The 72,089-nt window shown below is 41.0% G+C and overlaps 1 protein-coding gene across 1 annotated transcript; it reads right to left on the bottom strand.

Annotated features, from left to right (window-relative positions):
- Positions 1–21,235: 21,235 nt before the first annotated feature.
- On the bottom strand, positions 21,236–55,485 carry LOC309544324 (cryptic protein-like; the record flags this gene model as incomplete). The annotated part of the gene is made up of 6 exons (XM_082243231.1): positions 55,274–55,485; positions 48,336–48,382; positions 41,706–41,876; positions 37,476–37,590; positions 25,192–25,304; positions 21,236–21,357 (listed from the first exon to the last, which is right to left on the bottom strand). Exons 1-6 carry the CDS (start codon positions 55,294–55,296, stop codon positions 21,236–21,238), a joined length of 591 nt encoding a protein of 196 aa, XP_082099357.1. The 5' UTR covers positions 55,297–55,485.
- Between the last annotated feature and the right edge of the window lie 16,604 nt (positions 55,486–72,089).

Raw genomic sequence — 72,089 nt, 5'->3', positions numbered from 1 at the left:
ATCTATATTATATATTAATACATACAATACATATCTTTTAAAGGAAAGGTACGGTGAGAGAAAAATGTAGGCTGCCATTGTTGACAACCTTCTGAGAATGCAAGATGCCTGAATGTCCTTTGCACCAGACAATTAGTACTTTCAGGAGGAGTGTAAAAATATTTTTTTTAAATGTTTTTAGCCCTATTATTACCCTGTAAAAAGAAAGAATTTCTGGCAAAGAATTAAATAAATAATCAGAATGAAAAAATATATATATATATCCATATATTATATGTAAGTTCTTTCAATATATTAAAGCAAATTGTTTATTAAAATAAGTGATATATTCAAACAAAATGGAAAATCAGTTTACTCTTTGTGATGTATTTATGGTGAAACATTCTAGCTTTCTAAAGAAATGTGCTTGTGGTGTAATGTGAATAAATGAACTATATTCTTCACATTTATAATATACTTTTTGTATTGAACATTTGAAAATGGTAAGTAGCAAATTGGTATTCACTTCAAATCTCAAATGCAATATAGTTAAAACACTCAAACTATAATCACCATCTTAAAAACATATAAAAGAATAAATAACTGTGAATAATATGATATTAAAAAAAAATAAGTAAAGATATTTGCTGAAAGCTTGGATCTGAAATCTAACATTTGATGTATTATGCTAATTTTATGAAAAAGATACAGTTTAGTAAAACAAAAAGTTTTGCTATGATCTTGATACTTCATGCAGCAAAAAAACAACTGAAGGTAGAACTCTAACAAAAAAATTTATTGGAGTCCCCATCTCTTATAACACCTGATTTCCTGCCCCAGGAAGAGGAAATATTTGCCAAGTGAGGGTACGTCAGATATGTTGTTGTCAGCACAGGTTTCCCATCCTATTCTGTTGACAACTCTAACATTTTGTGTCTCCTTAACCAGTTCAGGTCCTCCCCATAGCAGTTTTACTGCTACAAGGTGGCACCTGTGTGCCGGATCACGTATATGTTGTATACGTGATCCAACTCTTCCGGGTAGGGGTGGCGCTTGCGCGCCACCAGTGGCTCGCTCCTGCTGTTATCAAACACAGTGGGAGCCCACCAGCGGGTACTGCAGGCTTGATGTCTGCAGGCACCCGTCAATCGTTCAGTACACAGGCAGAACTGCAGTCTGCCTATGTAAACAAGGCAGATCGCTGTTCTTTCAGTAGGGAAGACGTGAATCCTGTGTTCCTGCAAAGCAGGGACATGGATCCATGCCTTCCCCTAGTAAAAAGCACCTCCCACACAGTGCACAAACACTGGCTAGGCACACATTTAACCCTTTAATCGCCCCTGATGTTAACCCCTTCCCAGCCAGTGTAATTTATACATTGACATTGCATATTTTTTTAGCACTGATCAAAATGTTACTGGTCTCCAAAAAGTGTCAATAGTGTCAGTTAGTGTCCAAATTGTCTGCCACAATATTGCAGTTCTGCTATAAGTCGATGATCATCACCATTACTAGCAAAAAAAAAAAAAATATCCCATAGTTTGTAGACGCTATAACTTTGCACAAACCAATCAATATACGCCTGTTGGGATTTTTTTTTTACCAAAAATATGTAAATACATAGTGGCCTAAATTTATGAAGGAATTTAGATTTTTTACATTTTTTTTATTGAATATGTTTTATAGCTGAAAGTAAAAAAATGTTTTTTTTTTTTCAAAATTGTCTGTCTTACTTTGTTTATAGCGCAAACAAATAAAAAAAACGTAGAGGTGATCAAATAACACCAAAAGAAAGCTCTATTTGTGACGCAATTTTCTGTTAAAGTAATGCAGTGCTGAAATCGCAAAAAAATGACCTAGTTACCAAGGGGGGGGGGGGGGGATCTTCCGGAGATCAAGTGGTTAATAGGTACATGCACAGCAATAAAAATGTGATGAAAGTTCCAACCAGATCAAAGACTGGTGTTCTACCTTAAGTGCATTGCAGGCATTGATGACAAAAATATATATATATATTCCATTACATCTTGCTCAATCCCTAGAGCTTTAGTCTAAGGGAATACTAAAGAATCAGTGTAGAACTGATCTTCCTGCTGTTACATGCAGAGAGAAAGAGTATTGTTCCTCTATGTGCTGTCTTTTATATTGTGTATTCTATTATGTATAAATAGAACTTGGGGTCCCGGGAAAGACATTTCACAATGTCTTTTTTGGTTGTTAGACTTATAATGCCTGCCTTGTATTTCATGAGTTGAAGTGCCATGCAGGTTTGTGGCATGTATCTTTAGGATATACCCTGATCAGGACTGTGCAGATGTCTGTAGACACAGCTAGTGCTCTAGTCATACGTATTTTTTATTTGTATTTAAAAAGATCCTGTTGGCAACCTAAATTGCATATAAAAGCACCAAAAAAAAACTAGTATTGTAAAACCTTACTTGCCACATTTTTCCTTTACATTAACATTTTTTTTTAAATTCACTTGCAATATGCATGTGACCTTGCTAGGGAATTTGACCTCTCCAGGTAGAGTCAGTTCTGTAGTAAAGCCACAATTCCCTCTCCCTCCTTGCACATCGCAGCCCTGTCAGCTTCTGCATCAAACCCCTCTCTGTGCTGGTCTGGCTCCTTCATCCCTCCCCTTATTTCCCAATTGTGTATCTACCAGGGTAGGAGTAAAGAGAAATACTGTAAGTAGTAAATTGGGTGGTGGCCCTGAGTCTGCTGGGGTTGCGGACATCACATCCAAGATGGCGTCACCCAGCAGCAGTCTTGGGGCTTTTGGGTGTCCACATAAAGGAGGCTTTTTGAGGTAAATGATGTAGATAAATGCACATATATTCTTATGAGAAGATTGTTATGAAATTAATGATCTGGTGACAGGATCCCCAAGATAAGCATTTCCAGGAAACCCATTCACTGTTTTCTGTCAAATAGATCTTTTTTTGCCCACTATTTGTTCCTCTGGGTTGTGTGCCCAACTCACAACAACCCACCCGCCATTTGTTTTGCCGTTACAGTTTTTAATATTTGGCTGCCTCTGACTTCAACTTAGTTTGGATTCAGCACCTGAAATTTCCCTAAGTTATCCCAAATCGGAATCCTGGGTGTTCAGGTCATCACAAGTCCTTACTACATATATTACAAACAAAGGTATGGCTCAATAAGCCCAAATTTCTGCTTTATATTGTAGCCAGTCCAAATTTTAATGCCCCAAGAATTCCAGAATTGGCTTTGTAACTACAAAACCTGTGAAATTTCTCAGCACTAAAATGATGGTCTTATGATCTTAAATCTTGCTCATAAAGATTGATCAGTCCTTTTATAAACTATATCTATAAATTGCTCAATCCACAAGTGAAAATGTCATGGTATAGAGATAAACCCCACTAAGTAGTTTAATCTATATAACAGAATGTGTGTTGTAGCAAAGGGACTGTGAAAGGGCATACATGTAGTGAGCAAATCCAACAAAATCATATAAAATTCCAAATTTATTTTACAAAAGTTTAGCAAAAATACATACAGTGCATCCGAAAAGTATTCACAGCACTTCGCTTTTTCCAGATTTTGTTATCTTACAGCCTTTTTCCAAAATGGATTAAAATATTATTTTCTTCAAAATTCTACAAACAACACCCCTAAATGACAACCTGAAAGAAGTGTGTTTGAAATCTTTGCAAATTTATTAACAATAAAAAATGAAAAAAAAAATTCTATGTACATAAGTATTCAAAGCCTTTGCTCAATACTTTGTTGAAGCATCTTTGGCACCAATCACAGCCTGAAATCTTTTTTGAGTATGATGCTACAAGCTTGGCACACCTATTTGTGGGCAATTTCTCCTATTCTTTTTTGCAGGACCTCTCTAGATCCATCAGGTTGGATGGGGAGCGTCGGGGCACGGCCAATTTCACATCTCTCCACAGATGTTCAATCGGGTTCAAGTCTGGGCCCTGGCTGAGCCACTCAAGAACATTTAGAGAGTTGTCCCGTAGCCACTCCTTTGTTATCTTGGCTGTGTGCTTAGGGTCGTTATTCTGTTGGAAGATAAACCTTTGCCCCAGTCTGAGGTCCAGAGCGTTCTGGACCAGATTTTTATCAAGGATATCTCTATACATTGCTGCATTCATCTTTCCCTCAATCCTGACTAGTCTCCCAGTTCCTGCCCCTGAATAATATCCCCACAGCATGATGCTGCCACCACCATGCTTTACTGTAGGGATGGTATTGGCAAGGTGATGAGCAGTGCCTGGTTTCCTCCAGACATGACGCTTGCCATTAGGGCCAGAGAGTTCAATCTTTGTTTCATCAGACAGAATAATTATCTTTTTCATGGTCTGAGAGTCCTTCAGGTGCCTTATGGCAAACTCCAGATGGGCTGTTATGTGCCTTTTACTGAGGAGTGGCTTCCGTCTGGCCACTCTACCATACAGGCCTGATTGGTAGAGTGCTGCAGAGATATTTGTTGTTCTGGAAGGTTCTTCTCTCTCCACAGAGAAATTATGGAACTCTGTCAGAGTGACCATTTGGTTCTTGGTCACCTCCCTGACTAAGGTCCTTCTCCGCCGATCGCTCAGTTAGGTGGCCTGCTCTAGGAAAACATAGAAAACATAGAATGTGTCGGCAGATAAGAACCATTTGGCCCATCTAGTCTGCCCAATATATCTGAATCCTATGAATAGTCCCTGGCCCTATCTTGTATGAAGGATAGCCTTATGCCTATCCCATGCATGCTTAAACTCCTTCACTGTATTTGCAGCTACCACTTCTGCAGGAAGGTTATTCCATGCATCCACTACTCTCTCAGTAAAGTAATACTTCCTCATATTACTTTTAAACCTTTGCCCCTCTAATTTAAAACTGTGTCCTCTTGTGGTAGTTTTTCTTCTTTTAAATATGCTCTCCTCCTTTACCGAGTTGATTCCCTTTATGTATTTAAATGTTTCTATCATATCCCCTCTGTCTCTTCTTTCTTCCAAGCTATACATGTTAAGGTCCTTTATCCTTTCCTGGTAAGTTTTTTCCTGCAATCCATGTACTAGTTTAGTAGCTCTTCTCTGAACTCTCTCTAGAGTATCTATATCCTTCTGGAGATATGGCCTCCAGTACTGCGCACAATACTCCAAGTGAGGTCTCACCAGTGTTCTGTACAGCGGCATAAGCACTTCTCTCTTTCTACTGCTTATACCTCTCCCTATACATCCAAGCATTCTGCTGGCATTTCGTGCTGCTCTATTACATTGTCTTCCCACCTTTAAGTCTTCTGAAATAATTACTCCTAAATCCCTTTCCTCAGATACTGAGGTCAGGACTGTGTCAAATATTCTATATTCTGCCCTTGGGTTTTTACGCCCCAGGTGCATTATCTTGCACTTATCCACATTAAATTTCAGTTGCCAGAGTTCTGACCATTCTTCTAGTTTTCCTAAATCCTTTTCCATTTGGCGTTTCCCTCCAGGAACATCAACCCTGTTACATATCTTTGTGTCATCAGCAAAAAGACAAACCTTACCATCGAGGCCTTTTGCAATATCACTTATGAAGATATTAAACAAAATTGGTCCCAGTACAGATCCCTGAGGTACCCCACTGGTAACATGACCTTGTTCTGAATGTTCTCCATTGACTACAACCCTCTGTTGTCTGTCACTCAGCCACTGCCTAATCCACTCAACAATATGGGAGTCCATGCTCAATGACTGCAGTTTATTGATAAGTCTTCTATGTGGGACAGTGTCAAAAGCCTTACTAAAATCTAGATATGCAATGTCTACTGCACCTCCACCGTCTATTATTTTAGTCACCCAGTCAAAAAAATCTATAAGATTTGTTTGACATGATCTCCCTGAAGTAAACCCATGTTGTTTTTCATCTTGCAATCCATGGGATTTAAGATGTTCCACAATCCTATCCTTTAATAGGGTTTCCATTAATTTGCCTACTATTGATGTCAGACTCACTGGTCTATAGTTGCTCGATTCCTCCCTACTACCTTTCTTGTGAATGGGCACGACATTTGCCAATTTCCAATCTTCCGGGACGACTCCTGTTACTAATGATTGGTTAAATAGATCTGTTAATGGTTTTGCCAGCTCACCACTAAGCTCTTTTAATAATCTTGGGTGTATCCCATCAGGACCCTGTGACTTATTTGTCTTCACTTTAGACAGCAATCTTAGAATGTCTTCCTCTGTAAAGACACATGCATCAAATGATTCATTAGTCATCCTTTCAAGTGGAGGTCCTTCTCCTTCTTTTTCTTCTGTAAAAACTGAACAGAAGTATTCATTAAGGCAGTCAGCTAGCCCTTTATTTTCTTCTACATACCTTCCGTCCTTTGTTTTTAATTTAGTTATTCCTTGTTTTAATTTCCTTTTTTCATTTATATATCTGAAGAATGTCTTATCCCCCTTTTTCATAGACTGAGCTAGTTTTTCTTCTGCCTGCGCTTTAGAAGGAAGAGTCCTGGTGGTCCCAAATTACAGATGATGGAGGCCACTATGCTCATTGGGACCTTTAATGCTGCAGAAATGTTTCTTTACCCTTCCCTAGATCTGTGCCTCGATACAATCCTATCTCAGAAGTCTACAGACAATTCCTTGGGCTTCATGCCTTGATTTGTGTTCTGACATGCACTGTTAACTGTGGGACCTTATATAGACAGGTGTGTGCCTTTCCAAGTCATGTCATCAACTGAATTTACCACAGGTGGACTCCAATCAAGTTGTAGAAACATCTCAAGGATGATCAGGGCACCTGAGCTCAGTTTTGAGTGTCATGGCAAAGGCTGTGAATACTTATGTTCATGTGATTTTTTCATTTTTTATTTTTAATAAATTTGCAAAGATTTCAAACAAACCTTTTTACATTGTCATTATGGAGTATTGTTTGTAGAATTTTGAGAAAAATAATGAATTTTATCCATTTTGGATAATAACAAAATGTGGAAAAAGTGAAGCGCTGTGAATACTTTCCTGATGCATTGTAGTAGTAGAAACATCCATGTGTTGTTCCTAGGTAAAGTTCACATCTATAATACAGAGAATATTCCTGTTTTTACAAAACTGGTCCACATAAGAAATCTGGCGCATTTCAAAAGCACTCTTTCTTCAGGAGCGCATTTGAACACATATGATGTCCAGAACAGGGTAAATATATAAAAACAGTGTTAACCTGGGTCTTCAGGAAGGACCTTTTGCTCGTTACTTAAATCAGAATGATATCAAGCCTCTCACTTTCTGGTGGCAGATGCTTTGCCCATCTTACAGGCCCACCTCATAGACACTGCAGGCCCTTTTCATCATTTTTTTAACTCACTGTCACCTCCACGTAATTATAGCTGCTGAATGACTTCATTAGAGGAATACTGTTCTGATTAAGGGGCATTGCCCCATACCCTCTCAAAGATGTATTCTTTGCTGGTCACACCACCACTTGCCCTTTCTTGAGAAATGGCCATCAAACCTGGGTAGAACATTTACAGCAGATCAGCGGACTAACATCATTCGGTTCATTTTAAAATCCTCAGTTTGTACGAGGATCCAAGAAACTAATTTTAAGATCCTGACTCAGTGGTATCATTCCCTAATACAAATGACCGATGCTGGCAGTGTCATGGGAAATGAAGAACATTGCTGCACATCCTTTGGTCCTATCCCAAACGAATTACTGGAAAGAGATCCTGAGGATTACACAAAAATTTACCAACTATGAAGTGCCGGAGGACCCAGCTTTTTTCCTTCTCCATGTTTCCAAAATACCAGCCAAAATTTACCAGAAATCAATACTCTATCTCCTTCTTAATGCCGTTAAATCATGTATCCCTCTTACCTCTTGGGCTTTGGCTCAAAAAGGTTGAGGAATTAAACTTGCTTGAGAACCTTATGCTCTCTATACAACTTAAAAGTGTACTCTGTGGGACATGTTTACATATTCTTCAGAGGGCTAACCCTCTTTAATGTGAATGGAACTGGATCCTAACAACACCTTCCACCCTCCCCTGGGTCATAAAAACATTATTTCTCTTCCACCTTCTATACATACCTCCCACAACTCTCCATCACTTCCTCCCTCCCCATTTTTCCCCTCCTTCCTCCCTTTTCCCTTCTCATCTTTCTTTGCTTCTCTTTAGAATTCGATGCATGCTTGGTCAGTGACATCACAAGGGGGTGGGTCCACCAGGTGACATCACCAGGCGGCTCCGCCCCTTAACTTTATAAGAACTGTCAAATTGTAGAGCCTGCAGAAGGCAGTTAGCTATTATTGATTATGGAACGTGTTTTTTTTTTCAGGCCCGGCGGTGGCAGCAGATCTACATGGGGGGAGGGGGTAAATTGCTTTTTTAATTTTTTTTAAATAAAGGAATTAACCTATCTACTGTTTTTAGTTATTTTTTACACTTTTTTTGGTGAATGGGTAGGGGTACAATGTACCCCATACTCATTCATATAGGCGGAGGGGCAGGATCAGTGGCCCCCTTGTTAAAGGACATGTGGCCTGGTATGGTCCCGGGGGGGGGGGGGTTTGTTCTTGCCCCCCTTTTTGGGCCTGCCAGGCTGCGTGCTTAGATAAGGGTCTGGTATGTATTCTAGGGGGACCCCATGCCGTTTTTCTTTTTAGTTTTGGCATTTCGTTTCTTTATTTGTTTTTTTTTAAAAGCCGGGTGCTGGCAATTGCAACCGTGAGTTACTTTAAATGTGATTTGACTCGTTTTTTTTTTTTTTTTTTTTAGAAATTAAATTTTTGCTGCAGCATGTTCTAGACATGGTACAGATGCACCATTTTACAGGAAAACTAAGGGGACCCCCCCAGACACTATATTAAAAAGGATATTTTTTATTGTTTCACTTTAAGCATCACTAAAATCACTACTCGCATTGCATTGATACATGTCCCTCAGGACAGTTCTCTGACCCAAATACCCTTTTTTATGGCCAATTACTTGCATTTAAGCCTTAAAAATCAGGACTTTTGATTTCTCATGTTCAGCTTCCATAGACTTCAATGGACTTTGAGGTTCGGGGCAGAATTTTTCCCCTGTTCAGGAGTTCTGCTGCGAACCGAACAGGGGGGTGTTCACCCATCTCTATCTAGCAATGTCGGATGATCATGTATCTGTAGATGCCAGTTAATATAACGAATTTTTGAAAAAAAATTTCTGTATTCCTGGTCTTCCTCATATCAGCATACAATAGGACGTAATTAACGATAGCAATAAAAAGAGGAAAGGACAATTATGGTGAAAACAAGAGGTTACCTTTAGAAAAAAATAAATAAAAATTGGTAAGGACTACCCTGTCATTAAATACTGCCTACTGTGCATAGTGACTCTTTGGAAGAGAAAGTTTGTAATTGTGAAACTACTCTTGGCAGACCTCTAGACATTCATCAATGGCAATAGCAGGACACCAATTTCGAGTTTCAGTAATTCCAAGCATGTCAAATTAGGATGCATCCACACTCATGGCGCAGAACAATGGCCATACATAGTGTAAAACCACCAAATAGACAGGTACTTACCAGGGGCGTACCTAGAGCATTTGGCACCCCCCCCCCCAGGCAACGAACTGCCCATTGACGTGTCACGTGTAAAATGTATGGAGACCCCCTTTTACAATACACAGCCCCATTTCCCCTGGACCCCTTTACATTACACAGCCCCCTTACCCCTGGACACCTTTACATTACACAGCCCCCTTACCCCTGGACACCTTTACATTACACAGCCCCCGTACCCCTGGACACCTTTACATTACACAGCCCCCGTACCCCTGGACCCCTTTACATTACACAGCCCCCGTACCCCTGGACCCCTTTACATTACACAGCCCCCTTACCCCTGGACCCCTTTACATTACACAGCCCCCTTACCCCTGGACCCCTTTACATTACACAGCCCCCCATTGGAACCCTTTACATTACACAGCCCCCATCCCCCCATGGAAAAATTTACATTACACAGCTCCCACCCTCCCATGGAACCCTTTACATTACACAGCCCCCCAATAGAACCCATTACATTACACAGCCCCATCCCCCATACAACCCTTTACATTACACAGCCCCCCCAATATAACCCCTTTACAATACAAAGCCCCCACCAATAGAACCCCTCTACAATAAATCCCCCCATAGAACCCCTATACAATACAAAGCCCCCCCATAGAACCCCTATACAATACAAAGCCACCCCCCCAAAAAAAGAACCCCTTTACAATACAAAGCCCCCTCAAAGAACCCCTTTACAATACAAAGCCCCCCACCCCAGAATAACCCCTTTACAATACAAAGCCACCCCCCCAAAGAACCCCTTTACAATACAAAGCCCCCCCTCCAAAGAACCCCTTTACAATACAAAGCCCCCCCCTCAAAATAACCCCTTTACAATACAAAGCCCCCCTCCAAAGAACCCCTTTACAATACAAAGCCCCCCTCAAAATAACCCCTTTACAATACAAAGCCCCCCCTCCAAATAACCCCTTTACAATACAAAGCCACCCCCCCAAAGAACCCCTTTACAATACAAATCCCCCCCTGCAAAGAACCCCTTTACAATACAAAGCCCTCCCCTCCAAAGAACCCCTTTACAATACAAAGCCACCCCCCAAAGAACCCCTTTACAATACAAAGCCCCCCCCCCCTGCAAAGAACCCCTTTACAATACAAAGCTCCCCCTCCAAAGAACCCCTTTACAATACAAAGCCACCCCCCCTCCAAAGAATCCCTTTACAATACAACCCCCGCCCCCTCAAAATAACCCCTTTACAATACAAAGCCCCCCTCCAAAGAACCCCTTTACAATACAAAGCCCCCCCTGCAAAGAACCCCTTTACAATACAAAGCCCCCCCTCCAAAGAACACCTTTACAATACAAAGCCACCCCCCCTCAAAATAACCCCTTTACAATACAAAGCCCCCCCTCCAAAGAACCCCTTTACAATACAACCCCCGCCCCCTCAAAATAACCCCTTTACAATACAAAGCCCCCCCTCCAAAGAATCCCTTTACAATACAACCCCTGCCCCCCCTACCTTTTTAGGAGGAGAGCGGAGGAGGAGGAACTGTTTAAAGCAGAGGATGTGAGAGAGACTCACTGTCACTCCCGAGCCCTGAATACACAGCGGTCGGCGCCTCGGCGGGAACTGCAGAAGTTACTGTGCTAGTTAATGAGCAGGTGATTGGTTGATAGGTGGTCCTAGCAACCAATCGCCTTCTCATTAACCAGCACAGTTAACTCCGGCAGCGCCCGCCGATCGCTGTGTATTCAGGGCTCGGGAGTGACAGTGAGTCTCTCTCACATCCTCTGCTTTAAACAGTTCCTCCTCCTGCGCGGCGGAAGCAGTCTGGCGGCCGGCCCCGGGTGTCACCCTGGTCTTCCCTGACACCCCCTAATGTGTGGCACCCGGGGCAGACCGCTCCCCCCCCCACCCCCCTATTGGTGCGCCCCTGGTACTTACAGAGGTAAATGAAAATACAGCATGTCATAGAATGTACTGATGCCTCGCCTCTGGCCATATGGTGAGTATTCTGACATAACACGTTAACCCCCGCCCAACATGTTTCGCTGTCAAACAGCATCATCGGGTTGTTCATGCCCCCCTTTTTTTGGCCTGCCAGGCTGCGTGCTTAGATAAGGGTCTGGTATGGATTTTGGGGGGACCCCACACCGTTTTTTTTTTAGTTTTGGCGTTTTGTTTATTTATTTATTTATTTATTTTTTTAAAGCTGGGTGCTGGCAATTGCAACCGCGAGTTACTTTAATTGTGATTTGACTCGTTTTTGTTTTTTAGAAATTTAATTTTTGCTGCAGCATGTTCTAGACATGGTACAGATGCGCCATTTTACAGGAAAACTAAGGGGACCCCCCCAGACACTATATTAAAAAGGATATTTTTTATTGTTTCACTTTAAGCATCATTAAAATCACTACTCGCATTGCATTGATACATGTCCCTCAGGGCAGTTCTCAGCCAAATACCCTTTTTTATGGCCAATTACTTGCATTTAAGTAAAAACAGAAAAAACACTGCGCTTTAGGAGAAGCAGCTAACACCTGAAACAATAGTACAAGTTCCAAATAAAGTAATAAAAACAGAATGGTGTAGCGCTAAATTATGAATGACAAACACTTATACTGAATCAAAGTATGATGTTAACATATACAGTCCAAAAAATGAACACTGAAGTCCACAAAGGAAGGTATTGGCTGAAACAGATTCCCAGGAAAGGAAAAGCTCCAAACAAATGAAGAAAGGTGAAGATCAGGTGTGCCCAGGAGTAGAAATGAATCCACCAGACAATATAGTGAGAGATGGCTCCTTACCAAATAGCTCTTGCCACTAGATTATAGGCAGCTGAATGCTCATATGAAAGAGAGATCCTCCAATGTAGTGGAATGGCCAAGCAGGAGCATAGGTCACTCTCTCCGGGGACAACCAATCATAGGTCACAGGGATATCCAGTGTATAGCCATGGAAATAAAAAGGGGAAACACTCCCATAGTGCATTACCAATGTATAACTTTAATAAATAAAAAGGGATGCACTCACATGTAAAAACTTTGTATGTCAGCGGAACAAACAATGACATGCAGCCGCAGCGTTCCTGCAGAACATTCCTCCTCGGATCATGGGTCACCCGGCAGTATGGTGGAGAGCTAACGCTGATGATCCATCCAAACACCAGGGACCAATACGAACTCTTGCGCCGTCAGGATAAACCCCTACATGTTTCGTGATAACTCACGTCCTCTGGGGGTTGGTCCTACTTGCATTTAAGCCTTCAAAATCAGGACTTTTGATTTCTCATGTTCAGCTTCCATAGACTTCAATGGACTTTGAGGTTCGGGGCAGAATTTTTCCCCTGTTCAGGAGTTCTGCTGCGAACCAAACAGGGGGGTGTTCACCCATCTCTATCTAGCAATGTCGGATGATCATGTATCTGTAGATGCCAGTTAATATAACTACTTTTTGAAAAAAAATTCTGTATTCCTGGTCTTCCTCATATCAGCATACAATAGGACGTAATTAATGATAGCAATAAAAAAAGGAAAGGACAATTATGGTGAAAACAAAAGGTGACCTTTAGAAAAAAAAAATGTCATTAAATACTGCCTACTGTGCATAGTGACTCTTAGGAAGAGAAAGTTTGTAATTGTGAAACTACTCTTGGCGGACCTCTAGACATTCATCAATGGCAATAGCAGGACACCAACTTTGATTTTCAGTAATTCCAAGCATGTCAAATTAGGATGCATCCACACTCATGGAGCAGAACAATGGCCATACATAGTGTAAAACCACCAAATAGACAGGTACTTACAAAGGTAAATGAAAATACAGCATCTCACAGAATGTACTGATGCCTCGCCTCTGGCCATATGGTGAGTGTGCTGACATAACACGTTAAGCCCCGCCCAACATGTTTCGCTGTCAAACAACATCATCGGGTGAACGAGAGCAAGGTTGACGTTGGTGTCCTGCTATTGCCATTGATGAATGTCTGGAGGTCTGTTATTTACATGCCTGGCTGATCTCTTTGGTGGGGATTTTACATATTTGGTAAGAGAACAAATTTAATAGTGGTGAAGGGCACAAGTGTCTTATTCGTCTCTTAAAGATACATTCAGTGAGTCAGTGCATGGTGAATGTTTTCACTTGTTTTTGGACTTTACGGTTTCATAGATGATTTTCACATCACAGATTTTTTTACTTTTTTGTGGATTTATATTTGTGTGGATGTGCACTTATTGTATGTGTATATATATATTGGAGGAAATACATACACAAATTGAAACATTGAAGCCACAGACATTGCATCTTGAGTGCTTGAACCTCCCCCCCCAAAAAAAAAAAAGTGAGAACATTACATACCGGTGTCAGGATTTAGCACAGGAGATGACCAGATGTATGTAGTAAGACAAGGAGACTTTAGACTTTAAAGTGAGATTTATTTACAGTGGAACAAAGGACAATTACACATCAGCAATCAGTAAACATTAACAAACCCCAATGACAAAATACATAATTAACCTAACAGAGATCTAACAACTAACTACCTATATACCATATACAATATATACAAAATGAGGGACACAGGTAACAGGGAATACCAGGGCTGCAAGGAAGGGGGGGAGTCAAGTCTGGGTACAGGAACAAGGAGCAGGAGTAAGCAGCAGGGTACAGGATGCAAGACTAGCTCAGGAGCAGATAAAGCAGGCATAAGGATCTGGCAGCAAGAATGGCAATCAAAACATTGACGTGCAATGTGCTAATGGGGGCAGCAATTATGTCCTGCTAATAGTGGAGACCATTTGGAACTGATTACTGGGGCTTGCATGCCTCTAGGAGACACCTGGACACTGGAACTGCAGATATCAGCCAAGAGCACCACAGTGCCACCAACAGACGAACACAGTTCTACCAATTGGTGGAAGTTGCCATCATATCAATTACTGGAGTCCCCCTTGACCTGAAGATCAACCAGAGGTAACTGGGAATCACAACCAACTAGTTATGTCCAGGACACAACAACTCACGGTATGCCTATAGATTCTCTGATGCAGGAGGAAAGGCCATGAACACTGAAAAATCCAAAAGGCAATCAAGGACAAGGAAAGACCAGCTGTGTTTTTGAGTGGACAAGTGGGCAGGGGCATAAAGCCTAGTACACACTTCTAGCATTTTTTTGTTCAACCCAGCGTGCTGAAGAAAAAAAAAAAAGGAATTAGCCTAATTCCTTTGAGGATGTTATTTTTAAGGAAACGCGTTAGGAGTATCATGAGTGCCTATTTTTTCTAAATGCTTCTTATCACTTGACAAATTGTAAGTGTATTTCTCTTATCTTCCAATAAATTGCCCATACGGTATTATGCTATGGTGTCTTTCTGGTTTATCCCTCCACACAATCCCATGAGTGGGGACTTCTAGGCATTCTAGGGGACCGTTTCGGAGGATATCTACCATTATCTGTGATCCAGAGATGCCGCTGAGGTTCCTATCATTCGGTACCGAGGACATCTACACATATAGCGTGTATGACCCATTTGCTGTACAGTATTCTGGATCCATACCATCTGGTGAGCACATCCTTATTCCTTTGGTGTGGGACAGGGCCGGACTGGGGATAAAATTCAGCCCTGGAAAAAATGTCATACCAGCCCCATAGCATTATTATACCGGCCCAACAGCATAACGCCATTATTTTCTTGTTCATAAAAGGGAAAACCATGCATTTTAAAGCAAATTTGAAGAGTGTACTATACATAGATAAGATAGATATGAAAGCATATAGGGCTTTATATATAAAAGAGCAAATTCTAGTTAAAAGTGGTAAAAGTGCAGACATGGTAAAGGAGATGTCCTAGGTTGTGCGGACATGATACAGGACATGTCAGAGGATGTGCGGACATGGTACAGGACATGTCAGAGGCTGTGTGGCCATGGTAAAGATGTCAGAGGATGTGCGGACATTGTACAGGAGAGGTCAGAGGCTGTGCGGACATGGTACAGGACATGTCAGAGGCTGTGCGGACATGGTACAGGAGATGTCGGAGGATGTGCGGACATGGTACAGGAGATGTCAGAGGATGTGCGAACATGGTACAGGAGAGGTCAGAGGCTGTGCGGACATGGTACAGGACATGTCAGAGGCTGTGCGGACATGGTACAGGAGATGTCAGAGGCTGTGCGGACATGGTACAGGAGATGTCAGAGGCTGTGCAGACATGGTACAGGAGATGTCAGAGGCTGTGCGGACATGGTACAGGAGATGTCAGAGGATGTGAGGACATGGTACAGGAGATGTCAGAGGCTGTGAGGACATGGTACAGGAGATTTCAGAGGCTGTGAGGACATGGTACAGGAGATGTCAGAGGCTGTGCGGACATTGTACAGGAGATGTCAGAGGCTGTGTGTACATGGTACAGGAGATGTTAGCGGCTGTGTGGACATGGTACAGGAGATGTCAGAGGCTGTGCGGACATGGTACAGGAGATGTCATAGGCTGTGAGGACATGGTACAGGAGATGTCAGAGGCTGTGCGGACATGGTACAGGAGATGTCAGAGGCTGTGCGGACATGGTACAGGAGATGTCAGAGGCTGTGCGGACATGGTACAGGAGATGTTAAAGGCTGTGCGGACATGGTACAGGAGATGTCAGAGGCTGCGGACATGGTACAGGAGAGGTCAGGGGCTGCGGACATGGTACAGGAGATGTCAGGGGCTGTGCAGACATTGTACAGGAGATGTCAGAAATATTAGGGGCCCTAATACAATGCAGTCCCCCCCAGGCCCTCTCCCCCTAATACAATGCTGATCCCCCCGGCACTCTCCCCCTAATGCACTGCTGATCCCCCTCCCACCCCCCCTAATATACTGCTGACCCCCCTAATACAATGCTGATTCCCCCCCCCCCCGCCCAGCTGTCCCTAATACAATGCTGACTCCCCCCTCCTCCTAACACAATGCTGACCCCCCCTGGCCCCCTCCCCCTAATACAATGCTGTTACCCTCCTCCTAATACAATGCTAACCCCCTCCCCCTAATAAAATGCTGACTCCCCCCCCGGGGCCCCCTCCCCCTAATACAATGCTCTTTTAAATTGGGGGGGGTCAGCATTGTATTAGGGGGCGGGGGCCCCAGGGGGCGGGGTGGCAGATAAGCATTGTATGAGGGGGGGCGGGTCCGCATTGTGTTAGGGGGAGGTGGTAGGTTAACATTGTAGTAGGGGCCCTAGTATGCTGATTCTCCTCCCCCCCAAATGCAAAAGGACGAGGTCCCCCCCAGCCCATTTACTCTTGCCTGGCTGTCTGGCTCTGCTCCGCTCCTTCAGTCAGTCTGAGACAGGCTTGTAACCTGCTGCGATCATGCTGCTGCTGGAGTGGCATCTGTGTGGGAGGGATCGGCGCCGTGACCGTCTTGCTTGCAGTCAGATGATCCACCGCCGCGCAGCCGCTCCCGCCGGATGGGACGTCATGCCGCTCGTATCGGCTGACGTAGGAAAGAGTGTATCCGTCCATCATTGAAGCGCAGCGGGGGCCGGGGCTGCAGGGGCCATCACAGCGTCCAATGCTTAAAGCGGCCGGGCGGCCCCAATTCTTAAAGCGGCCGCATCTTAAAGCGGCCCCAGGACCGGCGGCCCACCAGGAAATTTCCCGGTATCCCGATAGGCCAGTCCGGCCCTGGTGTGGGATTTTTCACTTGTTGCAGTCATTTTACATGTGGGATTCAACACTTCTTTCAAGTCACAATTTACACTTTATGGACTTATTGGACTTTGATTTTTTGAATATTTTTTTGCATTTTTTTGTATGTTCACGCTTTATTTCGTGCACATTCACTTACACATTTTAGCGCTGCACTATTTTTATATCATTTTGGTCACCATCACTGTTGGTTGGAGTGTCAGCAGCTTTTTATTGTGTTTATTATACAGTTATATGAGTTAGCGCAGTTTATTCACTATTCTCCCTTTTTGCACAACATCCCCTGACACCCCATTTGGGATCAAACTGACAGGGGAGGGGAGACAATGTAATCCACTGTTAGTTTCACACATTTTAAACTAAGAAATAACTATGCAGAAGAAGTGGTGCACAACACAGAAAGGGTATGAGCATCAGTAATAACATGTAAAGTTTGAGTTTAACCTGATGCCGGCATATTACGTAGTATTACCCCATTTGTCTGTCCAGAATGACCAATGATTATCAAACTTACTACATCTCAACAAATTAATTGCTAGCAATCTTTCATATATATGGTTAAAGTGTACGGTACTTATAACCTCAGATATATTTGGAGAGTTTTGAGAATTCCATTTCTTAAGAAATGTAATATGTGCTGCTAATAGTATGTAGTTCACTACCTGTCTCATAGGGGTTGGGTATGTGTCTATTCCCAGATTTAAGACAGAAAGTCCCGGGCTAGGTGGGCTTAGAATTCCTGTAATTGAGGATATTAGGCGGAATATTTGACTCCAGAAGCTGGTGAGACATGGACATTCCCATAATATATGTAGTAGGCTACCTACTTGTCCACATTTACGCCAACAGTTAGGGGATTTGTTTGGAGAAAATTTGGCTAGTTTATAAGGTGTGTAGTGCCATCTATGTGTCATTTTAAGCATCATTTCCCAGTGTTTGCTGAATTTTGAAAGTTTGTAAGTTGACTGGAGGGCCATTTGCCACTGGTTCAAAGAGTATGATTTATCCAAGTCTTTCTGCCATTTTGGTAGTGGTGGGATTTTTTGTAGTGAGGATTTGTCGTGCAGTAGGTTGTAGAATAGGGATATGCCTTTCCTTGGGGACGTGTATGTGTAGACCTTCAGCCAGGCTTTTGACGGACCGGCTGCAGTGGTTTATATTAAACCAGTCAATGCCACCTAACATTCATCTCATGTGTATGGGATTTAGGGGAAGGAACCACAGGAAGTCTCTAAAACTGCTGACTGCCCACTGTTCAAATGTGGACTCAAGAGATGTGCTAGGCCAGCTTTAATAAGCCATCTGAAGATCTGGTGCAGGTCAGGGCTGCCACTTCAGTGAAGGTTCAGAAGCCTGGAGGCTTGGAAATTATGGAAATGAGTTGGGGGGATTGGAGAGCAAGCAGAGGGTCTCAAGCTGCAGGAAGCCCCTCTTTCCATTCTATTTAAATGCATTTTAGTTTTTTCTTGCATGCATTTTAGTTCATACTACTTTTTGCTTCTGTGACAGATCTGACACAGTTTTCTGTTGCAATCTAACTCCCAGTGTATGCAACTGACATGCAAAACGGGGGAAATCATTTGCTAATTGTTCGCACTGAGGCACTAATCATTAAGTGTCTCAGTCATATCAAATTACTTTTAAAACATTTATGTTTAACCACTTGACCTCCTGAAGATTTACCCCCTTCATGACCATTTTTTGCAATATGGCACTACGTTATTTTAACTGACAGTTGCGCAGTCATGCAACACTGCACCCAAAAAAATGTATGTCCTTTTTTCTCACAAATTGAGCTTTCTTCTGGTGGCATTTGATCATCTTTGCATTATTTTTATTTTTTGCTCTATTAACAAAAAAATGGCTGACAATTTTGAAAAAAAAAAAAAAAAAAAGCAATATTTTATACTTTCTGCCATCAAACATATCTAATTAAAAAAATTGAATTTCTTCATAAATTTCAGCTAATATAACATACATACATACATATACATATATATACACACACACCTGATCTGGTGCACAGCTCCTGCCCTGTAGCAGTAAAACAGCTATAGGGTGGATGGGAAGTAGTTAAAACAACATTCATTGCTATGCTTCAACAATCTCAAACTGTGTTTCTTTAATTTGCATGTTAAGTCATCACAGGACCAAAGTTTTAGGACCATGCTTGACCCATTTATCAGAGGATAAAATGGATTCTCTAAGGTTTACGTATTGTTTGTTTGCTGTGACTTCATATAACACACCCAGTTGTTATCCTGCATTGTCACCAAGTCAAAAGAGCTTCTGATCCAAGCTCATTTCAGCACACATTACACAGGTATTGCTCACTGTTGTCACTATCAGGAAAAATTAAGTAATGTAATGCAGCCATAGCTGGAGTACAGGTAAACAAAATTGTCATATGACGTCCTCCCATGCTCATGCTGCCTGCGCGCCCCCTGCAGCGTGCATCAGCAGCGATCTGTGATCACTGTACCTTGCAGATGCAGCTGATTACAGATCAGGGTAAAGAGCCAATCACGGCTGATCCTTAGCATGTGATCAGCTGTGTCCAATCACAGCTGGTCATGGATGTAAACAGGATTTGCCGGTTATCTGCAATCCTCCCCTCACACTGACAGAGCGTGAGGAGAGGAGAGCTGAAAACTGGCAAATCCACACAGGGGACATCTGCAGTGACAGTCAGGGCACTGATCATCAGTGTCATGATTATCAGTGCAGCCTTAACAGTGCCTACCAGTGCTGCCAATCTGTGCCCGTGCACAACAGTGCTGCCAATCAGTGCCCATTAGTGATGTCTGTCAGTGCCAATCAGTGACGCCTATCACTGCCCATCAGTGCCACCTATCAGTGTACATTAGTGCCACATATTAGTGTCACCTGTCAGAGTCCATAAGTGCCACCTATAAGTGCAGCCTCATCAGTGCCTCCTCCTCAGTACCACCAGTGCTGGCTCATCAGGGCCCATCACTGCAGCCTCATCAGCACACATCAGTAAAGGAAAAAAATTACCTATTTACAAACATTTTATGACCGAAACTAAGAAAAACTTTTTTTCAGAATGTTTTGCTTGTTTAGCAAAAAAATAAATAAATACAGTAGTGATTATATACCATCAAAATAAAGCTCTATTTGTCTAAAAAATTAAAAATGATACAAATTTAGTTTGTTTACAGCTTTGCATAACCACGCAAATGTTATTTAAAGTGCGACAGTGCTGAAAGCTAAAAATTGGCATGGACAAGAAGGGGGTGAAAGTGCCCCGTGGCAAGTGGTTAAATGCCATTTGTTGATTGTATAATGTGCATTTACTGTAGTTAGGGTTTATATCTACTCTAATTTTTTTATAACAGAACTTTTGAGTATAAACTGTAAAAAAAGTGCAATAAGCAGTTTTCCATTGGCCCTAAAAAATCTTGTTACCTTTAAACATCAGAAGTCATTTTTGTTTTATATTGACACATCGGAAAAGTTTACACAATTCATACAAGTGACAAAGGGACATGTCTAGTTCATTCAAAGGTCAGAGGACCTGGTGTTCCTGGTTTTTGTCAAGTTGTTCTGTACATTTGTAAGAAATGAAGTTGTTTCTAAGGTTCACGAAACAATATTTACCCAAAGGCACTGTGCTAATTTTGATCCCTAAAGCCATATAAGTCACACATGTCAAATGAGCTTCTGATTTTGTGTACATGTTTTTTTTTTTACATTTTTGTAGTACATATTAATATTTAAGAGATAAATTTAGGACACATAAGGAAGACATTCACTAAATATAGCTCAAATAGTTTTATTCAAATATATAAGAGTATTCCATAGTGCTATTCAATCATATTATACATTATTAAATTAAATATATAATGAATAAATATTTTGTTAAATATTTCTTCCACAGGAAGTGTAAATAATATTTCAGTGTGCATGCAGTATACCGAATCGAAAAAATTATACAGAGCAACCAAACAGATTGCACGTTTTAGTATAATTTTTCTTTTTTTTTTTAAGTACATTTTGATCACATAACCAGGCACTGGGTTAGTAAATTATTTCCAAATAACATGAAAATAAGAAAGTAAACAAGAAAATAAAAATAGCACACGTGCTCTTGAATGTAATATTGCTCCATTAGAATGTAATTCTAACAAAATGTCATCATTTTCAGGATCTAAAAAAAAAAAAAAAAAAAGTTTTTAAATACTACTCAGTACAATTACTTTTACATCATTATTGAGTTGTGTTGAGAAATCCCAGATACCTCGGTAAGCAGATACCAAACTAAATGCGTATTTTTTTTCCGTTAAAAGCAACATTGTTAAGTACTTGATAATGCTTATCTGATATTTTTTTGTGACTCAACCTAGAATAAATGTTACAGAGATAAGCAGTGATAACAGAGTAGTTTGAATCACTTGTAAAATTTAGGATGCATTACAAAAATGTATACCAAACCTGCATATTTTTTTGGGCATGAAAAAAATGTATCCTAAATATACTTCATTTATCTGATATTTTTATTTTTTCATTAAAAAACAATCTTATCTCATGGCAATACCTAAAACTGGTTGTATGCAAAGGGATCTGTATACTTCAAGGTAATATATACTGATGTGAATGTACAATGTATATGTAAAGCGCTGCGTAAATTGACAGCGCTATATAAGTACCTGAAATAAAATATTGATTTTTGCATATGTTCTTATGGTCAGGATCAAAAAAACTATTTCAACTTTTTTTTATAATAAGGGTAATAAAAAATATTGCAATCAGGTTAATAAAAAATATTGCATGTGAATAGTATGTACAGTGCATCCAGATAGTATTCACAGCGCTTCACTTTTTACACATTTTGTTATGGTACAGTCTTATTCCAAAAATGGACTAAATTAATGGTTTCCTCAAAATTCTACAAAACAATACCCCATGATGACAATGTGAAAGAAGTTTGTTTGAAATCTTTGCAAATTTATTGAAAATAAAAAACAAAATGAATCCCATGTACATAGGCATTCGCAGACTTTGCTCAATACTTTGTTGAAACACCTTTGGCACTAATTACAGCCTAAAGTCTATTTGAGTATGATGCTACAAGCTTGGCACACCTATCTTTGGGCATTTTCTCCTATTCTTCCTTGCAGAACCTCTCAAGCTCCATAAGGATGGATGGGGAGTGTCGGTGCACAGCCATTTTCACATCTCTCCAGAAATGTTTAAATCGGGTTCAAGTCTGGGCTCTGGCTGGGCCACTCAAGAACATTCACAGAGTTTCCCGTAGCCACTCCTTTGTTATCTTGGCAGTATGCTTAGGGTCGTTGTCCTATTGGAAGATGAACCTTTGCCCCAGTCTTAGGTCCAGAGCACTCTAGTGCAGGTTTTCATCAAGGATGTCTCTGTATATTGTCTCCTGTACCATGCCCGCAACACTGCATCTCCTGCACTATGCCAGCAGCCCTGCACCTCCTGTACCATTCCCACAGCCCTGCATCTCCTGTACTATGACCACAGCCCTGCATCTCCTGTACCATGCCCACAGCCCTGCATCTCCTGCCCCATGCCCGCAACCCCTGCATCTCCTGCACCTTGTCCGCAACCCCTACACCATGCTGGCAGCCCTGCATCTCCTGTACAATGACCTCAGCCCTGTATCTCCTGTATCATGTCTGCAGCCCCTGCACCATTCTCACAGCCCCTGCATCTCCTGCAGCATGCCCGCAGCCCCTGCACCATGCTCGCAGCCCCTGCATCTCCTGCACCATGCCCACAGCCCCTGCATCCCCTGTACCATGTCTGCAGCCCCTGCACCATGTCCACAACCCCTGCATCTCCTGCACCATGCCCACAGCCCCTGCATCTCCTGCACCATTCCCGCAGCCCCTGCATCTCCTGCATAATGCCCGCAGCCCCTGCATCTCCTGCACCATGCCCGCAGCCCCTGCATCTCCTGAACCATGCCCGCAGCCCCTGCATCTCCTGCACCATGCCTGGAGCCCCTGCATCTCCTGCACCATGCCCGAAGCCCCTGCATCTCCTGAACCATGCCTGAAGCCCCTGCATCTCCTACACCATGCCCAGAGCCCCTGCATCTCCTGAACCATGCCTGCAGCCCCTGCATCTCCTGTACCATGTCCAGAGCCCCTGCATCTCCTGTACCATGTCTGCAGCCCCTGCATCTCCTGCACCATGCCTGAAGCCTCTGACATGTCCTCCTGTAGCATGTCTGCTGCCTCTGACCACCTCCTGCACCATGCCCACACTTTTAACCGGAATTAGCTTATATATATATATATATGTGCCATATGTGCTTATAGCTTTCTTATCTATATATAATACACTCTTCAAATGTGCTTTAAAATGCATGGTTTTCCCTTTTGTGAACAAGAAAATAATGGTGTTATGCTGTTGGGCCGGTAGAATAATTCTATGGGGCAGGTATGAAACTATTTCCAGGGCTGAACTTTATTCCCAGTCCGGCCCTGCATGGCAAAAGCTGTGAATACTCATGTTCATGTGATTTTTTTTCTTTTTCTTTTTAATAAATTTGCAGGGATTTTAAACAAACTTCTTTGAGATTGTCATTATGGGGTATTGTTTGCAGAATTTTGAGGAAAATAATGAATTTAATCCATTTTGGAAAAAGGCTGTAACATAGCAAAATGTGGAAAAAGTGAAGCGCTGTGAATACTTTCCGGATGCATTGTATTTTTATTTTCAACCAGCAGCTCTGAACTGCATTTCACAATTTTGCCAGTCCATTTTTGTCTGCTTTGTGGAAAAAAAAAAAAAAAAGTGTTGACATAACCCAATAGCGCAAGCTAAAAATTAAAGGCCCTACCCCAGCTAAAAGCAAATTCTCAGTAGTGTCATTGGGCCAAAAGGCAGACAGTAATAGTAACCTGAAACAGGTTCCTACCCTTCGTCATTTTACTTATAATGTATCAAAACCCAAAAACAACAAAAAAAAAAAAAACATATTGCAGCTTAACACTCTTTAGATGTGGTTGGTAAATTTGTTTTCTTTTCCTTTTTTTCAGGCTAGGTACTTTTTTTGCGATTACAAAAAAAAAATATGTTGATGCTAAAAGATATGTCCTTGTCACTTTCTGTCTTCTGAAACAATGAGGAGAGGGGGGAAGTATTTGTTTTTTAAAACACAGCAGCGTAGGGTTACATTAATGGCTCTCTATACAGTTACAGTACAGTGAGTAAGATATGTCCACCTACACATGAAACATGTTACTGGCAGGATCAACATAACAAATAAAGAAATAGATGACCGAAGAAGAAAACTTATGTCGTCACCGCATGTAGGGACTTATTTTTTTGGGGGTGTGGGGGGGGGGGTTAATAGGCTTTAAAAGCGGTTCTCCTGTTACAGTCTGTGTACCCACTGGAGATATTTCCCTTTGATTCCTGCCCTGATAGGAAGTTAGGGGAAATATTTCCAGCTGAGACAGTGACACTGCAGGACAATAGCTTCTGCTGTATCATCTTTTATAATTCTCTATCAGTCCTAAGTCTTGAGTGCACGCCGTTTTAAATGTTTGTAAGAAAACATACCCCAAGCGACTTACAGCTGTAATCGCAGCAAAAGGTGGCGCTTCAAAGTATTAACTTAAGGGGGCTGAATAATTTTGAACACCCAATTTTTCCGTTTTTTATTTGTTAACAAAGTTTGAAATATCCAATAAATTTAGTTCCACTTCATGATTGTGTCTCACTTGTTGTTAATTCTTCACAAAAAATTACAGTTTTATATCTTTATGTTTGAAGCCTGAAATGTGGCAAAAGGTCGAAAAGTTCAAGGGGGCCCAATACTTTCGCAAGGCACTGTAGTTTGATTATAAACTGATAGATGCTGCTATTTTGCTTTAACAAACTGATAATAGTTTATTTATACTCTTTAAGAGTGCATTTCTTTAGGTTAAAAGTTGGTGCATTTTTTAACAATTTCTACTTAAACCACACTCAAGTTGCTTTTCTTCTCACTGTAGCACAAACTCACCACAATTTGTTTGCCTAAATTCCGCTAAGCAGTGAAGAACGCCATAGGTGCACCGACATAATCTGCAGCCATATTGAAGCCAGTCTCCATGTTTGATATTGGCAGCACAGTTCCTGAAAGTAAGAAAATATTTTTTGTTTTTCATGATAGCTAAGGTTAACTATTATCACAGTAGCTAGGAAGGAAGAGGAATTTTGATCTAAAAAGATTTTCTCAAATTGAAAATGTATAGGAGTTCTTTAGATTACTAAACATAACTCATTAAACACATAAAACATTAAGCCTGCTTATCGCCAACAAAATCTGGATTTCTAAACCAGACACACAAAATAATACGTAGGTTTTTACCCTCTTGCTTTAACATAATGACCACCAAATAAAGAACAGAAAGACACTCATATTGGTAAAGGCCTAACTAAAATTATTTATTTATGGTATTTAGGATAGTGCAAAGGCCTAGAACCTCCATCAGTTCTTTTTTCTTTCAGGTAGAATATATTCTCCCTTTCCTGTCCTGGTGACATCATTATAAAAAAACTCAGAGGTATAGGTGTCACCAGACAGTCTCTGAGATTTCCCTCCACTTTCCCCTGTCCTTATGACACCTTGTTATCTAGACATAAAGTGAGGGAAATTCCTGCCAACAAGATCACAATCAGCAATAAAAATGTGACACAGGTTAAAAACCTTTCCTATCCTGTCTAAAACAAGAAAAGGAAAACATTTTGGCTGGTGGAGCTTTATTGGTATTCGAGCATCCTTGCTGCTTATTAAAGCGGAGTTCCACCCATTTTTAATAGGCTGGAATACATAGCTGTATGTAATCCCCTTTAAAACGGCTTTTACCAATGGAAACTTTTTTTTTTTTTTGCTAGTAAGTACCTTGATTTCGGCATTATTGCTCCTCTCCTCACTTCCTGGTCCGATCGGCGATGACGTCATTCGGCGATCCGCAGTATCTGCTGGGATGTATTCAATTCCAGAAATCTCGGAGTAGCTGTATCTGTACTGAGCCGTGCCTGCCCCGCCTCCGCCCCGCCTCCGCCCCGCCTCCGCCCCACCTCCTCTCATTGAGTTGCATTGTATGAATGTATTAAGGCCGTTCTCTGCCCCGCCTCCTCTTACAAATCAATGAGAGGAGGCGGGGCAGAGGCGGGGCAGAGAACAGCCTTAATACATTCATACAATGCAACTCAATGAGAGGAGGCGGGGCGGAGGCGGGGCAGAGAACAGCCTTAATACATTCATACAATGCAACTCAATTAGAGGAGGCGAGGCGGAGGCGGGGCGGAGGCGGGGCGGAGGCGGGGCGGAGGCGGGGCAGGCACGGCTCAGTACAGATACAGCTACTGCGAGATTTCTGGAATAGAATACATCCCAGCAGACACTGCGGATCGCCGAATGACGTCATCGCCAATCGGACCAGGAAGTGAGGAGAGGAGCAATAATGCCGAAATTAAGGTATTTACTAGCAAAAAAAAAAAAAAAAAAAGTTTCCATTGGTAAAAGCCATTTTAAAGGGGATTACATAGATCTAAAGTTCCAAAAATGGGTGGAACTCCACTTTAAGACCTGTGCAGTTATGACATGCCAAGGACTAAGAGTGGTCACATGCATAATATATTTGCCATGTGTACCTGTCTGCTAGAAGCACACAAATTATTTTACTCCGATTTGTATTTGCTTGAATTGTTAGTATAAATGCAAGCACATTTTCAATGAAGTTCTTTAAAGCAGACACAAAAACGCAAGGTCTACATACTACAAATGAATCTATCCCCCCCCCTCCCTAATGTAAAAAGGACACATTATACGTACATGTGCAGAAATGTTCGAAAAATATATATATATATATATTTTTTTTTTTTTTACTCCCCGCTTCTGTCTACTGTGAGAGTGAAGTTGCAATCCTTCCCAGCGAGATCATGGAAATTCTGAGATGCATTTCTGTTCTCTTGTGAGATTTGGGATGCTTCAGTCCCAACATTTTGCCAAAAAGATCACTACACTATCCTCTCCAGGTTAGAAGCTTGGTGCTAGGTAAGTACCGTATTTATCGGCGTATAACACACACCTAATTTTAAGAGGGAATTTTCTGGAAAAAAACGTAATTAAAAAAAAAAAAAAAACCTTGAAGAAAAATAAGGGTAGCTCAGAACTTTGTACCCCTTCACCACTTTGAAACATTTGTACCTAAAAGGGTACAAGTTCTGGACATCTCTACAGTGCCTGACAGGGGGAAAGGCGCAACTAGACACACACTCTGCTTTACAGGAATGGAGGAGCTAGTGTGTGAGTCTTAGCTCCTCACCTCCCTGTCAGGCAGTGTGTTTCTTTGACAAAAGGAGTCTGCCCCCCCCCCCCCCCCCCCCGGCAGACTCCTTTTGTCACTCTGGCCCCCTTTAACACCAGTGAACGCTGCTGCCTTATAAGGGAGGTCAAAGAGACACACACTCTGCTCTGCAGGGAGGGGGGCCTGTCAGCCAATATGTGTCTTTTAGCTCCCCCTCCCCTGTCAGGCAGTAATTACTGTGTGCTCCACCACTCCCTCAGACTTATTTTATCCCACAGGTTTTTAACTACTTGTACCTGGCTGATACAAGTTCGGCAGTTCTCTGTTCCTCTCAGCTCAGGCTAAACTCTCGCGAGCTGTGCAGAGCGTTACCGTGGTCTGACGGCCGTGAGAGTTAAACTGTGTAACATACACCAATAGGAGGACGGCTGCCCGAAGCCTGCAATGTGGGGTCTGGGGGCCCGGGACTTGCAGGTCCCCCAGGTACTCTCGAATGGTGTCCACTCGCCTGATACTGGGGTATGTACCCTGCCTTTTTTTAACGATATCGGCATATAACACACACACACAATTTGCCCCCTATTTTCAGGGGGGAAAAGTGCGCATTATATGCTGATAAATACGGTATATTTTGAACTAAATCTGCAGCAAGCAGCAAAAAGAGACACATCACATTGGCTCTCTTCTGCTTTTTTTTTTTTTTTTTTTTTAAAGCCTTTTTTGGCTAAACTTAGCCTTGAAAACAAGCCCTCAATGTCCCCTGTAGCTGTAGACACTGTGGTGTATAGACATGTGCAGAACGGAAAAACTTGTTTTGTTTCATTTCAAAGAGTGCTGGCAATAAAAAATTCAGAAAAAAAAAAACAGCATGGGGTCCCCCCCCCCCCCGATCCATACCAAGCATTTTAGGTCTTGTATAGATTTTAAGTGAAAAAAAACTAAAATTTAAAAAAAAAAAATGGCGTGGGTTTCCCCTTAAAATCCATACCAGACCCTTATCTGAACAAGCAGCCTGGCAGGCAAGGGAAGGAGGGAGGGAACAAGCAAGCGCCCCCACTCCTGAACCATACCAGTCCACATGCCCTCAACATGGGGGGAGTGCTTTGGGGTGGGGGGGGGGCTTTGCACTCCAAAGCACCTTGTCCCCATGTTGATGGGACAAGTGCCTTTTCCCCACAACCCTAGGCTATGGGGGTCTGCGGGTGGGAATCGGCATGCGGTATCAGAATCTGAAAGCCCCTTTAACAAGGGGGCCCCCAGATCCTGGCCCTCCATGTGAATGAGTATGGGGTACATAGTACCCCTACCCATTCACCAAAAAAGTGTAAAAAGTGGATAAACACACAGTGTCTCTGTATGTAGATCTATCGTCAAGCACACTGCCTGCCACAGGGCTGGGCTGTGGAGGTCTGCGACCGGGGGGCTTATCGGAATCTGCAAGCGCCCCCAGATCCCACAACCCCCCTATGTGAATAAGTATGGGGTACATAGTAAGTTAATAAAGACACTACACGAGTTTTTGACAATATCTTTATTAAAAAAATAAAAAACAAACAAACAATGTCCCTCTATGTAGATACATCATCAATAATGCTGCCCACAGTACCACCTGACCCGAACAAAAAAGAACAAAAAAACCTCCGGGCAAAGGCTCCCCACTGAATGCCTGCACCTCCGTCTTATATTTCTTAAATAGCTAAGGGTGGAGTCACCTGATGTCAACAGGTGACACCACCCCCCTTGTGATGTCATCGTCCCAGCATGCCCTGGTCATTGTCATCGGGTGACTCTGCCCTTAGCGATTTAAGAAATGTTAGATGGAGGAGCAGGCAGTCAGTGGGGAGCCTTCAACAAGGCAGGAGTTTTTTTTTTTTTGGGTCTGATGGTGTGATTGACGATAGATCTACATCGAGGGACATTGTTTTAGGTTTTTTACCCACTTGCCGACCAGCCACCGCAGTTATACAGCGGCAGGTCGTCAGGTTCCCGTGAATCCCAGTACCTGAACAGCTCTTCGCAGGGAGGCTGATTAACGGGGCCATTATCCGCGATTGCCAGCGGGCACCCGCGATCGCTCCCCACACAGCAGACCGTTGTTCTCTCACCTATCAACACAGAGCTCCTGTGTTTCTCCTATTTAGAAACACAGAATGTTCCTTGTTGATTTCACAAGCCCATCCCACCCACAGTTAGAAAACACCCCATAGGTTCACAATTAACCCTTTGATCTCCCCTTGGTTAACCCCTTCCCGGTCAGTGTCATTATTACAGTAACAGTGCCTATTTTTAGCACTGATTACTGTAGTGATGTCACTGTTCCCCCCAAAAGTGTCAAAAATGTCATTTAGGGGTCCAAACTGTCTGCCGCAATGTTGCAGTCCCGCTAAAAATGGCAGATCGCCGCCATTACTAGTAAAAAAAATTAATAAGAAATTACAAAATCTTTCCCCTAGTTTGTAGATGCGATAACTTTTGCGCAAGCCAATCAAAATATTCTTATTGGGATTTTTTTTACCATAATATGAGGCAGAATAAAAATTGGCCTAAAATTATGAAAAAGTTAGATTTTTAAATTATTTTTTTTTTTTAATGGGAAAGTTATATAGCAGAAAGTGAAAAATATTGTTTTTCAGAATTGTCGCTCTTTTTTTGTTTATAGCGCAAAAAATATCAAATACCATCAAAAGAAAGCTCTATTTGTGGGGAAAAAAGGGCATACATTTTGTTTGGGTATAGCATTGCACGACCGCACAATTGTCCATTAAAATATTGCAGTGCCGAATCGCAAAAAATGGCCTGGTCATTTAGGGGGAAAATCTTCCGGTCCAGAAGTGGTTAATGAAGGAATTGTCAATAATTTGTGTAGTGTCTTTATTCACTTTTTACACTTTTTTGGTGAATGGGTACTATTTACCCCATACTCATTCACATGGGGGGGGGGAACTGTGATCTGGGGGGCCAGATTTTGATAAGTCCTCCACCTGCAGACCCCCACAACCACAGCCCAGTGTTGTGGGGAAGAGGCCCTTGTCTCCATCAACATGGGTACAAGGTGCTTCAGGGTGGGGAGCCGGACCCCACCTCCCCAAAGCACCCCCCCATGTTGAGGGCATGTGGCCTGGTGTGGTTCAGGAGGGGGTGGAGCTCACTCATCCCCCCTTTCCTGTCCTGCCAGGCTGCATGCTCAGAAAAGGGTCTGATATTGATTATGGGGGGAACCCACTGCATTTTTTTTTAAATTTTGTCGTGGGGTTCCCCTTAAATTCTATACTAGACCCGAAGCTGATGAGTCATCGGTTGTTAAGGACGCTGTGGCTGGCTTCCCGGCCCACTCCTTAACCACCAGCTATTCTTCAAACAGAATTCGAGCCGGTTAATCATCTTTCAACCGATCTGAATTTGAATTGTTCAGAAAATTTAGAAAACAAATAAATTAAATTAAATGAATTTCAACTAAATTCATCACTATTTCATTCAAATAACCAAAAATGTGTCTAAATTTACATTCGGACCAAAACAAATTGCACATGTCTAGTGGAGTAATTCACCCAGAGATCCAGGGAAGTTGTTCAAGTTAAAGTTAAGCATTTTGCTCTCCCTCCTATTTTTGTGCACTTGCTCTACCAACTCACTGCTGGCATAGAGAAAGCAAATGATATACAGAGAAAAATGTATACTGTACATACAGTTGTGCTCTAAGATTACATACTCTGGCAGAATTTATGATTTCTTGGCCATTTTTCAGAGACTATGAATGATAACACAAAAACTTTTCTTTCACTCGTGGTTCATGTTTGGCTGAAGCCATTTATTATCAATCAACTGTGTTTACTCTTTATATATCATAATGACAACAGAAACAACCCAAATGACCCTGATCAAAAGTTTACATACCCTGGTGATTTTGGCCTGATAACATGCACACAAGTTGACACAAAGGGGTTTTAATGGCTATTAAAGGTAACCATCCTCACCTGTGATCTGTTTGCTTGTAATTAGTGTGTGTGTGTATAAAAGGACAATGAGTTTCTGGACTCCTGACAGACAAACCCTTGCATCTTTCATCCAGTGCTGCACTGATGTTTCTGGATTCTGAGTCATGGGGAAAGCAAATGAATTGTCAAAGGATTTGCGGGAAAAGGTAGCTGAACTGTATAAAACAGGAAAGGGATATAAAAAGATATCCAAGGAATTGAGAATGCCAATCAGCAGTGTTCAAACTCTAATCAAGAAGTGGAAAATGAGGGGTTCTGTTGAAACCAAACCACGGTCAGGTAGACCAACTAAAATTTCAGCCACAACTGCCAGGAAAATAGTTTGGGATGCAAAGAAAAACCCACAAAAAACTTCAGGTGAAATACAGGACTCTCTGAAACATGTGGTGTGGCTGTTTCAAGATGCACAATAAGGAGGCACTTAAAAGAAAGATGGGCTGCATGGTCGAGTCGCCAGAAGAAAGCAACCTACGCAAATGCCAGAAAGTATTCCGCTTACAATACGCCAAATAGCACAGAGACAAGCTTTAAACCTTATGGCACAAAGTCATTTGGAGGGATGAGATCAAAATTTAGCTTTTTGGCCACAACCATAAACGCTACATTTGGAGAGAAGTCAACAAAATCTATGATGAAAGGTACACCATTCCTACTGTGAAACACGGAGGTGGATCGCTGATGCTTTGGGGATGTGTGAGCTACAAAGGCACAGGAAATTTGGTCAGAATTGATGGCAAGATGAATGCAGTATGCTATTAAAAAATACTGGAGGAAAATTTGCATTCATGGGACGTACTTGAACATTCCAGCATGACAATGATCCTAAACACAGGGCCAAATCGACCTGTCATTGGCTACAGCAGAATAAAGTGTAGGTTGTGGAGCGGCCATGTCAGTCTCCTGACCTCAATATCATTGAGCTACTCTGGGGAGATCTCAAAACCTGCAGTTTGTGCAAGACAGCCCAAGAATTTACAGGAACTGGAGGCTTTTTGCCAGGAAGAATGGGCAGCTTTACCATCTGAGAAGGTAAAGAGCCTCATCCACAAATACCACAAAAGACTTCAAGCTGTCATTGATGTTAAAGGGGGCAATACACAATATTAAGAACTGGGGTATGTAAACTTTTGATCAGGGTCATTTGGGTAGTTTCTGTTGTCATTATGATTTGAAAAGAGTAAACACAGTTGATTTATAATAAATGGCTTCAGCCAAACACAAACCATGAGTGAAAGAAATGTTTTTGTGTTATCATTCATATTCTCAGAAAAATGGTCAAGTCATAAATTCTGCCAGGGTATGTAAACTTATGAGCACAACTTAAGAATTATTTACTTCATGGTGCATGCACAGTTCTTTTTTAGGAAAGCCCATCTAGTTCTTTTTTAGGAAAGCCAGTGCAGAGGTATACAGTGTGTTTTTTTTTTAGACTATATTGCTAAAGCAGTGGTGGTCATAGAGGGCCTCAAGTGTGACCTCTCATCACCAAAAAGCCAAACATAATATTTAGTGAATGCTATATTACAAAAACTGTTAGAGACTGCAGACATGCAACAGGAGATGCCCAAAGACTGTAATCATGCTGTGAGACTATGAAGATGCTATAGGAGTGGTTGGAGACTGGTGACCTAAAAAGAAAAAAAAAATAGATGCATGCAGAAAATAATAGGATATATATATATATATATATATATATATATATATATATATATATATATATATATATATATATATATATACACAGTTGTGTTCAAAATTATTCAACCCCCAATGCTGTAAAGGGTTTTAGGGAATTTAGTGTACATTTGTAATTGTATTCAGAATGAAATCCTACAAGGACTTCTTAAAGAAACATATGCAACTAAAATTACATCAATTGGTTTTGTAATACAGTAGTAAATGTTTCTTTTGTGAATTCTTCATTGACACAATTATTCAACCCCTTAAAGACTACCACTCTGAAGAACAGAGGTTCATTGAAGTGTTTTCAATCAGGTATTGAAAACACCTGTGGATGTCAGGGAGCAGCAATAACGCCTAATAAGCACCAATTAGGCAGCTTTAAAATGACTGTGATACTCAGCTCCTTCTAGACATTTACTGGTGTGGTTACAAACATGGTGAAGTCAAGAGAATGGTCCAGGAAGACAAGAGAAGAGGTGATTACTCTTCACAGGAAGGGCAATGGCTATAAGAAGATTGCAAAGATGTTAAACATACCAAGAGACACCATAGGAAGCATCATTCGCAAATTCAAGGCAAAGGGCACTGTTGAAACGCTACCTGGTCGTGGCAGAAAGAAGTTGCTGACTTCAACTGCTGTGCGCTACCTGAAGCATAGAGTGTCAAAATCAATGTCAAACTGGCCAAAACAATCAATTTCATTGGGGGTTGAATAATTTTGAACACAACTGTATATATATATATATATATATATATATATATATATATATATATATATATAAATGTTAAGTGATTTAACTGCTAGAAACCAATCAAAAGAATTGAATTTCTTCACTGGCATCTAGGGTAAAGTAAGGTGAGTAAGCACCTAGGTAAAAAAAAAAGCACAGGCTGCTTTCTGTAGGGTCTCTGAGGGCAACATGATAAACACAAATAGGCTTTTGGTAAAATGTATGTGTAGCCAAAACATTTTCTTTTAGTTTTGTATAAAGTAAGGAAGGTTTAATCTGTGTAATTTTTGCTATCTGTGATCTGTTGGGAATATATTTCCATTTACCCCCTTCTCCAGGTACACACAAGTGACATGAAATCCCTACCAAGTGAAGAAAATGACCCTCTTAGAAAGTGGTCACTAAAAACAGGTGTCCTCCCCTACGCCATCGATTTTATCTGATTCTAAATGTGATTTAGTTCTCTCCAGATGCAACTAGTACAATCTACAGTAAAACCAAGTTATAACACATGGCAAAAGGATGCATTCAAGTATATACAATATATTGTACTGCTGGCCAATAACCCATGCTCAGTAATGATCTGTCCATGAAAAAGATGTTAGTAATACTTGAAGACACACGAGTGTAATGCAGGAAGAACAAGTATTTGCACAAAATTAATTATATCATTTGATCATAAGACCCTTCTGTTTTACCTAAATGAAAGGGAAAACATTTCCAATACATATGTCAAGAAAATTATCATATGTAGCAGGTGTACTGGCAACGTCTTTGAGGTTTATGTGATTGCTATCCAAACTGGGTATAAACAGAACAAAACTAAACATGCCAATGATGGCCAAATTTGTAGGAATTAAGTCCAGAAAGATAAAAGAATAAATATGTATATATTTTCCAAACAGTGTCCAAGTGAACAGACAGCTAGGCTCCATTTAGATCTTATCTTCTTTATTGCTGCCAAATATCAATAACAAGATCATTTCTGCACTTTTTACTGTTTCTCTGCTTGAGAATGAATGAGCTAGCCTCATTTTCTTCAGCTCCCCAGCTCATAGAGGACTTTCAAAGCTTTCAATGATTATTCTCAACTGCCCTCATTAAAAATAAAGAATTAAATGACTGGTTCCAAAATATTTTTAGTATGATGAAAAATCTCTCTCAATTTATGCTCATTGCCATGCACTGCCCAGTTTCCGACAACATGGAATGCTTCAGTAGAGTTAAAGGAGTTTTCAAAGGCAGAAGGTTTTTTTATCTCAATCCATTCTATGCATTAAGATAAAAAGCCTTCTGTGTGCAGCAGCCCCCCTCAGTCCCCCTCATACTTACCTGAGGTCCCTCTCTGTCCAGCGATGTCCACAAATGTCTCAGCCAACCGCGATTCTACTTCCTGATTGCTGTGGGGGCACTGGACAGGAGGGAGGGGCCAGGAGAGCAAAAGAGGGACCCGAGAAGAGGAGGATCCAGGCTGCTCTGTGCAAAACACACAGAGCAGGTAGGTATAGCATGTTTGCTATTTTTATAGGAAAAAAATATTAGACTTTACAATTACTACCACTTCTGGGCCGGGCCTATTTCTGACACTTGTTAAAATCAGATTTTTTTTTGCTATAAAATTACTTAGAACCCCCAAAAATTATATATATATATATATATATATATATATATATATTTTTTTTTAGCAGAGACACCAGAAAATAAAATGGAGATTGTTGCAATGTTTTTTTATCACATCGTATTTGCGCAGCTATCTTACAAAGGCAATTTTGTTGGAAGAAATTCACTTTTTTGAATTAAAAAATAAGAAAAAAAAAACAGTAAAGTTAGCCCAATTTTTTTCTATAATGTGAAAGATAATGTTACGCCGAGTAAATAGATACCCAACATGTCATGCTTCAAAATTGCGCACGCTCGCAAATGGCGACAAACATTGGTACTTAAAAATCCCCATAGGCGACACAATTTCTTCAGGTTACCAGTTTAGAGTTACAGTGGAGGTCTAGGTCTTGAACACCGTTTACATACAGTATGTGGGTGCGACTTGCATATGTATTCGCTTCTGCGCGCAAGCTAATGGGGAGCTTTCATTTTTTATTTCCTATTTATTTTATCTTTTATTTTTACACTTTAAAAAAAAAAATGTGATCACTTTTATTCCTATTACAAGGAATGTAAACATCCCTTGTAATAGAAATAAGCATGACAGGACCCCTTTTTTGTGAGATCTGGGGTCAAAAAGTGTCATTTTTTTTCCAACTTGAAAAAAAAATGGCCTCTTTAAATCGTTTGCTAGGAAGTGACGTATGGCGTCGCTCCTGTCCTCCAAGGCCATAGTGTCGAGTGAAGGCCATCTTGCCCTCCCTCAACTTCGTGCCTGAGGGGACAGCAGACCTGATCGTTTTCCCCCGCTACCGGCGGGTCCGGTAAGTGGGAAAAACGACCGGTGCCCATAAGGGTGATCCCATGGCGAATCCACCGCTGGGACCACCCTAATGTTAAAGCAGACCGCCCACAGTTTTGGAAAAAATACCGGGGTTATGGCAGCTATCTGTTGCCATAGCCCTGGTATTTAACTGACGTATAACTGTGGCGGGCGTTCAGGAAGTGGTTAAAGTGACATGAAACAATATCCTTATTCTGCCAAAATAATCTGTACACATCCACTACTTAATGACCCTGTAATTTATTCTTCATTAATTTGTTTCATAAGCCTGGCACACATGTACCGAAAATCTATACCTCTGTCTGTCTAACGACCGGCTTCTGTTGAACGGTCTTGCTGGAAAACCAGCTTTTGATCAGCACTTGCAGCTTATATCTGCATAGGCTGATTTGTGTATTTGATGAGGGGGGGGGGAGTCCTGGCTTTCAGAATATAATAGAGCAGCGGGAGAGATACCTGCATCAACCTTGCTTGTATTAACCTGGGAATCTGTTTTTTTTGTGTTCATCCCACTTTCATTTGTTTGGAAAAACCCATGCAGGTTAGTTTCAGTCATGTGCGCATTTCTGATAGTCCAAAGGCCATAGTCCCTAGTCCATCTCAGGAGTAAACAAGAGAGGATGACTTCAATATTATCTACAGTGGGACCTTGGCAAATGAAGGTAGCCGTCCTCTAACATTTGCATCACAGCAACAACAACAACAAAAAAACAAAAAAAGTAATTTTGCGATTTGAAAAAGGCTGAGAACAATAGAATGTACCTTTTTGAGTTAATACATACCTGAATAAAGCTTTTTTCCAGGGTTTTATGTCCGTAGTTTGGAGACCCATGCTTTAAGGTAAGGTTAGTGTATTGCTGGTCTAATAGTTGTCTGATTTAAGTAAGGTAGTGCATAGCTGGGGTAATAGTTATGCAATTCCCCTATTTAGTACATTTAGCATGATTTCTATTTTAATCTGGCTATATACAGTGAATCTGGATCAAAATAACCACCTACTGAGCTCATAACCTGGCCTCTAACAGCAAGATCTTTGGTCAAACATCAGTGGCCATACACAGCCCTTTATTTGCAAAAGATGTAACCGCTAACTTCTTTCTGGAAAACAATTCTCTTATTCACCACCAAAAACCTACCTTTTCCTTTCATCGAATTCACAATATCGTCCAGTGAAATACTTTGGGCAAGCACAGAAACTTCCTAAGACGCAAGTTCCTCCATTCATGCAGCAATTTCTGTTGAGTTTACTGCCTTAAAGAGACAAAGAATTTGTTACATGGACACACTTAGCAACTCTGCCCATAGATAAATCGTGTTTGTCTCTAGTCACCAAAGAATCTTTAAAAGGTTTACAGTTATTGTCTTGTAAAGCAATACAATTAGCTGCCTGTTAGAAATGTTTGTTCAGTGAAGGCATTGTTGTTTGTACAAGGATTAAAGGACAACTACAAAAGATTAGTGCCTTTTATGCTGACACTCCAAATAGATTCTAGCTTGGGGGTACTACATGTTCCCGCCTAATTATTTATGGCACTCTTAAATAGTGTTTTTGAGAGGTACTGTGGAGCCACATAGGCCATAAAGGATGCAAGATTTTACAGCTGTCATACTCCTTGCAAGAAGGCTCAGTTTACTTGACTTTACCAGAAAGGGCTTTCCACCTCGTAAAGCGTATTTCCACTTTTGCAGTCAAAGTTGAGAAAACCCCACTATGTGTTTGTAATATGTTCCCATCCACTCAGCATAGTTAAAAATGTTTTTAAGAAAATATTACTTACATTTTTGATTTTTCCAAGGAGAAGGAGTCATGGTTGATTCGAAGAATCTCTGGCCCATCTTAAATTTTATTGACCCCAAACTATCCCCCATTAACATACAATGCAGGAGGGTGGTTTCTAAATGTTTAACTCTTTGTTAGGACAGTGTTCAAATCTAGTTTACAGCTAATAATGAAGAACTGCGAATGCAGTACTGACAGGGTCAATTATGTTTGCATCTTTCCACAGCCCCCTCCTAGAAATTACAAAGTAGAGAGCGTTTTTTTAAAGTTTTAAACAAGTTTTAACCAAGTAAAAAGCACTTAAAAAAGGTAACCAGCAACTTTCAAATATTTTTTTTTACGGCATACTATGTTAATGGAACCATGTAAAAATGATAAAGTAGGTGTTATCTCAATTTGGCTGCAAAATGGAAATACACTTTAGGGGTTAGTGAACTCAAGTATGTAGGAGCTGACATGGTGCTTAACATTGGATCCTGAATAAGTCACACTCCCCTCAAGAGCCTTCAGCCCTTATGCAAGCAGTGGGCTGGCTCTTGGGAGGAGTTATGCAAATATCAAAATGCTTAATGCATGGATATCTGTCTGAAGAACTAGGAGTTTATGGTAAAATGCTTTTGCACCTGACTACACTAGGTAATGCCCACATGTGACGCTGAACATCCAGAATTGAAGGAACTGAAGTCCAATGAATGATAGGGGTTGGTCAGGGACAGTCAGGCTGGGGCTCCAAAACAATAAGGTGATACCACCCTTCTCCTGCGCTTAGAATCCAAGCTCCCCAACCACTCTCCCGGCTGGGGCAAGCCTAGATAATGATGGCTATCTTCCAGACAAGAATGTCTGGTGGACTTGAGGTACCTTGTAAGACACATTCAGGGAAATTCATAAAGAGTGTCTACGACACCCCTTTAGAATTCGTTTGGGTAGAGAACCGAAAGTGTCAGTGCTTGCATCCAATTTAGGTACCTATTCATGGGTTTATACATGTCTTCACTGGAGAACATTCTTTCCCCAGTGCACCCCTTTTGCCCCCCCCCCCCAGCTCCCCTGCCACTGCTTGACCAATGAGTTTTATACTAGGGATGGGTGGAGCCTGATGGGGAACTGAGAGATTAGTTCCTCCATCGGGTCCACTCCACTTTTGATAGACATTGCATGAGATTGGGCAGATTCATAGCCAAACAAAAAGGAGCTTTAAAATTCGCTGATGTGCACTGCCACTTAAAAATAAAATGAACCTAATATCTCCCAATTCCCCATCACCCAGTAACAAGTAATTTCCTAAATATGGTCACTGACCATATTTGGGTAATGACATCAGCTGTATCCCCCAGCCCTTTTGTTAACATCTAGCTTTCAACTGGGGAAATCTCATGAGGCAGGGCAGGGGATACATCACTGTGTGGGAAGCGGTAACATAAAGGACAGCTTCCCAGTACAGGCATAGCCTGCCTTGAATACTGGCATGCTTCTGTAGGCCAGATCAGAGCTGGTCTTAATACTCTCAGTTTCCTAAATGGAGAACTGGCGGAAATTCTTTAAGAACTTGTCGCTTCCAAAGTGATAGATTCTAAAAGTGGCAGTAGTAAGAATTGCATTTTTCCACACATGCTGGTACTGTTATCAACACTGGAGCAATTGCTTGCCTAAATTATGCGTAGGTAGTTCTTAAGAGAACTACTGCCTGAAAATTGCTTTTAGGGCCAGTTTGAATTTCCTTGATTGTGAGAAGCCCAGAGTGTACAGTGGTATCAGTAAGCAATTTAAGTACAGAAGTGGAACCTGTACAACTGTGGAAGAGTAAATGTAAGGCCAGAGTTCAGATTTAAGAACTTTTAATTGTAACCTCTTCCCTCCCAACGTTATAGCCGAAAGACAGCTGCAGCGCGGCTCTTCAGTTCTGGGAGGGCATCCATGAAAGTCCTCCAAGAACTACGGTTCCCGTGCGCCCCCTGGGATGAGTATCAGGCGTGATCTATGACCACTGGGTCCTTTGGACACAGCAGGTCACAGATTGTGGTAAAGGGCCAATTACAGCAGTCCTTTACCATGTATCAGCTGTGTCCAATCACAGTTGGTCACATGTAAACCGACTTGCCCATTATCAGCAGTCCTTTCCTCACACGCTATCTCTGTGTGAGGAAAGAAGAGCCAATAACCAGCAAGGCTGACAGAGCACAGTTCTTGTATGCCCACTCTTGTAGTCCCCTCATAATCAGTGCAGCCTCATCAGTGCCCATCAGTGCAGCCTATTAGCACCTATCAGTGCTGCCTCATCAGTGCCCATCAGTGCAGCTTATTAGCACCTATCAGTGCAGCCTCATCAGTGCCCATCAGTGAACAAGAAAAATTAGTTATTTGCTAAATTTTATAACAGGCAAAATAGGAAAAGATCCCCCTTAGTAGGATTTTACCGGCCCAAATGGTATTATACAATTATCATAAGAAGGTAAAAGATCAACAATGTAAAAGTTCCATACAAAATTGTATAAAATAAATTGTTTAAAAAGGAGCAGCAGTAGTGGCTGGTGTACAATCAAGTCAACATAGTACAAGGAACAACAGTGCATACAATTCTACATAATCCCTGGACTGCCGTGATTAAATAACCATGGCAGAATGAGCAAGGAATACACCCAAATTTTATAACAGAAACTAAGAAAAATGTTTTCTTTTTTTTTTTTTTACAAGCAAAAAATAAAAAACCCAGTGGTGATTAAATACCACCAAAAGAAAGCTCTATCTGTCACAAAAAAGACAAAAATTTAATTGGGAAACAGTGTTGCATGACCCTGGAATTGTCGTTCAAAGTGCGAGAGAACTGAAAATTGACCAGGGTGGTGGTTAGAAAAAGCTACAAATGTTTCTAACAGCTTATTATATGACATATTACAACAGTTATGCTTCAAACCCAACTCCAGCAAAATTTAGATCCTAGCTGTCCGGAAAAGGACAATGTATGATACGTTAAGGTAAACTACAGAACTCAATACTTAAAATGCAGTGAACCAAGACATTACTGAAAGACAAAAAAATAAAAATCTGGGATTTTAGGGGGTTACTGTGAAAAGGGTCCGGAGGCTCAAGTGGTTATTGTTAAATTTCACCTTGATTTCTTTTGACAGAACTTCTAACTCTCTCATATATACAAAATGAAAAAAACAATCATTTTGACTGGAGTTAAGATTTAACATATTTTCAATGTAAAATATGTGACATAATGAGTTTCCTTTTTCCTAAGCATATTAAAGGATAATCCACTCAGAAATACAACTTGTTTCCACATCACTGAGGACTTTGTAACATGTGCACATGCCAGAATTAAGATGCTGACAGTGAAGGCTATGCTAGAGAAGAAAATGTGCCATATATCTCTGTTTACTACCGCTTCACATTTAACTACCTAAGAAAAAAAAACCTAGCATGGTTTATTTTAGAACTCAAAGGAAAGCAATTATGTGCAAAATGACTGGATAAAATGTCACCCTAATTAAAACAAATTCATTATATTTTATTTGTATTTCTCCAGGATCCATTAGCGGTAATTTAATGGAAATAAATTTCACAGAGGCTGGCTACTTACTTTCAGTAAGACCAGTGAAAGGGATAAGTGCTGCAGTGTTTGGTAGCCTTCTGACCCCAGTGCTTCTGTTCATCTCATGTAGTATATCCATAATCCTGCTATTATTTACCTGCTGAGGTTCAGACTTTGTATACAAGCTATTAAAGGCTTCAGATTTCACTTTTGCACTTCCTAAAATTGGGAAAATAGACATAAAAAATTACCATGATTATTGACAGAGTTTGTAATTGCCAACCAAGCCTTTTCTGGCATTTTTTGTTTAAATCAGTAATTTTTGCTAGAAAATGAATTAGAACCCTTTTTAAGCAGAGACTGTAGAGAATAACATGGTGATCGTTGCAATACTTTATGTCACACGGTATTTGCGCAGCAAACGTGATTTTTTGGAAAAAATGCACTTTAATGAATTTTAAAACACAACAATTTTTGGCAAGATATAAAATATGATGTTACACTGAGTAAATAGATGCCTAACATGTCATGCTTTAAAATTGCGCACACTCCTGGAATAGCAAAAAACTAAAATACATAAAAATCTCCATAGGCGTTGCTTTAAAAACGTGGAGGTCTAGCACTAGAATTTTTGCTTCCACTATAACATTACAATGATATCTCACATGTGTGGTATGGAATGGACACCGTTTACATATGCGTGCATGACGTATGTATGCATTTGCTTCTGTATGCGAGCACAGAGGGGCTTTACTTCTTTTTTTTTTTTTTTTTTTACACTGTCCCTTTAATTTCTTTTTTTTTCATTACTTTATTCCCATTGCAAATAATGTAAACATCCCTTGTAATAGAATTAATTGATGACAGGTCCTCTTATTGGCAATATCTGGGGTCAAATCTCTCCTCTAACTTTAAAAGTGAAAGATTAAAAACAAAATTGATCTTTTACTTACTAAAAAAAAAAAGTTTACTTCCTCCCTAGACTGCAGGTGACATCATGATGTTGCACCAGCCCTCCAACACCATAGAGGTGATCAGAGACAATCTGGTCTCTAGGAACCTCTATGGCCAGCCGTGTGATCCGTCAGATCATTTTACGGGCACAGTGGTAAAAATAGTAAGCCTAAGAAACACCGGCATTGAGAGCATGTGGACTGTTATGACGCAGGAGGGGAAAGAAGTGCAGCTACCCCCCTTTCGTGGTCTGCCAGGCTGCATGCTTTGATTAAACTTGATATGGTTTTGCGGGGGGGGGGGGGGTGGTTGACACCAGATCTGGAGAGTCTGATATTTTTGGGGGGGATTTTGGTTTTGTGTTGGGATCCCCCCCAACATCCATAACAGATCCCCCCCCCCCCCCAGGGATTAACCTTCTGTTCTGCTGGCTGCAAATACGCAGTCAGCTTTTCACAATTTTTCCAAAATTTGTCTTACAATTATATCAACATAAAAACCCTTACATTAGAGGCCATGCTACATATGTGAGTTTTAGATACATCTCCAGTAGTGATAACCTCAAGCATTTTTGGATACTAGTTTAAACCAACCTGAACGAGCCTGCCAAGAAATTGACACCTGTAAACTCCCTGCCCGTATGTATATGATGGGCATGCATACAGCGGGTACGGAAAGTATTCAGACCCCCTTAAATTTTTCACTCTTTGTTATATTGCAGCCATTTGCTAAAATCATTTAGGTTCATTCATCTTCCTCATGAATGTACACATAGCACCCCATACTGACAGAAAAACACAGAATTGTTGACATTGTTGCAGATTTATTAAAAAAGAAAAACTGAAATATCACATGGTCCTAAGTATTCAGACCCTTTGCTGTGACACTCATATATTTAACTCAGGTGCTTTCCATTTCTTCTGATCATCCTTGAGATGGTTCTACACCTTCATTTGAGTCCAGCTGTGTTTGATTATACTGATTGGACTTGATTAGGAAAGCCACACACCTGTCTATATAAGACCTTCCAGATCACAATGCATGTCAGAGCAAATGAGAATCATGAGGTCAAAGGAACTGCCTGAAGAGCTCAGAGACAGAATTGTGGCAAGGCACAGATCTGGCCAAGGTTACAAAAAGATTTCTGCTGCACTTAAGGTTCCTAAGAGCACAGTGGCCTCCATAATCCTCAAATGGAATACGTTTGGGACGACCAGAACCCTTCCTAGAGCTGGCCGTCCGGCCAAACTGAGCTATCGGGGGAGAAGAGCCTTGGTGAGAGAGGTAAAGAAGAACCCAAAGATCACTGTGGCTGAGCTCCAGAGATGCAATCAGGAGATGGGAGAAAGTTGTAGAAAGTCAACCATCACTGCAGCCCTCCACCAGTCGGGGCTTTATGGCAGAGTGGCCCGACGGAAGCCTCTCCTCAGTGTAGGACACATGAAAGCCCGCATGGAGTTTGCTAAAAAAACACCTGAAGGACTCCAAGATGGTGAGAAATAAGATTCTCTGGTCTGATGAGACCAAAATAGAACTTTTTGGCCTTAATTCTAAGCGGTATGTGTGGAGAAAACCAGGCACTGCTCATCACCTGTCCAATACAGTCCCAACAGTGAAGCATGGTGGTGGCAGCATCATGCTGTGGGGGTGTTTTTCAGCTGCAGGGACAGGACGACTGGTTGCAATCGAGGGAAAGATGAATGCGGCCAAGTACAGGGATATCCTGGACAAAAACCTTCTCCAGAGTGCTCTGGACCTCAGACTGGGCCGAAAATTTACCTTCCAACAAGACAATGACCCTAAGCACACAGCTAAAATAACGAAGGAGTGGCTTCACAACAACTCCGTGACTGTTCTTGAATGGCCCAGCCAGAGCCCTGACTTAAACCCAATTGAGCATCTCTGGAGAGACCTAAAAATGGCTGTCCACCAACGTTTACCATCCAACCTGACAGAACTGGAGAGGATCTGCAAGGAGGAATGGCAGAGGATCCCAAAATCCAGGTGTGAAAGACTTGTTGCATCTTTCTCAAAAAGACTCCTGGCTGTATTAGATCAAAAGGGGGCTTCTACTAAATACTGAGCAAAGGGTCTGAATACTTAGGACCATGTGATATTTCAGTTTTTCTTTTTTAATAAATCTGCAACAATGTCAACAATTCTGTGTTTTTCTGTCAGTATGGGGTGCTATGTGTACATTCATGAGGAAGAAGAATGAACTTAAATGATTTTAGCAAATGGCTGCAATATAACAAAGAGTGAAAAATTTAAGGGGGTCTGAATACTTTCCGTACCCACTGTACATGCAGCTGCAGGGTGGGAAATACCTTGGCCACTTATGATTGGCCCAGTACAGTGACAGCTTCTTGGTGTGCTTGGTCAGGGGAGTTAGGTCTAGGATGCAAACCCACTTTTGTTGATATGTCGTTACGGACTAGACCACCCACAAATTGAATTTTGGAAAGGTAAGCCACAGGACATTCAATCAAAATTTAATGTGTGGCCAACTTTAGAAGACGGACAGTGGCTAAATTGAGGACTTCAAAGGTATAGCAGTTGTTACAGCACATCCACCACACATGTTTTAAAATGCACATCACTGAGCTGGACCCACCAGGTACTGGAGCAAAAAGCGGGCAGAAGGAAAGCAAGATATTAGCTAAAAATGTGTAGTGCTAACAGATGCTGAAGTCTGCATTCATTTGATAATCGCTCTTTACCAAGAGTCAGAGAACCCTTGATCATTTGGAATGCGTGCTGAACACCTTCACAGAGCACCTTGGGCTGTGCAATAAAGACAAAAAACAAGGGATAGTAAGGGCCAAGGGTCTTGGGTCCTCTCTTGGCCCCTACTACCCCTTGTTTTTTGTCCTAGTTTCTTGGGGATGATGGCATACATTTCACTGTATCCATTTTTTTGTGCAATAAAGACCTCATAATTTGAAATTATTTCTGGCTTTTAAAAGCGGACTTCAACCAAACAGCTAAATTTTTAAAGCCCTATTAAATGCTTGCTTTGTAATATCGCTATGCAGTTGGTTTTTGATTTTAGTTATTATGTGTCAGTGCTTATCACTTCAACAAGTTGCCTTATGCCAGCAGCACGCTGAAGATCCAGACAAATCCAGCCCCGTAACAAGGCTTCCAGTAGTCCAACATTCTCCCTGCAGAGTTTTCCAATCAATAACACTGCTTAAGGAAGGCAAACATTGTTAATTGGAGTATTGTCCAGGTAGAGACCCAAACTACTAGAAACCCAGACCCCGGTGCAGCATGGGGCAGCTTTCGATATATTTGGGAACTAATCAATGTAGAAAAAATTGCCATATTTTGTTCTTGCTCTGCAGCTTGACTGTAGAATTAAAACCCTTCAGCAGGTAAAACAGCTTACAAATATGTATTCCAACTGTCTTGCTGTTTGCCAGGAGTCCTGCTTTAAAGTGTTACTAAACCCACAACTATAAAAATGGGTCTATATATGCAGTAAAGCATGCTTATTAGCAGGAACAGGCTCAGGTGCGTTTAGGTCCTAATCCCAACCCACCTGAGCAATCCCACCAGGTAGCCATCACTGCATACCGCCAATCATGTGCAGCTGAGGGACGGGGAAATGCCTCACTGCCTCTGATTGGCGGTGTGCAGTAACGCCTTCCTCGTAGGATTGCTCAGGTGGGTTGGAACTAGGAGCCAAACATGCCAGAGCCCATCCCTACTTGTTATACTGTGAATCCTAAGGGGTTAATCCTGTAAAAAGGCTGTTTGATCCTGTCTTCCCATATGGAAGAAAAATATATTTCCAATATATTTACGGAAATGTTTTTTAAAAATATATTGAATATGGCCAAAATTGTAGCATTTCAAATACATTTCCAATATATTTGGGAAAAAAAGTTTTCTTTTTAAATATATTTCAAATATATTTCTCTTCCATGTGGGTTCTCTGATCCTCCCCTTCTTCCACAGTCCCCATGCCATCACCTAATAGTATAGAGCCTTGGAGGCACTCTGCACATGCTCAGTTTGGGGTTTATTGCTATTTATTATTATTTTTTTTGGGAAGGTGCATGTGATCTAGACAGGGCCAACCAGCACTGTGCTGACAAAGGGTCAAGGGTCTTGCAGCCTCATCAGACTGTTAGAGGAGAATGAAAACTCCTCATGCGAAGTTTAACCGGATTCTGATAGAAGTCACAAGACTGCAATATACTGCAGATGAGAAAAGGTACTTAGCAGTTTATATTTACTAAAACCAGGGCTTTTTTTCAGTGGGAATGGGGGGGGGGGGGGACATAGTTCCGGCACCTCCAGCACTGAATGTATGTAATGGCAAGGGGTGCTGGGTTGTGCTACAGTGGCTATTGATGCTGGCTGCTGGGGGGGGGGGGGGTATTGTTGCTGCTGGGGATCTATTGTCTGGGGAGGTATATTTTTGTTGCTGGGGGATCTATTGTTGTTGGGGTGGGCCTTATGTTGCTGGGGGGGTCAGTTGTTGCCTGGAGGGATCTACTGTTTGGGGATAAGTCTATTGTAGCTGGCTGCTGGAGGGTCTATTAATGATGTCTGCAAAGAGATCTATTGTTGCTGCTGGGGTCTATTGTTGCTTGAGGGGGGAGGCATTTTGTTGTGGGTAGTCCATTGCTGCTGGAGGATTTATCGTTGCTGGGGGGTCTATTCTTGTTGGCTGCAGGGGATCCATTTTACTGCTTTTATTGTTATCATTAACAAATTCAATATGAATTACTTTTCTTACATTGTTTCTATATTCTCTAAAAGGGGGGAGGGTAGTACTGGGAGGTGGGTGGGGGGGGGAACCAAGGAACGGTGCTCGGAGGTGGGTAGGGGGTGGTACCAAGGAACGGTGCTTGTTGGTGGGTAGGGGGAGTTCCTGCACCCATTCGCTTGGGAAAAAATGCCCTGACTAAAACTATTGCATTTCCAAGTGATTTTAAAGTCTCATTTTTTTTCCTATAAAAATAAAAAACATGTTATACTTACCTCCTCTGTTGCAGTGGATTTGCACAGAGCAGCCTGAATCCTCTTCTGCTCAGGTCCCTCCTTGCTATGGGGGCACCCATGCCGAGTCACAGCTTCCTGTGTCCATTCAGGCACAGAGCCCCGGCCCTGCCCTTCTCTTTTCTGATTGACAGCAGCGGCAGCTAATGGCATCTCTGCTGTGCCTCAGTCAATCAGCAGGGAGAATCTTGTATTGCTGAGACACTTGTGGACTTCGCTGGACAGAGAGGGATCTCAGGTAAGTGTTGGGGGGGGGGGCTGGGGGCTGAGGGAGGCTGCTGCACACAGAAGGCTTTTTATCTTAATGCATAGAATGCATTAAGATAAAAAAACCTCTGCCATACAACCCTTCTAAGCCCACTTTGCACAGACAAGATTTCTAGCAATATAACCAATTTGAATTTATGAATACATCAGTGTATGCATTGTAAAGGACAGTATTGGCACACTGTGGATTCTTATAGTGATCTTACAGGTTGCAAAGCTTTGTTTAATATTCTATTTGTTGCTGAAGGTATACAGGAGATGAACAGAGATTATCTGCCCACTTCATAGGCATTTCGGGACACACAGAATATAATGGATATACAGTACATATAGGATGAAAATAAGGTATTCTAATGACCCGATAATAAGCTACCAGATGATCAGATTCACCTTCACCTGTCATCTGTCAGCTAGGAACTTAAAAAGGAGGGAATAAAAGCTTACCTCTCTGAAAGGGAAAAGCCAACACTGTCAATGTTATTACAACGAGCCTGATAAACAGAAAGAAAACACAGTGTTAGTGTTAGTGTCATGACCCACTATATAAACAAGCTAACTGACCCTTTCCAGCAGAGCAAAGCCTGTGGAAGGGTTCGGAAATGTGCAAAATAGCAAAGGATCTTTAGTGTATTTGTTATTTATCTAGGCCATCAATTACGCTAGTGGTAGAATAAAGCAAGCCATGGAAATGAGTGATTGGTAGTATCTCCCGGGAGCTCTCTAATCACAAAACTATTTAAGCTAGGTATACACACATAGATTAAGTTCAATAACCTTTAGGCTGAACAGAAATAATGGAACAGATTCCCCCATCTATCCTATACAGGATGGATGGAAGAATCTTCCACTGCAGCTATTGTATTCTGGAGGCAGCAGCTGGCTCCTGTAAGAATACACAGCAGCAGATGCATCTGATTGGATGCAGCAGCTGTTCAGCAGGTCATTTTCCACCTGGCTACTTTGATTTTTGTATAGTAAACGAATGGCGTTAAGCGCCAAAAGTACCTGCGCTTATTGGATAAAGTGCAAACGTGCTGTATAATAAAGTTGAATGTGCACAAAAAGGGGATTGTTGGTGAATATGTGAACTATTTCATTTTAAATAAGATAAATGTAATAAATATAACGAAGTATAAATGTGCACAGTGTAATGGTGTGAACCAAATAGATGAGGGAGCTGCAACTCAATCCTAAAAACGTATAATAGGTATATGATACACACAAGGTGTACTAAGCTGCGCTCACCATTTATCGTGCAAAATTAATGATAATACCTTAATATTATTAACATATAAAGTGCATAGTGACAATCCATCAACTATAGGGATAAATAGTAAATAATTTAAAGTCCAAAATTACAAAAACATACAACAAGTAGTAATATAGTGCATCAAAAGTTCATGGTGATAAGTCCAAATAAGTGAATAAATAGCAGATAAAGCTATCCAAGGGATAGACTCTTCACATGGTATAATCTCAATCCCTTCACCATATAGGCACCCAATGTGTGAGTGTGCTTACCAGAAAGCACAGACCCCTTATTACAGGGGGTCAATGCAAGCAGGATCAACCAATGCGACCAAAATCCAGGTATATAAGACCTAGCCCTCTAAAGTGGTCCTCTTCACAGCCTCCTGTAAATCACAGAACTCCACAATCCTCCTCCTTATGCTCCTCTTTATTTTACATTAAACTGTTTTAAACTTACTTCACTATCTTGGTCAATCCCTTTGTTTGCATATTGCTGAGGAGCATAAGGAGGAGGATTGTGGAGTTCTGTGATTTACAGGAGGCTGTGAAGAGGACGCTGACAAACATCCACAAAGCAAATTTGGGCTAGTTCCCAAGGATGAAAATCATAATAGTGTGTACCCAGGTTTAAATCTCATTCAGATGGGTAATTGAGGGCAGACGGGCTGCTGCATTCAGAAGAGGCAAAACACAGTTTCTGGACACAGCACCACTCCATGTGATGGGCACATACAAACTGTATGATTAGCTGCGGCCAGTTTGTATGCACCCAGAAATGCCATCCCAGGATGAAAACTGTCTATATCCAGGGCCAGCCAGAGTCCCTAATCACACAGATGTCATGCCTAGGCCATTTACTTTGTAAATTCCATGAAAACCTTTTGGGGTTAATTTACTAAAACTGGAGAGTGCAAAATCTGAAGTGCACGGTAGCCAATCAGCTTCCACTTTTTTGTTTCTCAAAGCTTAATTGAACAAATTGAAGCTAGAAGCTGATTGGCTACCATGCACAGCTGCACCAGATTTTGCATTCTCTAGTTTTCTTATATTTTTTTTATCTATAAGGGCTCTTTCACACGGACGTTCCGTATGTCTGTAAATCACCCCATCCGTTTGCGGGTGATATACGGACATAATGAATGTCTATGGGATTGCGGATGTCCGATTTTCGTCCTTTCAGTTCTGTTCCGTTTTTTGGAACCCTACTTTTGTTCCGTTTAAAAAACGGAATGGATGCAAAATTGGATGTCAGCAGTGTCATCCGCTGACATCTGCAATGCCCATAGACATACATTATGTCCGTATATCATCCGCAAACGGATGGGATGATATGCGTACATACGGAGCGGATGAGTGTCATCTGTGTCTGTGAAAAAAAAAAGTGCCGGAGTGGATCGCAGTACGGTCTGCTCCGTGTGAAAGAGCCCTAACAGTGTCTTTCAGAATATTTTTTTTTATTTATGTACTTTACAAAAGTATTCAAAGCATGATGCATAAAGGCATATAGGAATTTAGTGAAATAATACAATGAAAAAAAAATCTATTGAGATGTTTGCTATAGCAGTCATTAACATTCCACCTGTTATTCTCTTGAGCGGGTTAAAAAAATAAACAGATATTTGATTGTTGGCATGCTCTTCGCAACAGCCACTTTTGTTTTTCTCTATTTAAACCTATCTGAAAATTCAGTTTAAATCAGCAAAATACATTCCGGATGCAATAAATCCAAAAGGCATTACAGTTTGTGGTCTTCAGAAGTCAGCCACAGCCTGAGTAGAAAGGTTTGGTTCCTGCCAAAATGCTGTAGAGAAGGACCACTGTTCTCTATTTGGAAGCAGAGGTCTTCCTGCAGAGGCCCAACACACCCACCGCTGAGTCAGAACTAGAGCTCTCCAATCAGCAGGGAGCATGAGCTGTGCTTCGATTATAGAGTTCTAGGTTTGCCTTGGCAGGGGGAAACTTGATCCTCTGCAGTGAGACCAACACTTCTGGGCACAAAGCAAGATACATCATGCTAGGAGGAGACAGGTTTTTCTACTCTATGGCAGATCTCCAAAATAAAGTCTCCATGCCAAATAAAATTAAAGCAGGGAGTCCTAACAAAAGCTTCCTGTTTCATAGAGTCATTGTCCCATGTTCCTACCTCCACGAGTTCTGATGTATGAACTGGGGTGCTATAAAGGCCCCAGTGTCTGGAGTGTCCAAAGCTGTGACCCTCTTAAGTGTGCAATGTAGGTTCTCACAACCCCTCTCAGCCCTCCATTTTGACCAATGGGAATGTATCAATGTTCATAATCTTCCAAAGCAGCTGTAGGAAGAGAGGCAGTTTTTCGTAGACATGGGAATATTGAAAAAGAACTTCATTCAAAAATGGGAAGTTCTGCTTTTCTTCCTCCTCGTCATATTTGGAAAACATTTTTTTTTGGGAGGGGGTACCTAGTTTGGATAGGTAACCACTCCCACTTTCTTTTGGATCCTAGCAGAAGTTGTTCTTCTCTCCTCCCTCCTTGCAACCTTTTAAGGGCCATACACACTATAAGATTGTCTGAAGACTTTTTCCTTCAGATTTACCTTTTCTATGTAGTGCAAGGGCCTGCCAGATTGCATACAAATTGAAAGTGTTTAGGTTTGACCTCATATTATTTGGTTTTGGTAAATCTAAAGGAAAAATTCTTCAGAAAATCTTATAGTGTGTATGGCCCATTAGGACATGTTACAGGTCCCAGAAGGCTGCGGGACCATTCACATGTGCAGTGCGACCCGTGTATGTGTTGTGGGAAGCCAGATGTGAAGCGGCAATGAGTCACAGCTGCAGCTGGCCATCCACAGTTAACATGCCGGTGCCGGAGACCCAAAGACTGGTAAAAAAAACTGGCAGGATGAGGACAGTGCTGGATCCTTGGACAGGCGAGTGTCTGTTTATTAAAAGTCAGCAGCTACAGTTTCTGTAGCTCCTAATTTTGAATTTTTGAAGAAATGACTGAAGAACAGCTTTAAAGTCCCACAGAAAGTGAACTAGCAGGCAGGTAAAATTTTGAGATCCCTTTCATCGCAGTCCAAATTTCAAAACTGTTTCTTGCAACTGTATGAAAAGTTTAATTGAAACAACATGCTACATAAGCAATTTTGTTTTTATAGTCACAAACTATATAGAAAAAGCATTTCATAACATTCTACATTTTTTTTAATCCTATATAAAAGAACAAAGCATCACAAACAAAATCAAAAACACAATTGACCCCTAATCATTTATGTGATGAACTGTAAATTTCATTTCATCATATAAGAGATATGAAAATCCAATATTATTTCCTTTCCCTTTTCCCTTGGGGTGAATACATCAATAATAGAGCATAGGAGCCACTCCGGTGCTGCAGGGATCACTGATAATTAGATATCCCAAATATCAAGCCTTTAATGCTAAACTGCTGGAGCATTGGCAATGGAACATTTAATCAGTGTGACAAAGAAATAGGAAGGAGAAATGCAGCAAAGATACCTGAACTGGGGGAGTTTGTAATGAAAAGTAACAAAAACGCTACAGCAGTTCCTAGCTGGTGCAGCCATGTGTGAAAATGAAAATCTTAAAAGCCCCAGGCTATATTTACAGGTCATTGCAAAACTCCATCAAAAAGCGTGCCTCTTAACACACTGTACTAAGAAAACTCTGAAACAATTAGTATTAGCATGAGAGCACACCACAGTTGATTTGGCAGAAAAGTTAATTGTTTTTATCCACACGCTTAACAGAGTAATTTTGTCTCAGCAAACATCAATACCAAATCATTCTCGGCTTCTTCCTGGCCGCTTTCTACACTACGCTCAAGCCTCTATCTGTGCATTGCACTGAGAGCTCTCCTAATTGGAAATTGACATTTTCAGTGTAGCAATTGACATCCAAATCTGTAAATTCCCACAGTATTTAAAAAAAACATTCTGAGGCACTCAAAATGTTACATTGCCTTACTGTGTTTTAATAGATAAAATATACTTCGCAAAATTAGGATTGTGCCTGCTGAGGCCCCTATAATCTGGTATTCAGCAAACAGATTTGAAAGCAGCAAAGCAGACAGTTGGGAGTATTTATGTGTTTAGACAGCAGCGCAGTGAACGTTTCTAATAACTTGTGACATTGGCAAGCAAAGTCAAAAAGCAATATTGTAGAAAATGATTAATTTGAGATTTGGCCATTTTTGTAATGTCTTATGTTAAAAATGCAGTCAATGCCACAATATTACATGTGTGCATTCATGTATATATGAATGTATTCGTTTTTTTTTTTCCATCTTATAGGAAAGCGCTATGTAGTAGCCAATATATAAATAATAGAAAAAAAAAATAAATCTGCCATGAGAGAAATAAATAGAATGCCATTTCCGACCTCCCTTCCTGAAATGCTTGCTCTCTGGCGGTCATCCTGGTCCTACGCGTTTCATATTTCCTTTATCATCGACCCAGAAAAAGTATAGCATACAGCGATAAAGAATTATAAATGCTCTCTTAATTTTCATTGGTTGCATGCTTGCTCCAGGTCTATAGCTGGATACACACTATACAACTTTTGTTGTTTGATTTCCTTTAGATTTGCCTTCAACTATGTAGTGCAAAGGCCTGCCTGATTGCATACAAATTGAAAGTGTTTAGGTTTGACCTCATATTAAATGGTTTTGGTAAATCTAAAGGAAAAAATCTATAGGAGATTGTATAGTGTGTATCCAGCTTAAAGCTGGATACACACTATAAAACTTTTGTTGTTAGATTTCCTTTTCATTTACCTTTAACTATGTAGTGCAAGGGCCTGCCTGATTGCATACAAATTTAAAGTGTTTAGGTCTGACCTCATATTATATGGTTTTGGTAAATCTAAAAGAAAAAAATCTAAAGATAATTGTATAGTGTGTATCCAGCTTAAGACTCAGAAGTATTGAAATTCACACACAACCAGGAAATTGGAAATTGGATAAAGAAGCCAGCAAAGGCATTTCACATATTTCTCCCAAGACAGTTGCAGTTTCAAGGCATGGATAGTGTACTTTTATTTTGATCTATTTTTCCATCAGGTTATATTTACCCTAAGATTCATTCTCATAACTTGGCTAGATGTCTTAGTCTAGATGCATGTATTGCCAGAGCTATTAGCCCTGGTTTACACCAGTGCAGCTTTGAAATTGCGCTACTTCAGCGAGATTTCAAACCCGCAGATCAGTGTGATTTGCACCTCCAATTTCATTATGGCTTCATTTAACAAAAGTTTATGTAAGTTGCAATGAAATCCCAAATAAGTAGCGCAAGAACCTTTTTCTGAGTCGCAACAGTTTGAACGGTTCCATTGGCAGCAATGAGATGAGATTTTTCGTACGATTTTTAACAGTCAAATTACATGCCAAATCCCACTATTGTGAACCAAAGCTAAGGGTGAAAACCGAAACAAATTAACTTTAAAAAATCCAGTTTTCTTAGCTTATATTCCAATCCATGATGTTTGAGCCACCCTTATCTTCCTATTATAATCCCCCCTGAGAGCACCCATACAGGGGCCAATTTTTGGAAGGATTTTATGAAAGTTTAACAAATCATAGTTCAGCATTTTTCAAAAATGGCAGTTCCAGTCTAAAAATAAAAATAAAAAAATAAAAAACCCAGCTGTTTCCGTTTAAAGCTCAAACAATTGTAAAGTATAATCAACCCAAATTTGTGCAAGTCACATAAAACAGTCCCAAAATTTGATTTGTTGCTTACCTTTTTTTCCACAATAAATTTGATAAAGAGTACTTTTTGAAAATTGTTTGTATAATCATTGTAATGAAGATTTTTGTATATTAGTTGAATATTTATTTATTATTTATTTAATATTTATTTATTTGCAAATCTTGAAAATGCCCATCATACATTTTCCACATTTTGAAGGCCAAATAGACATGGAAGAGGCTGCCAGCTAGCTGGTAATGGGGCTTTTAATTTCTGCTTATACATATGTATGCACGTTAGCTACTTAAAACATTTAAAAACAATTAAAATATTTGGTAGCCGTATCAATCAGTAAAAAACTAATTCAAAACAAATAAACCACACATTCTCATTCAATAGAAAATTACACATACTGTGGGCATTGGTTTAGTGCAAACACTTACCTAACATGGTCTCTCCAGTGCATTTTCTGAAAAAGCCAACTTTTTGGAAAAATTCTCCTTGAGCTGATTAGTAATGAATAAAGTCAAGTACGAGAAATGTCCATCCGTGAAGCTAATCCATGCTCACACGGGGACTTGGAAAGAACATATCCTGCACAACAGAAAATAAAAGCAGCCTTTTCCTTTTCTCCATAGCATACAGACACACGCAGTTTACATAAGCTTCCAGGTACTCTTTGGTATTGTCAAAAAGACTGCCAGTGTGTTTCCTTCATTGAATGCTCCTCCCAACATATTGTTAGCAAGAGGTGGAGAAGGCCACACAGGGTTCCTGACCTGTTTATACTATGTAAATAGACTGGCCCCATACAGCATTCAACAAGTGATATACAGCAGATACTGTATATCCAGGGGAAACTCGAAAACCTTTAAACATTTATCTCATGCTGAGCTTTTGAAATTTACATTTTAAATTACTGGTTTTAAATGACTTTTTCAAATTAAAAATACTACATAATAATTGGCTTTTTTCATACATGTTTTTTTTTTTTTTTTATAAATATTTCAATTTTTTTTTTTTTTTTGTATAACATTTACTTGTAGAGGAAAAGTAGATAGTTGTTTACATTTTCCATATAAGTGTAGATTAGTTGTATGCAGAGATGGAAGGTGCCTAATTTAGTAAAACTTATGCATTTATGCCATTGCATTGATCATGATTACTTTTATGGCATTTACTAACAAGTGTGGTTTGTTTTGAGGATATGCTCCAGCATAATAATTCATGCCAGCTAAGTGGTGGCATGCCTAAAAATAAATGTGATTTTCACAAATTTTCTTGGGTCTAACTTCTGTTTAACCTCTCTCACATTAACCGTGAGCATTACTCAGGCATAGAATTTGATGTTAAAATAGTTGTAAAAAAAGTAAAGTAAAATAAAAAAAATAATAATAAAAAATAAAGTTGAATAAAAATGTAAGATACCCACACCCCACCCCTATGCATTTACATAAACATGTCTACCTCCAGGATGCACATGTGTACGTAAATGATAATTGCTTAACACATATGGGATATTGCTGCAAACACAGGTGTAAGATGAATAATTTTAGGGCTATTATTTTTTATTAATTCTACACTGATGAGCTATATATATATATATATATATATATATATATATATATATATATATATATAGTTTTTAAAGCATTGTCTATTGAATATTTTAGGTTTTTGCCATATAGCCCACAATTTTAAAGTATTACTAAACCCCACCAGTAAAATAAGTCTGTATATGCAGTAATGCATGATTGTTATACTTACTGTGAAACTTAAGGGGTTAATCCTCTGCATTGTGTAAAAAGGCTGTTTTAGCCTGTCTTCTCTCCTCCTTCCACTGTCCCCAATATATTTCCTCATATTACAGAGCCAGGGGACAGGCTGCACATGCTCAGTTATTTGTTTTTCTTTGAGAGGGTGCATGTGATCAGCACAGGGACAATCACAGGACCCCTGACTCAAATGGAGGGTCAGGGGTCCTACATCCTGATAGGACAATCAATGCAGAAAGAAAGCTCCTCCTACAAGCTTTAACCAGACACTTATAGAAGCCACAAGATTGCTATATACTGCTGATGAAAAAAGGTAATTAGAAGTTTATATTTACTAAAATAATTGCATTTCCATGTTCTGTGTACTGTGGGAGACCAGCTATAGTAAATGCAGGGCCATGGGTTTAGTAACACTTTAAGTCTTGGGATATTTGTTATCCAGGGCTTTTTTGTCATATAATAGGTGCAGGAATGCACGCTCCCCACTCGTGGCAGATGTGCCACTTTGTGTGTCAAATGGTGGGCGTAGCCATATTGCTCTAATAATGGGGGATCCTAAAGAGCCATTGTTAACTAAAACCAAGAGTGCATAAAACACAGGGTGGCAGAGTTCAGGAGTGGGTTACATAAAGTGTGGAAGGATTCAGTAGTGCACAATGCACAGGGTTCAGAATTGTGCTATGCACAGGGTGCAGGGTTCAGGAGTGCATTATGCACAGGGTTCATCTTTTCACTTCGCACAGGGTGCAAGGTTCAGGACTGCATTACTCGCAGGGTGCAGGGTCCAGGATTGCGCTACTCACAGGGTGCAGGGTTCAGGACTGTGCTTTGTACAGGTTGAAAAATTCAGAAGAGCATTACATACAGGGTGCAGGGTGCAGGGTTCAGGATTGTGCTTTGTACAGGGTGTAGGATTCAGAAGTGCATTACACACAGGGTTCAGGATTACACTACACACAGGGTGCAGGGTTTAGGATTGCTCTATACAGTGTTCAGGATTATACTATGTACAGAGTGCAGGGTTTAGGAGTGCATTACTCATAGGGTGCAGGGTTCAGGATTGAGCTTCATACAGGGTGCAGGGTTCAGGAGTGCATTACACAGAGGTGCAGGATTTCGGATTGCTCTACACACAGGGTTCAGGATCATAAAAGGAGTGCGTTACTCACAGAGTGTAGGGATTAGGAGTGTGTTACACTCAGGGTGCAGGGTTCAGGAGTTCTTTACGCAAAGGGTGCAGGGTTAAGGGGTGCATTACTCACAGAATGCAGGGTTCAGCCCTCTTTCATAGCTCTTTCCCTCTGCATCCTTCATCCACATCTCATTTATGAACCCCTCCTTAGCGTTAACATCTGTATGCCCTCCTTACCTATACACACAACTCCATTACCCATGCTCTTATCTTCAAGTCCCCCCCTCAAAGCTCCATCATCTTCTATATGTTTGCCTTTCTCAAAAGCATCTCCTAGCAGCCACCCTGCACTTGCACCTCCCACATCCACAGCTGCCTTTTTGCACACAGTGCACACTCGTTTAACTCTAGCCCAATAAGTAAGAGATGAGGATCATGGGTCAGGTCACCACCCAACATCCCTCTCCTGCCTATGAACACCCTGCACTCAGCTAGCTGCTCCTTTATTGTCCCAGCTTTGAAAGTAGGGACAGTGAGGGTTCTTTAGGAGCTGTGGGAGAGCTGCAATGTTACTTGTAAATACAGAAGCCGGGCTTCTAAGTTTACAAATAAAAGTGGTGAGCCAGTGTTGGAGATGGCTGAATGGAGTTCCACCAGGTTCCACCTGAAAAAAAAAAAGATATTGCTGCTTGATATGGAAATTGCAAAGATAGATATCCATCTATATACTGTATATGCTGCATTGCTTGTAACATACTCGTTTTATTGCATAGGGACTTGGCCATATTTGTTTATTTTGTGCATTCCTTTATGCACCTGAATGGACCAGAAGGTGCAAAAGCATTATTTGGATGTTGAATGTGTGAGAAAACTAATACCACACTGTACATGTTGAACATCAGTGTACTATTTGCCAGATGTGTTAAGGGTTTCCTTTCACTGTGCACATGTACATTTATGTGTTTATTGAGGCTTGCAATGCAAGCGTACCAGAGCCATTACCTGCTCTTTTTCATTTCCTTTCATTAATCAGACCCATATAGCAGAAGACTGCTGGGTTTGAGTCAAGGTATTAGGTTGCTGCAGGCTTCGGTTTTTGACTCATTCTTTAATGTTAACATACTGTATATATTTCTCAAAATACACATAACTTCAACATGGCAGTAAACATGGGGATCGGCTTTACATACAGTATAATAACACAATAATTATTAGGAGAATTCCCCAAACATGCTAATACTTTTTGAGCTTATAATACAGTTCATTGGTCAGCCCATTTGTAAATATCTATATTTGTAAATGTAAATATCTATATCATGGTTGCGCTATTCTTTTTTAATATACATGTTGCTTGGTCCATAGCTGCACCGGCTTTAGATATACATGTTCAGGGTCTGCTCCCCCAATTTTTTGCTTGTTTATTATGTATTCGGTCTGACCAGACTTATGAGGTTGAGCATCCCATCCCCCACACACACCTGTACTCTATTGGTGTCCTCTATCAAGTAGATATAGGAGGAGTCCCCTGCAGTGCATTAGCACACCTTCCCAGCAAGGAGCGTTGTCTCCAAGGGTAAGAGAGGCTGGATTCACCCCTTTTTTATGGATAGTGTAGGACCCACCGATAATGGGGTACTTTGACGCAGTGGTGGGCTTGAGCACGATATGGCCATATGGTGGAACTAAATCCCCATTTTTATTTATGGATGGTCTCCATATTTGATAGTCATTTCTTTTGCATGGTTGCGCTATTCTTTTTTAATATCTATATTTAAACCTAAAAAGCTTGTTGTATCACCTCTGCCAATTATTTATTTTATTATATAAATATATATATATATATATATATATATATACACATATACAGTGGGGATCGAAAGTTTGGGCACCCCATGTAAAAAATAGTATTAATGTGCATAATGAAGCCAAGGAAAGATGGAAAAATCTCCAAAAGGCATCAAATTACAGATTAGACATTCTTATAATACAGGGCTCAAAATTTAAAGTCCTGAGCTACTAGCCAGGCCTTAAGGGTTACTTGCCACCAGTTGCCCTACCCAACTCCTACCCTCCCCCGCCCCTAATTCCGCCCCTAAACACGCCCTCATAAATTATCTCATAAAATGACACTGTTAAATGTTTTTGCATTAATGCAGAAGTTACAAAAATAAATATTAATAACAACGTTTTCAGTGCTCATCAGTGCAGCCTAATCAGTGCCCATCAAGGGTCTGGAACCCCCAAATCACCCTCCTAGTACCCCCCCCCCCCCAAATTTCACCTTCTAGAACAAATCCTACCCGTCAAATCCTCCCCCCATCAAAATTTTCCCCCTAGCACAAAAAACCCCATTATTCCTACTGGCACCCCCCCCCAAATACCCCTTTTTAACAGCCCCAAGACTTCCTGTTCTGGCACAAATCCATCCCCCCACCCCATTCCAATAATCTCTACAAGGACGATCCCCAAATCCCCACTCCTGGCACAAATCCTCAAGCCCCCCCCCCAGCACGAATCACTCCTCCTAGCACCCTCCCCCCAATTCCCCTGCTAAAAGAAATCTTATATTGTCACCTCTCAAATTCCCCATCCCAGCACAACCCCCCCCCCCATATCGATCCCACCTAGAAGTAATCATCTTCTCCCCACCCCTCCTAGTACAAATTCTTTTTGGGGGATTGTCCTTGGGGTGGGGGATAAGAGAATTAGTAGCAGGAGGGTTGGGGAGAAGATGATTACTTCTAGGTGGGATCAATATGGGAGGGGGGGCTGTGCTGAGATGGGGGGGTTGTGCTAGGAGGGGGGGGGGGCTGTGCTGAGATGGGGGGTTTTGCTAGGAGGGGGAATTGTGCTGAGATGGGGAGGTTGTGCTTGGAGGGGGGGGGGATTGTGCTGAGGTGGGAATTTGGGAGGTGACAGGATAAGATTTGTGCCCCAGTGCAGTTCTCCCTTTCCTCCAGCATGCAGACCTCAGATACAGCACGGCACATCCCTCTGTGATCCTCCTCTTCATATGTCAGAGCGGAGGAGGAGCCTAAGAGAAGCCTATTCCTATTCCTAAAGCTTTGCACGGACAGCTGGCGGGAGAGATGCGGCTGCAGAAACAGAAGGGGAAGAAGATTGCGGCTCAGGAATGACACTGGATAACAGAGTTTGTTACCCGCCCCCTTTCCACATTGCTTGCTTTGACTTGGAGGACAGGGGATAACAAACTCTGTATAGTCCGGATCTGACATCCAGTGTCATTCCTGAGCCGCAATCTTCTTCCCCTTCTGCAGCCGCATCTCTCCCGCCAGCTGTCCATGCAAAGGTTTAGGAATTGTCTTCTCCTCCGCTCCACCTCCACTCTAACTCTTTAAGGTGAATGAAGAAGTCCTGATCTGACGACCGCTATTGACAGGAGTGTGAAGCCCGGCGAGAAGAGAGAGAGAGCACATCCCGCTCTCTCCTGTCACTAGTCACAGAAACAAACACTCCTGGCAGCGCCCCCTCCACCTCCCATGACACAGACGCCCAGGGCAGCCATCCATCCCTTCCCCCCCTGTACCGGCTCGCTTTAACATGAGATGATCGGCTTGACCCCCTCCATCAGTACTGCTGGTCGGATAATGTCAGAGCGGCGGATCATCCCGCTGTAACAGCTTTAATTGTAATTGCCGGGCGCTCGCCGACACACACAGTCCCGCCTCCTAGCCCGGCTTCTTTGATAGACGTCACACGTCCTGGTTGGCCAGGTGTTCTGTCTATCAAAGAAGCCGGGCTAGTAGGCGGGACTGTGTGTGTCGGCGAGCGCCTGGCAATTACAATTAAAGCTGTTACAGCGGGATGATCCACCGCTCTGACATTATCCAATCCTTCGGCTGGATTTCCTCTCCTCTCTTCCCCTGACCGGAGCTCGCCCTACATAATTTTCCACTCGCAAAATGCGAGCAGGCGAGTGGAAAATTTGAGGGCTGTTATAATATGTCAACAAAAGTTAGATTTTATTTCCATCATTTACACTTTCAAATTAACAGAAAACAAAAAAATGGCATCTGCAAAAGTTTGGGCACCCTGCAGAATTAATATCTTGTACTGCCCCCTTTGGCAAGTATCACAGCTTGTAAACGCTTTTTGTAGCCAGCCAAGAGTCTTTCAATTCTTGTTTGAGGTATCTTTGCCCATTCTTCCTTACAAAAGTCTTCCAGTTCTTTGAGATTTCTAGGCTATCTGTCACGCACTGCTCTTTTAAGGTCTATCCATAGATTTTCAATTATGTTGAGGTCAGGAGATTGTGAAGGCCATGGCAAAACCTTCAGTTTACGCCTCTAGATGTAATCCCCCGTGGATTTCGAGGTGTGTTTAGGATCATTATCCAATTGTAGAAGCCATCCTGTATTTAACTTCAGCTTTTTCACAGATGGCATCAAGTTACCATCCAAAATTTGCTGAAATTTTATTGAATCCATTTTTTTTCCTTCTACTGGTGAGATGTTCCCTGTGCCACTGGCTGCAATACAACCCCAAAGCATGATTGATCCACCCCCATGCTTAACAATTGGACAGAGGTTCTTTTCATTAAATTCTGTGCTCCAAACGTACCTTTGTTCATTCCGGCCAAAAAGTTATATAAGAATGTCTAATCTGTAATTTGATGCCTTTTGGAGATTTTTCCATCTTTCCTTGGCTTCTTTATGCACATTAATACCAATTTTTACCTGGGGTGCCCAAACTTTCGATCCCCACTATATATATATATACATATACAGTGCTTTGCGAAAGTATTCAGCCCACTTGAACTTTTCGACCTTTTGCCACATTTCAGGCTTCAAACATAAAGATATAAAACTGTAATTTTTTTGTGAAGAATCAACAAGTGGGACACAATCATGAAATGGAACGAAATTTATTGGATATTTCAAACTTTTTTAACAAATAAAAAACTGAAAAATTGGGCGTGCAAAATTATTCAGCCCCCTTAAGTTAATACTTTGTAGTGCCACCTTTTGCTGCGATTACAGCTGTAAGTCGCTTGGGGTAAGTCTCTATCAGTTTTGCACATTGAGAGACTGAAATTTTTGCCCATTCCTCCTTGCAAAACAGCTCGAGCTCAGTGAGGTTTGATGGAGAGCGTTTGTGAACAGCAGTTTTCAGTTCTTTCCACAGATTCTGGATTGGATTGAGGTCTGGACTTTGACTTGGCCATTCTAACACCTGGATATGTTTATTTGTGAACCATTCCATTGTAGATTTTGCTTTATGTTTTGGATCATTGTCTTGTTGGAAGACAAATCTCCGTCCCAGTCTCAGGTCTTTTGCAGACTCCATAAGGTTTTCTTCCAGAATGGTCCTGTATTTGGCTCCATCCATCTTCCCATCAATTTAACCATCTTCCCTGTCCCTGCTGAAGAAAAGCAGGCCCAAACCATGATGCTGCCACCACCATGTTTGACAGTGGGGATGGTGTGTTCAGGGTGATGAGCTGTGTTGCTTTTACGCCAAACATAACGTTTTGCATTGTTGCAAAAAAGTTCGATTTTGGTTTCATCTGACCAGAGCACCTTCTTCCACATGTTTGGTGTGTCTCCCAGGTGGCTTGTGGCAAACTTTAAACAACACTTTTTATGTATATCTTTAAGAAATGGCTTTCTTCTTGCCACTCTTCCATAAAGGCCAGAGTTGTGCCGTATACGACTGATTGTTGTCCTATGGACAGAGTCTCCCACCTCAGCTGTAGATCTCTGCAGTTCATCCAGAGTGATCATGGGCCTCTTGGCTGCATCTCTGATCAGTCTTCTCCTTGTATGAGCTGAAAATTTAGAGGGACGGCCAGGTCTTCGTAGATTTGCATTGGTCTGACACTCCTTCCGTTTCAATATTATCACTTGCACAGTGCTCCTTGGGATGTTTAAAGCTTGGGAAATCTTTTTGTATCCAAATCCGGCTTTAAACTTCTCCACAACAGTATCTCGGACCTGCCTGGTCTGTTCCTTGTTCTTCATGATGCTCTCTGCGCTTTAAACAGACCTCTGAGACTATCACAGTGCAGGTACATTAATACGGAGACTTGATTACACACAGGTGGTTCTATTTATCATCATTAGTCATTTAGGTCAACATTGGTTCATTCAGAGATCCTCACTGAACTTCTGGAGAGAGTTTGCTGCACTGAAAGTAAAGGGGCTGAATAATTTTTCAGTTTTTTATTTGTTAACAAAGTTTGAAATATCCAATAAATTTTGTCCCACTTCATGACAAGGGGGCCGAATTCTTTCGCAAGGCACTGTAATATATATATATATATATATATATATATATATATATATATATATATATATACACATTTTTTTCATTTTCCTGGAAATAAATACACAGTATATATATACTGTATATATAGTACACCCCTCACATTTTTGTAAATATTTTATTATATCTTTTCATGTGACAACACTGAAGAAATGACACTTTGCTACAATGTACAGTAGTGAGTGTACAGCTTGTATAACAGTGTAAATTTGCTGTCCCCTCAAAATAACTCAACACACAGCCATTAATGTCTAAACCGCAGGCAACAAAAGTGAGTACTCCCCTAAGTGAAAATGTCCAAATTGACCCAATTAGCCATTTTCCCTCCCCGGTGTCATGTGACTCGTTAGTGTTACAAGGTCTCAGGTGTGAATGGGGAGCAGGCGTGTTAAATTTGGCATTGTCGCTCTCACTCTATCATGCTGGTCACTGAAGTTCAACATGGCACCTCATGTCAAAGAACTCTCTGAGGATCTGAAAAAGAATTGTTGCTCTACATAAAGATGGACTAGGCTATAAGAAGATTGCCAAGACCCTGAAACTGAGCAGCAGCACGGTGGCCAAGACCATAAAGCGGTTTAACAGGACAAGTTCCACTCAGAACAGGCCTCGCCATGGTTGACCAAAGAAGTTGAGTGCACATGCTCAGCATCATATCCAGAGGTTGTCTTTGGGAATTAGATGTATGAGACGTGCCAGATTTTGCTGGTGGGGGGGTCAGCCTGTCACTGCTCAGACCATACGCTGCACACTGCATCAAATTGATCTGCAAGACTGTTGTCCCAGAAGTAAGCCTCTTCTAAAGATGATGCACAAGAAAGCCCACAAACAGTTTGCTGAAGACAAGCAGCCTAAGGACATGGATTACTGAAACCATGTCATGTGGTCTGATGAGACCAAGATAAACTTATTTGGTTCAGATGATGTCAAACGTGTGTGGCGGCAATGAGGTGAGGAGTACAAAGACAAGTGTGTCTTGCCTACAGTCAAGCATGGTGGTGGGAGTGTCATGGTCTGGGGCTGCATGAGTGCTGCCGGCACTGGGGAGCTACAGTTCATTTAGGGAACCATGAATGCCAACATGTACTGAGACATACTGAAGCAGAGCATGATCCCCCTCCATTGGGAGACTGAGCTGCAGGGCAGTATTCCAACATGATAATGACCCCAAACACACCTCCAAGATGATCACTGCCTTGCTAAAGAAGCTGAGGGTAAAGGTGATGGATTGGCCAAGCGTGTCTCCAGATCTAAACCCTGTTGAGCATCTGTGGGGCATCCTCAAAATGGAAGGTGGAGGAGCACTAAGGTCTCTAACATCCACCAGCTGTCATTATGGAGGAGTGGAAGAGGACTCCAGTGCCAACCTGTGAAACTCTGGTGAACTCCATGCCCAAGAGGGTTAAGGCAGTGTTGGGAAATAATGGTAGTCACACAAAATATTGACACTCTGGGCCCAATTTGGACATTTCCACTTAGGGGTGTACTCACTTCTGTTGCCAGCGGTTTAGACATTAAGGGCTGTGTGTTGAGTTATTTTGAGGGGACAGCAAATTTACACTGTTATACAAGCTGTACACTCGCTACTTTACATTGTAGCAAAGTATCATTTCTTCAGTGTTGTCACATGAAAAAATATAATAAAATATTTACAAAAATGTGAGGGATGTACTCACTTTTGTGAGATACTGTATACATGTATACATATATATATATATATATATATATATATATATATATATATATATACAAAGTGACTTGCGAAAGTATTCAGCCCCCTTGAACTTTGCAACCTTTTGCCACATTTCAGGCTTCAAACATAAAGATATAAAACTGGAATTTTTTGTGAAGAATCAACAACAAGTGGGACACAATCATGAAGTGGAATGAAATTTATTGGATATTTCAAACTTTGTTAACAAATAAAAAACTGAAAAATTGGGCGAGCAAAATTATTCAGCCCATTTACTTTCAGTGCAGCAAACTCTCTCCAGAAGTTCAGTGAGGATCTCTGAATGATCCAATGTTGACCTAAATGACTAATGATGATAAATAGAATCCACCTGTGTATAATCAAGTCTCCGTATAAATGCGCCTTCCACTGTGATAGTCTCAGAGGTCCGTTTAAAGCGCAGAGAGCATCATGAAGAACAAGGAACACACCAGGCAGGTCCGAGATACTGTTGTGGAGAAGTTTAAAGCCGGATTTGGATACAAAAAGATTTCCCAAGCTTTAAACATCCCAAGGAGCACTGTGAAAGCGATAATATTGAATTGGAAGGAGTATCAGACCACTGCAAATTTACAAAGACCTGGCCGTCCCTCTAAACTTTCAGCTCATACAAGGAGAAGACTGATCAGAGATGCAGCCAAGAGGCCCATGATCACTCTGGATGAACTGCAGAGATCTACAGCTGAGGTGGGAGACTCTGTCCATAGGACAACAATCAGTCGTATACTGCACAACTCTGGCCTTTATGGAAGAGTGGCAAGAAGAAAGCCATTTCTTAAAGATATACATAAAAAGTGTTGTTTAAAGTTTGCCACAAGCCACCTGGGAGACACACCAAACATGTGGAAGAATGTGCTCTGGTCAGATGAAACCAAAATCAAACTTTTTGGCAACAATGCAAAACGTTATGTTTGGCGTAAAAGCAACACAGCTCATCACCATGAACACACCATCCCCACTGTCAAACATGGTGGTGGCAGCATCATGGTTTGGGCCTGCTTTTCTTCAGCAGGGACAGGGAAGATGGTTAAAATTGATGGGAAGATGGATGGAGCCAAATACAGGACCATTCTGGAAGAAAACCTGATGGAGTCTGCAAAAGACCTGAGACTGGGACGGAGATTTGTCTTCCAACAAGACAATGATCCAAAACATAAAGCAAAATCTACAATGGAATGGTTCACAAATAAACAGATCCCGGTGTTAGAATGGCCAAGTCAAAGTCCAGACCTGAATCCAATCAAGAATCTGTGGAAAGAACTGAAAACTGCTGTTCACAAATGCTCTCCATCCAACCTCACTGAGCTCGAGCTGTTTTGCAAGGAGGAATGGGCAAAAATTTCAGTCTCTCGATGTGCAAAACTGATAGAGACTTACCCCAAGCGACTTACAGCTGTAATCGCAGCAAAAGGTGACGCTACAAAGTATTAACTTAAGGGGGCTGAATAATTTTGCACTCCCAATTTTTCAGTTTTTTATTTGTTAAAAAAGTTTGAAATATCCAATAAATTTCGTTCCACTTCATGATTGTGTCCCACTTGTTGATTCTTCACAAAAAAATTACACTTTTATATCTTTATGTTTGAAGCCTGAAATGTGGCAAAAGGTTGAAAAGTTCAAGGGGGCCGAATACTTTAGCAAAGCACTGAATATATACATACATACATACATACATGGGAAGTGGGGGAGGTGTTCTGTAGTCCAGGAGAGCTGGCAATACAGTTTGATTTACCTGCAGCAAATATTGTATTACCAGTTCAGTTTCTAGAGGACCAATAGATGAGTAGAAAACATAACATAGACCTAAAAACATTAATTAAAATACCTCATTGTAAGATATTGGATGGAAACCTTGCCTTTTGACCCTTTTGTTATGCTTCATAGTATTCGTTAAGGTTAGTCTGTATCTTGTTTCATGTGCTGGTGCACATGGGCATTACATTGCACTCTTCAACCTGTCCATTCTCTGTTTGATAACGCAATAAATTAATGTCTAGCAGCCCTCAAGAAACCCCAACTGACTGTTTTCAGACAAGTTAGGAAATCTTGTCTTATCACTTATATTTCCAGATTGCCACAGATAAGCTGGCACCAGATCTGTGCCTCCTTTCTCTCCTCTCCATTGCCTAAGTAAGATTTCAAGCCAGCCCCCACCACTCCATCTCCTGGAAGTGGCATTTGTGCCTAGCCCTGTACATTATCTAATAAATAGATTAGTCTTAGAGCATAGCTAGAACATTAGAGGCATAGCTCTCAGACAGTCTTCTGTACTCTAACAAATGCTCATAGCTTAACAGCTAATTTTTTAAAGTGCTGTTTTAAGTATTTTCTCCCCTACACAACTGTAGTAATCTTTTTGAAATTGTATCCATATGGCTGATTGATATCAGTTTAACAGCTATCGTACATAGGTGCATTACTCATAGGGTCCCACTCTATCTGTAGTCCTTAGGACCCTGTCACACATAAGGCTCAATTCAAAAAATTAGCACACCACAAAAAGGATACCTCTCTAAAAAGCAATTATTGGCATTTGAGTACAATGAGATTTGAAAATAGAGTGGCTTAGGCTTATGTAAAGCTATGTGAATTGAGCCCATAATTTGCTTTAGTATGTGGCACAGCATGCTCTACTGCAGTAGGGTTGTCACCATCCTGTATAATGTAGGGTTGTCCCAGATCTCAATGCTTGATCCTGCATTGATTCAATACAGGATGGATGTAGTTTCTCTCATATTTTCAGAAGGTAAGCAGCTGAAATTTCCATCAGCCTCCATTGTTTGTGAGTAGGTGACATTGGTGCATCACATAACATGAGTCCTGGTTGGACTATCTATCACACTGGCTGCCTAGAGAGGAGGGGAGTGGGAAGGATGAGTGTTGGGTGCATTTTTTTAAATAAATACACAAACTTTAATGCTGATTTCTTAGTGAGGCAATTTTGGAATCTCAGCGTCTGCACCTGCCCTTTATTCTTATTACTACTAATGTTTGGGGTTGTTTTTTGTTACTCCACCCATTTATTTACTCTGCACTCTGTTCATTACCTACTATTGACCCCTGCACTCTGTACTTTAATTACTTAATCCCCCTGCACTTCGTGCAATGCCTACTCCTGGCTCCTGCACTCTCTGCAATATGCACTCCTGACCCATGCAGTCTGTGCATAATGCACCCCTGACCTCTGCACTCTGTGCATTATGTACTCTTGACCAAGAGCAGAGTAGGCTCAGATTTTATTTATCCATACACCTTTAAGCCTTTCCCACCGTTAGCACAATTTGGCCACACCTACCATTCAGTGCAGTGCACTATGTGCATAATGATAACCCCCCCCCCCCCCACTCTGGCTTCTACTTACCCCACCCTCCCAACATAGATTTATTCAATTCTAAAGAGTGTACAGTTTGCACAAAGTTATTGGTAGCTAAAGCCTTGCTTGGGATCAGCATAAAAAATGCAACAAATGGCATTCATAATTCTATTGATCTTTGTTAAAAAATTATTAGCTATTACAAAACATTACACAGTAATGAAAGTTAAATTTCAAAAGATCATCTTACATTGGTAAAATGATAAGCTCCAACACTATGTTTACATCAAGTTGTATTGCTTTCAGAAAGAGTAAACTGCCATCTGTTAATTTTCTTTATACATCTTAAGAATTCAAACAACAGCTTATTGAACTTGTTGGCTTGCAGACAAGGTTAACGTCTGAGCATCTTTTCAAAACAGGATTTTCAATATACTGTTGAAGAATGTAGATTAACATAAGGCTGGTGCATGTAATCACTTATCTTACACATGGCGTGAAGCAAATTCCTGTTAGCACACATTTTCTTATTGATTGTAGGACAGAGTTAAGCAAACTAAAATCCAGCACAAAAGAAGAGTTTGTAGATTTAGGCTGGTAGTTCCACACTGGGAAAAAAGAGAACAATTTATTTTATCTTTAAACACAACATTAGTTGAAGAAAGTAGACTATCAATTTGTACTTTTTAATTTCTTAAGCTATTTTAAAACTCAAGCAAACTTGCATTTTTGTTTAGGAAATATAGCCTAGCACATACAGTATTTAAATAGACTTTATTATATAGTGCATAGAAAACAATTTTATTCAAAATCAATTTATATGGTACCAACCAGGTTATGGCCATAGCCTAAGGCATCAGAGAGAGATGAGAGAATAGATACCTCTAGTTCAATATCTGAATTTTCCCAAATTTCTCTGGAACAGTCAGCTATTTTTTCCACTCTTCTTTTTCTTTTTAATTGTAATGAAAAAAAAAAAAAACAAACACTGTGATCCACAGCAATAAGATTTCAATTTTAATCACCAACATCACTCCCAAACCTAGCCAGCAGTTCATAACACCATTAAGATTTGACAGTCTTTATCAAGCTCTCACGTAGGTCTTTAGATCATAATTCTAATAACAGTTACTGCTCTAACCCTGAAAAGTATTGGCTGTATTTAATGCTTTTAACCAAAACACATTTGAAAAAGACCTCTAAGAGATGTGAACTTTTATACTAGGCGCACCTCCCATCATGCAGACTGGTGGTACCTCTATAGCAAGAGGGAGGCAAATGTGCATGCCCACTGATGCCACCCAAATGATGTTTTAAAAGGGCAACCCTTATTTTGTTGACCATTAAGTCACAGCAAGTTCAACTATTAAGTTCACAGCAAGTTTAACTACCAACAACTGTTGCTTTATCTTTCACAAGTGTAAATTTAATTAACAATTTCCCAATTTACAATTTATTAGAAACATTCAAAATGTAATCATAATGGGTTTTACTTCATGCCATTTAACAGAATATAGTAATATAATTATCTTTCTTCTGGATAGGTTCTGCAACACCTCAGCCTGGGTGATAAGGTGGAGTCTTCAATACTTACCTCTTTCTTGCTCTTGAAATCTTGTGGGAAGTGAGGGAGGGTGTTCTTGCTTTGTCCAAAGTTGTGCTTTGAATATTAAATAACACTGTATAGAGATACCCATGAGAGAAACAAATGCTAAAGCTCAAATAAATCTCAATCTAGCATTATGGTACCAATGTCAGACTTATTCATTCTGGAAGACTGGTTGTTTGTGTCTCCCATTAGAAGGAAAATTTGCATTCACATTAGTAAGGTCAATTTTTATTAGTCTAGGGCTGGAAAATGTAAACACTTCCTTTAGACTGTAAGCTCAATGAGCAGGGCCTTCCTATTCCTACTGAACTGTATTGTAATTGTACTGTCCCCCCTCTACATTGTAAAGTGCTGCGCGACTGTTGGTGCTATATAAACCCTGTATAATATCAATAATAATAATAATAAGTGAAGGATTTTAACATTAACAGTTCCCAATAATTCCATTGTGTTATAACAGACCACCATTTTATCCAATTACAGTGTTGGTTAAATAGCTTCTACCCTCTTGTATTTTCTTAGAAAAGGGCAGGCACATTTGTGGAAAAAAAAGATTTATACTTTTGGCAATGTACTTCATGGTACACCAATGTTGCAAAATTTGTATTTAACATTCTCTTCCTCAAACATGGTGAGCCGAGTTAATGCCAAAGAGCTCAATTTTAGTCTCATCTGACCACTGCACTTTCTCCCAATCCTTCTCTGAATCATTTAGATGTTCATTGGTATGACTGTACATGTGCCTTCTTGAGGACGAGGACTCGCCATGTTTGGAGGAAGAAAAATGCTGACTTTGACCCTAAGAACATCATCTCTACAGTCAAGCAAAGAGGTGGAAAGATTATGCTTTGTTTCTCTACTAAAGGTACAGACTGACTTTGCCGCATTGAGGGGCCAATGGACAGGGCCATGTATTGAAAAATATTGGATGAGAACGTTCTTTCCTCAGCCAGAACACTGAAGATGTGTCATGGATGGGTCTTTCAGCATGACAATCACCCAAAGCATGCCACCAAGGCAACTAAGGAGTGGCTCAAGAAGAACCACTTTAAGGTCATGGAGTGGCCTAGCCATTCTCCAGACCTTAATCCTATAGAAAATTTATGGAGGGAGCTGAAACTTCGAGTAACCAAGTGACAGCCAAGAAACCTTAAGAGAAGAAGAAGATCTATAAAGAAGAGTGCACAAAAATCCCTCCTGAGATGTGTGCAAACCTGGTCACTAACTACAAGAAACATCTTACGTCTATGCTTGCCAATAAGGCTTTCTCCACCAAGTACTAAGTCCTGTTTTGCTTGGGGATCAAATACTAATTTTACTCACTAAACTGCAACTCAATTTATAACATTTGTGTCATGTGTTTTTTCTGGATTTTTGGTTCATATTCTGTCTCTGGTATTTAAAATACCTATG

This window comes from Pelophylax lessonae (genome assembly GCF_965119305.1).
Source record: "Pelophylax lessonae genome assembly, chromosome: 1".
Lineage (NCBI taxonomy): Eukaryota > Metazoa > Chordata > Amphibia > Anura > Ranidae > Pelophylax > Pelophylax lessonae.
This window is presented reverse-complemented; position numbering and strand designations above follow the sequence as displayed.